Source organism: Leuciscus leuciscus (genome assembly GCF_965113295.1).
Source record: "Leuciscus leuciscus genome assembly, chromosome: 14".
Taxonomy (NCBI): domain Eukaryota; kingdom Metazoa; phylum Chordata; class Actinopteri; order Cypriniformes; family Leuciscidae; genus Leuciscus; species Leuciscus leuciscus.
In genome coordinates this window covers 22,477,333-22,549,421 of record NC_138738.1, presented here as the reverse complement: position 1 = coordinate 22,549,421, position 72,089 = coordinate 22,477,333, and the positions used below count along the sequence as shown (strand labels likewise).

General features: G+C 38.4%; 4 protein-coding genes across 14 annotated transcripts in view; 1 reads left to right on the top strand and 3 right to left on the bottom strand.

Moving 5' to 3' along the window:
- Positions 1-23,956: 23,956 nt before the first annotated feature.
- Positions 23,957-43,751, top strand: rhot1b (ras homolog family member T1). Of its 2 annotated transcripts, XM_082136845.1 has the most exons (20): positions 23,957-24,243; positions 25,506-25,564; positions 25,668-25,749; positions 26,275-26,318; positions 26,395-26,448; positions 26,998-27,050; positions 28,028-28,136; positions 29,447-29,548; positions 29,653-29,751; positions 30,653-30,761; positions 30,857-30,977; positions 31,432-31,516; positions 31,728-31,873; positions 32,031-32,131; positions 37,321-37,451; positions 37,899-37,982; positions 38,829-38,951; positions 39,171-39,373; positions 40,464-40,586; positions 43,066-43,751. In XM_082136845.1, exons 1-20 carry the CDS (start codon positions 24,207-24,209, stop codon positions 43,181-43,183), a joined length of 1,983 nt encoding a protein of 660 aa, XP_081992971.1. In that variant the 5' UTR covers positions 23,957-24,206; the 3' UTR covers positions 43,184-43,751. The 2 variants fall into 2 exon arrangements, with proteins under 2 accessions (XP_081992971.1, XP_081992972.1); XM_082136846.1 differs by lacking the exon at positions 40,464-40,586.
- Positions 43,300-49,711, bottom strand: cd7al (cd7 antigen-like). The gene is made up of 4 exons (XM_082136996.1): positions 46,620-49,711; positions 45,995-46,348; positions 44,829-44,944; positions 43,300-44,323 (listed from the first exon to the last, which is right to left on the bottom strand). The coding sequence occupies exons 1-4, from the start codon at positions 46,852-46,854 to the stop codon at positions 44,147-44,149; spliced, it is 882 nt and encodes a 293-aa protein (XP_081993122.1). The 5' UTR covers positions 46,855-49,711; the 3' UTR covers positions 43,300-44,146.
- Positions 49,712-50,811: 1,100 nt separating this feature from the next.
- Positions 50,812-60,847, bottom strand: znf207b (zinc finger protein 207, b). 4 transcript variants are annotated; one of them, XM_082136924.1, is made up of 12 exons: positions 60,651-60,847; positions 60,113-60,239; positions 59,896-60,034; positions 59,613-59,798; positions 59,452-59,527; positions 59,316-59,368; positions 58,613-58,755; positions 55,408-55,500; positions 54,745-54,957; positions 54,404-54,548; positions 51,382-51,564; positions 50,812-51,163 (listed from the first exon to the last, which is right to left on the bottom strand). In XM_082136924.1, exons 1-11 carry the CDS (start codon positions 60,689-60,691, stop codon positions 51,404-51,406), a joined length of 1,377 nt encoding a protein of 458 aa, XP_081993050.1. In that variant the 5' UTR covers positions 60,692-60,847; the 3' UTR covers positions 50,812-51,163; positions 51,382-51,403. The 4 variants fall into 4 exon arrangements, with proteins under 4 accessions (XP_081993050.1, XP_081993049.1, XP_081993052.1 ...); XM_082136923.1 differs by having other exon boundaries at positions 50,812-51,564; XM_082136926.1 differs by lacking the exon at positions 60,651-60,847 and adding an exon at positions 60,516-60,629 and having other exon boundaries at positions 50,812-51,564; positions 60,113-60,281.
- Positions 60,848-69,758: 8,911 nt separating this feature from the next.
- Positions 69,759-72,089, bottom strand: part of rhbdl3 (rhomboid, veinlet-like 3) — a 134,541-nt gene continuing 132,210 nt past the window's right edge. For all 7 annotated transcript variants that reach the window (XM_082136955.1, XM_082136957.1, XM_082136952.1 and 4 more), the window contains one exon: positions 69,759-72,089. This exon is cut by the window's right edge and continues 821 nt beyond it. The gene's annotated coding sequence lies outside the window, so the exon portion shown is untranslated.

Here is a 72,089-nt window from a genome sequence, read left to right as displayed (position 1 = left end):
ATTCTAACACAGCTACCTCACCATGCATTTGTTTTCGTGACTCAATTCTTGTTGCCCAACTAACAATACCTTCGAATGTGTTTTGTGCTGGAGAAGCACCACACATGAGTGATTGCTGTACACGCGGCCCTGCATTTGTAAGCAGGAATTCAAGGACAATTACATTGTTGTGGTTAACACCCTCAATTCCAGAATACTCCTCAAAAAGTTCAAACATATTTTCTGCATATGTCTCAAACGATTCTTCAGTACTCTGTTTCCGATTGAAAATCAATTCCCATCCAACAGGACTACAACCACGCAGCTCGCGAAGGCATTGTTTTAGTCTATTCAAGATTTCGCTCTCAGGCTCATTTTGATGCATTGACTGCACAATGGTGCCTGTCATCAAAACCTGTGGTACCTTATAGTTCAGAAAATTGAGCTGATAACAATTTGCCAAATATCTTTTGGTTCGAGCTGAAATGCATGTTTTAGACTAACAATGTGTCTCCACCATGGTTCGAATGGCCCTTTTAAAGGGAATGGTCCAATCTCTGCTTTAAACAAGCTACATTCAGTTACTGTTAAAGGACGCCGAATGGTTGACTCTGGGCCGTTTGGGTGCCGTATCACCTTAAGGGCAGAAACAGGCACTCTTTTCATAACTTTATCACATGCTTCATCTGTCTGAAAAGATACAAGATTATTAGAGCAGGCTGCCTCATCTAAGAAGTGTACATTTTTTGCCCAATCGCTGTTAAGCTTGTTGGGAGACTTGCTTTTAGCATTTAGCTTAGCCTTAAGATTTGCAATGGTGTCTTTGTGATTTTTACACTTTTTAGTCAGGGCTAACAGCTCAGCTAGTAATTTATCTAGCTGTGTTTGAAGATCTTGAATCTTTTCCTCAGACTTTTGTGCCTCTGCATTTTTAGAATGCACTTCTTCACATTTAGCATCCATAAGCGAAGATAGAAATTTTGTTAACTCATTTAGCCGTTTATAACTTATGAAGTTTAAAGCCTCAATTATTTCACCATGTTTTGATTTCTTCTGTTTACTACCCACTGTTTTCCACCAAGTGAAAATTTCATTGTCAATGGCATCCACGTTAAGACCTTTTCTACTGAGTTTGTACAGTGTAGGCTGAACCTTTTCGGCCCATAATGTAAACAGGACATGATCAGTACACATGCTTTCACAATAATGGGCTTACAGTTAATTTTCCCAGATTTTTGACTAGATAGTCTTCTTTCTAAAAAAGATCTATCTCCATCCCAGCATATCAAATACTTTAGGGGTTTACTTCTCAGAGGAACTTAAATAAGCCAAATTAAATTGAATTACTTAATTTAATTCCATCTGTGTCAAAGTTTAAGATTTTAATGGAATATAGAGTTTGTCAAGATTAGTTTAGGTTTAGTATAGGATATTAATGTTTTCAATGTGGCTTTTTGGGCCTACCAGTCAGCCAGTGAGACAAAACATGGTTTAAGTGTTTGGACGCAGCATGGCTTTAGCCTTTAGCATTAGCCTTGGGCACAGCATGGCTTAGCATTGACAATAGCACTTAGCATTAGCCTTGATATTTGAGTTTTAGCTTGTAAATCATATCATCCTGTTTTCCCCAAATTTTCTTTTCATAAACAATGCATCGATCTGCCTTTTTATTTATAAAATCACGTGTTTTCCGATCTTTTACAAACTTAGATTTTTCTTTCTCTGTTTTCTGTTAGTTTGCTCATTCTCTTCGAGTGTTGCTGGTTTCAACAATGGCCGGAAAACATGCGCCTGATTTTAAAACTTTTAGGCTTTACTTTTTTAGCTCTTCATCGATTATTCATTATTTGGAAGATGTTATACTTTAGGTTTCGTTTCTTGTTGCTTAGGCAAAACAAGGAGATCTTTAAAATGCACAAGGGTTTTCATTCTTCATCTGGCTGCCGCATCACGTTCTAAACAAAGGGCTTTAATTCCGACCCGTAAACAATGCAAACATTTCTTCAACACTTCTATAAAGGGCAGAAAAAGTTTACTTACCATCGCGGCGGAAGAAAGAGAAGATGTTCAAACCTCTTGTTGATTTTAAAATCCCAAATACTTGCTGAAAAGGACATTTCTCGTGAAACTGTTTTGATCTGTTTTGAGATCACGTCCGAGGTCACCATTTTGTAAGGCCCGCTATATTGGCCCAATCTGCCGGTTCGCCAATACACGGGGAAGGTTGTCACGTGTTCTGTCCTCACTCATGCAAAGTATTTGTTGGTTAAATTTGCAATACATTAATCATGTACTCACTCGTTAATTCATCTGACTCCATAAATGAAAGGTTTTAATAATATCTGTGCCTCACTAAAAGTGAGTGAATGTTTGACTATTCCTTTTAACCATTAAATAAACAATGTCAAACCCAGTTGGAATAATCACATTGTAGCAATTTAATATTTCAGATATCAGAGATCAATTCCACAATCAATTCAAATATCTAGAACATGGTTATACATTGGTTACACCAAAGAATCTTACCCAGCTTGTACCTGAGATAGAGAGAGAGAAAGGGAAAGAAAGAGGGAGAGAGAGAGAGAGAGAGAGAGCGAGAGAAACCACCTATCCAATTCCACGTCCAGCCAGAAAGAAGAGACAGAGAGAGCCAGAACACCTTCCTTTATCCTCTGACCAGGTGAGAAGGGGGATGGGGTGAGACCACCCTCAAATGGCTTCTATCCCACAGAAGGGGGGTTGCCTTATCTGGCATTATCTCTAAACCAGTTTCCTATGAACTTCTATAAACCTTATTTCCTTTTATTTTATCTATCTGGATATGAGATATCTGTACCACTCACTTTGAGACATTTCAAATGACACCAAAAGCATAACAGTCAATGATAAACATTCGCATTAAACCATGCTCTTGTGTGGGTTCTTAGTTTCTGAGAGGAAGAAAGGCTGTATTGGGGGAGGTCAAATGTTAATCAGCCAGCAGGGCCCTTTTGTCCCATAAATCAGGCCTCAACCAGTATTTTCAGTCTTACAGTAATGTAGTGATTACTTTCATTTCTGGCGCTATGGCATATGCGCTGTTTCGGAGATGTTAGCGTGTCTCTAATAAGATCAGTCACAAACATGATCCCTGCACGATCTAATCTATAGCGTCTTATTAACTCACTGTTATTCATTGTCTGCAACACATTTCTTCTCCCTCTTCGTCTTTCTGCCATTTTCTCCTCTGCTAAAGAAACTCTTAAGCCTCTTAAAAGTCCTCGTCCGTGCTCCTAACAATTTTGACCTTAAGACCTGTTTTAAGGGTTAAGATGCTTTCTGAATTACTTTTTTCTTTACTAGGATTTTTTCTTTAATTTTAAGAGTAAACGCCCACATTTCTAAGAATTTTCTTAGAATTGTGTCACTAGGAGCTACTCTTTGCATTAAGATTCTTTATGAATACGGGCCCTGATGCATATGGTACACTTAACTGGAAACACTTCAGGAATGTCGAAGTCGTCATCTGATTGGTTGAATTTGATCGGATTTCCGGGGGGCGCGAGTGTCGCGTTTATTTTCGGTCCGCCGGGAAACAAATGTCATGACGCCAAAACCCCTCGTGGAAGAAGAAAGCCGTTGTTTTTACAACTGAGACAATGAGCGCTTACCACGATCAACTAAATGCTGTATTTTCAAAAGTATGCTCCATTGATGCAGTAAACTTGCACAAAGTTCTTGAATGAATAATTTATTAGATGCACGCCGGTCTGTTATTGTAGGGACATCAACATTATATTGTCACGCCCCTAAATATGACGCGGTACAAAACAAACTGTGATTGGTTGTGTTACATGTCAGTCAAACGTCCTCTTGGGCGGTCCTTGGCCAAGAAATGCTGCGATAGAGTCCAGGGCCCGTATTCATAAAGATTCTAAGAATCCTCTCAGAAAACTCTTAATTTAGCTTAAAAACTTTTACGTAGGAGTCTTAGCTTAAGAGCAATTCGGGACTGATCTGAGAGCAACTCTGAGTAAGGAAAAGACAAAAACTTTCATCTTAGTAAGGAGGCGGGGTTGACCCCGTTGCTATGTATGACACAATCTTTTGACGACTGTGATTGGTTGGTTGTCCAAGAAGGGAAAAAAAAGTGATTTTAAGTAGTGATTACATGCGTAATTTTTCCTATTTGACCGTTCTCTCACACACACACACACACACACACACACACACACACACACACACTCACACACTCACACACACATTATATATGTGTATATAAATCCTTTTATTTTATTTACCATGCTGTTCATTTCCAATAAGGTATTTGCTTGGCTTAGAATGATAAAAATTGTTCCACTCTTTCCAATTACACTGATTGCTGGCATGTCTATTTAAGTGGTGGTTTGAATGTTGGTTTTAATGTATCAAACATGGAATTTTCCCAGTTGCCAAAATCTTAATGTAGTGATTACTTTCATTTCTGACGCTATGGCATTTCTGTGCTGTGTCGGAGATGTTAGCGTGTCTCTAATAAGATCAGTCACAAACATGATCCCTGCATGATCTAATCTATAGCGTCTTATTAACTCACTGTCATCCATTGTCTGCAACACATTTCTTCTCCCTCTTCGTCTTTCTGCCATTTTCTCCTCTGCTAAAGAAACTCTTAAGCCTCTTAAAAGTCCTCGTCCGTGCTCCTAACAATTTTGACCTTAAAGGTGCTCTAAGTGATGCCGGGAGTGTTGACATTCGAATTGTTGTCAAACAAAACGGAGGCTAGCTAGACCCTCCCTCCTCCTCATCCCGTCTCCTCCCCTCCCTTCCGGCATAAAGGAAAGTCAAAGTAGTCACTAAAAACAAAATTAAGTTTTACTGATACTTCATTCAATGTGTAATGTCCCCAAGTTAGATAAATGCTTTTATATATTGCAGAACAGGGGCTCGTTCTTCGTACGTCGCTAACTCAGTTAGCTGGATTTGATTGTTGACGATTTGGCATGATCTTGGATTGTTTGGTTCTTCGACGCTCATCCTGGACTTGCTGTCATAGCAACAGGTGCGCAAACTTGAACCTGCTCGGGAGCAGGCTTATTTCATGTAAACAGGATTAGTTGGCAGCTTTATGAGCGGAGCTGATCGGGAAGTCCAGCGCAGCGCGATAGTGCACTTTCTGAGATTGATATTTTTTTCTCGTGACTCGTGAGATTGTCGTTTACATTATTAATTTGTTGGAAACGCACATTATTTTCGACTTGTCGGAGTCGGGCTTTAACTACAGCACAAACTGTTTGCATTGCCCTATGATTATTTGCGAGTGGCTCTTTCCTTTACACTATTGGAGATGCAGAGAACTTGATGGAAAGTGCTGTCTGTCGTCTCATTCGGAGTTTACCTGGCGCTTTTAGGTTTAAAAAACAGTTTTAGGTTTTTAAGACCCAATGTTGTAAAGCAGTTTTTTTAAAGCAGGTTTTTTTTTTTTTTTTTTTTGCTATCATTTTTTATGAAGATCATGCAATCATGACCATGCCGATTACAGTATGTCACTCAGGCTTCACTAACGTGATTGGTACCATAGACTATAGGCTTCCATAGACTGCCATCAAGGCCTCAATGAAGGGGATTATGTGAACAGAAAGGGGGTTCACAATGTAAATGTGCAGCCCAGTTACTATTGGGATTCTTAATATTCCAGATTAATAATATTATATCAAATTTAAAAAAGGCAGTTGACTAAAATCTTCCATATCACAAATGTGAAAGCAAAATGGCCAGGATCTGTGCATGACTTAAGAATTTTCAGAAATTCACATTTATGCACATTATTTGAAAGTGGTAAGGAAAGTTCCACAATTAAATATCAAGCTCACTGTATTACATATATGCTGATCCTAACAGAACGGCATTTTTTCATAGGTGATTATGACATGTTCCTGCCTGCAGACAGGTGTTTTATGACCCCATTCCCTGACCCAAACCAGTTACAATGCAGCTCTAGCCAGGACAAGGGCACACAATGAAATGAACTTTGGCTAACTAAAGGGAAGATTTCAGTGTCTGAAAAGTTTGAGGGTTGCACACCTGACAGGGCCTGTGACATTGTTGCATGTGCCATATTACACAACATTGCCAAAAAAAAAAAAAAGACACTTTTCATTAAATGTTTAATAAAAAGACAAATATGCTTAGTTCCTTGAGTTTTATTTCAATTGTTCTTTGTAAAGAAAAGCCAGTGGTCAAGTGCCTGCAACAAGAGATATTAGACACATGCCTCATGCAACAAATAAAAAGGAAAAGTTGGCTATACACTGCCCACCTGTAGGCCTATGTCTCCTCTGTCTGTGCAGACTCTTCTGTAGGCCTTTCTGTAGATGTGGAATCCTGCAACTTATATTGCAGCCATAAAGCATACAAGTATAAATTAAGTAAAGTTATTTATGCACTTGCAGGTAGGCTAGTTCCTCCATATGACAGTTATCTGAGAGGGTTTATTCACTGTCCAGTGCAATGGAAACAAATGGACATTACAAAGTCTTATACTTTCTTTCCTTTGGAAAGTTTGAAAATGTCCACTTACTGCACATATTTCAGCCACCACTTTCTTGGGAACAGATACAAGTGTTGGTGTATTGTGTAAAAGTGCACAAAAGAGGAAAACACAATGTCATTACAATGAACTACACTCGGGAAAAATGTGATCAATAACTCATGGCAAAATATTTTTACATTAATTTATCAGTTTTCACTTTCACAAGTCAAAGCAATTCATCATTACTCATCATTAAGATTTACCAGTTGAAATGACTATACGGCCTTAATTTAATGCAGCAAAAATTATTTTACAGTGTAGGCTACTAAGATCTTTTCTTTCTTTTTTTCTCAGCCTTTTTCTTGGTTGCTTTTATAAACAGCCAACCATTTATTTAACAGTGCCTTTTATAAAAGAGACTATAATATAACTAAAAATTACCATTATGTAGAATATTTTTGTACTTCACTTTTATTTGTTCCCATGTTCTAGTGTGGTGACTCTGACATTACAATGAACAAAGTAATTATGCAATTATTAAAATACAAAAATATAGGCTAATAAGTGATAAAAACATCTAACATGGCCACTTCTAACGGATTTAAATTGTCTGCTACTTTTTGCCAGCCCTCTCTCCTGGCTTTTGCAGACTTTGAGGTGTTCCCTGGCGTTTTGATTAAACATTAAAATTCCGAATAAACTTCGACTATTAATTCTCTTGCTCTGCTGCGTAGAAAAACTGAGCGCGCTCTTTGGCCACGCTGAACAGCCAATAGCAGCGTTGCTGATCAATGTTTCTACTATCGATACATATCCCCTTTTCAACCAGCGCATGAACGCGCAATTATCTGAGATAACTCAATCCAGCGATACTAATCTCATCCGGCAAGTGTGTTCGAAGAACCGAGTTAGCCAGATCATGATTAGCACGATGAAATCATCTTGGATGTGTCATTTGATCTCGGATGTAATAAGCAACGTACGAAGAACGAGCCCCAGAATGCAGAAAAAGAGAAACATTGTCTTAAAATCGTTTCGCCACCTGAGGTTATAGCTATAACTATAGCTCCCATAACAAGGACGCAATAATAGCAAGGTAACGTTAGATTCGCGTTTCCCAGTGAGCATAAACAACGGCGGCGGCGTAAACAAATTTAGTCAAAGTTGTCAATAGCCTATAAATGAACATTCAAATCCATAACAAACAGTGGGTGAAAACAATCATTCACACAAATTGTCGCCCTACTGTGAATTTGCTTGACCATTTACAATAGAGATTGATCGCTAGCTGAAACATGTTGTATTCACCAAAGCTAACGCTGACTGCAGCTAATTACATCCTTGTGTTGGTTTGGCGAACATGAACGTCAGTTTAGAAAGAAAAATGGATTTACCTGTTCTGCAAAAACAGAGCAACTGAATGTCGGATTGGAAGCCCTTCTGCCGGCGGAGTTCTCGCCACATTTCGAGGGTTTTTCCGATGTAAATTCGGGACTTCGCGCGTTCCTTATCCTTGTCCCTCTTCTTTACAATTTGTTCATCGGAACGTCGTCTCTTTAGTCGTGTGTAGACCATTTTTTACAGTCTATGGTGTCGACCATAATTCAAACTTCCCCAGTGTTGCCAGATTAGAAATGTCGAAGTATCGTACCAAAACCTCAAAATTATCGTTTTTTGAGAAAAATTATCGTACACGAACCAAACGCATAAAATATAGCTATTTTCCAACAATTGTATTTTCCAAATAATTTTACAGCCAATTTAAACAAGCTGTGTAATGCGCTCACACTAACTGGAGGAAGTCTGGCTACTTAACTTTTTTTTTGCCAAAGTGCAAAAGATATGCCGACAGTCCACATTTTGAACTAGAAAATTGTAATTGAACATAATTAAAATTGTAGTGTAGTGTAAAAAAAATTGTAGTGCAAAACTGTAGTGTAGTGTTGACCGTGTGGTGTGTGTGTGTGTGTGTGTGTGTGTGTATACGTGCTTGCGTGCAGGCAGGCGAGCCTGCAAAATGATTCGGGGTCAGAGAGAGAGGCGGTAGGATGTGTGTTTGGACGAACGACTGAAAACTCTGAAATTATCGTACATTATGGGATTTTTTTCATTATTGATCGTACAGAGGTCAAAATTATCGTACAAATACGATAATTATCGTACATCTGGCAACACTGAACTTCCCTCTTCATGCTTCTCTCTCGTCTCTCCTCCACACCCCCTTCATGTGCACGCGCACTAACCCCCAAACCACACCCCTCAAATACTTCTTGTCGGTGATTGGCTGGAGCACTGTTTGTTGTGTTTCGTGGTGCGGGTGAGCCCAGTTTGTTTTTGTTGCCGTTTGTGGAGCCTGTGGTGTCTACAGAGACCGCGTTTTTTTACAGTGTGTTCAGGGGACAGGCAGCTAGCGGATAGTGAGGAGATGTTTGCTGTATGTGACAAAAAATGTTTTGGCCTAAAAAACGCGTGACATCACTTAGAGCACCTTTAATAATATTATATCAAATTAAAAAAAGGCAGTTGACTAAAATCTTCCATATCACAAATGTGAAAGCAAAATGGCCAGGATCTGTGCATGACTTAAGCATTTTCAGAAATTCACATTTATGCACATTATTTGAAAGTGGTAAGGAAAGTTCCACAATTAAATATCAAGCTCACTGTATTACACACACTTATGCTGATCCTAACAGAACTGCATTTTTTCATAGGTGATTATGACATGTTCCTGCCTGCAGACAGGTGTTTTATGACCCCATTCCCTGACCCAAACCAGTTATGCAGCTCTAGCCAGGACAAGGGCACACAATGAAATGATCTTTGGCTAACTAAAGGGAAGATTTCAGTGTCTGATAAGTCTGAGGGTTGCACACCTGACAGGGCCTGCGACATTGTTGCATGTGCCATATTACACAACATTGGCAAAAAAAAAAAAAAAAAATTTTTCATTAAATGTTTAAAAGACAAATATGCTTAGTTCCTTGAGTTTTATTTCAATTGTTCTTTTTAAGGAAAAGCCAGTGTTCAAATGCCTGCAACAAGAGATATTAGACACATGCCTCATGCAACAAATGAAAAGGAAAAGTTGGCTATACACTGCCCACCTGTAGGCCTATGTCTCCTCTGTCTGTGCAGACTCTTCTGTAGGCCTTTCTGTAGATGTGGAATCCTGCAACTTATATTGCAGCCATAAAGCATACAAGTATAAATTAAGTAAAGTTATTTATGCACTTGCAGGTAGGCTAGTTCCTCAATATGACAGTTATCTGAGAGGGTTTATTCACTGTCCAGTGCAATGGAAACAAATGGACATTACAAAGTCTTATACTTTCTTTCCTTTGGAAAGTTAGAAAATGTCCACTATATTTCAGCCATCACTTTCTTGGGAACAGATACAAGTGTTGGTGTATTATGTAAAAGTGCACAAAAGAGGAAAACACAATGTCATTACAATGAACTACACTCGGGAAAATTGTGATGAATAAATTATGGCAAAATATTTTTATATTAAAATAAGTTTATCAGTTTTCACTTTCACAAGTCAAAGCAATTCATCATTACTCAAGATTTAACAGTTGAAATGACTATACAGCCTTAATTTAATGCAGCAAAAATTATTGTACAGTGTAGGCTACTAAGATCTTCTTTTCTTTTTTTTTGTTGCCTTTTTCTTGGTTGCTTTTATAAACAGACAACCATTTATTTAACAGTGCCTTTTATAAAAAAAAGACTATAATATAACTAAAAATTACCATTATGTAGAATATTTTTGTACTTCACTTTTATTTGTTCCCATGTTCTAGTGTGGTGACTCTGACATTACAATGAACAAAGAAATTATGCAATTATTAAAATACAAATATATAGGCTAATAAGTGATAAAAACATCTAACATGGCCACTTCTAACGGATTTAAATTGTCTGCTACTTTTTGCCAGCCCTCTCTCCTGGCTTTTGCAGACTTTGAGGTGTTCCCTGGCGTTTTGATTAAACATTAAAATTCCGAATAAACTTCGACTATTAATTCTCTTGCTCTGCTGAGGAGAAAAACTGAGCGCGCTCTTTGGCCACGCTGAACAGCCAATAGCAGCGTTGCTGATCAATGTTTCTACTATCGATACATATCCCCTTTTAACCCAGCGCATGAACGCGCAATTATCTCAGATAACTCAATCCAGCTATACTAATCATATCCGGCAAGTGTGTTCGAAGAACCGAGTTAGCCAGATCATGATTAGCACGATGATATCATCTTGGATGTGTCATTTGATCTCGGATGTAATAAGCAACGTACGAAGAACGAGCCCCAGCCAGGTAAATTGTTTCATAAAAATATTTGATTATTGTACTTGTGGGAGGTATTGTCAAAATATCACCTTTAGTAAGTCAGTCTGGTTGCTAGGAAAGCCCTACGCCCTTTGGAACACGAAAAAATACTTACAGTGAATTACAGTAATTTTGTCAAACTTATTTGATAATTGTATGTACAGTAAGGGAGTTATTGTCAAAATGTCACCTGTAGTAAGTCAGTCTGGTCACTAGGAAAGCACTCTGCCCTTTGGAACACGAAAAAATACTTAGTGAATTACAGTAATTTTGTCATAAACTTATTTGATAATTGTACAGTATGGGAGTTAGTGTCAAAATTTCACCTGTAGTAAGTCAGTCTGGTCGCTAGGAAAGCACTACGCCCTTTGGAACACGAAAAAATACATATGGTGAATTGCAGTAATTTTTTCATAAACATATTTGATAATTGTACGTACAGTAAGAGTTATTGTCAAATTTTCACCTGGAGTAATTCAGTCAGGTCGCTAGGAAAGCACTACGGCCTTTGAAACACGACAAAATACATATGGTGAATTACAGTAATTATTTCATAAACACATTTGATAATTGTACGTACACTACAGTAAGGGAGTTATTGTCAAAATGTCACCTGTAGTAAGTCAGTCTGGTCGCTAGGAAAACACTCTGCCCTTTGGAACATGAAAAAATACTTACAGTGAATTACAGTAATTTTTTTCATAAACTTATTTGATAATTGTACGTACATTAAAGGAGTTATTGTCAAACTTTCACCTGTAGTAAATCAGTGTGGTCAATAGGAACATGCTACAACCTTTGGATAATAAAAAAAATCCCTTTGGTGAATTAATGTAATTTGATTCTAAAATATTTGTGTACTGTATGTACGGTGAGGCAGGTATTGGCAAAATCTCACATGTGGTAAGTCAATGTCTCTGTTTTTATGAGGTTGCAATTTGAGGTAGTGTATTTCTTTGTAGGGTGTGCTTTGTAACTTAAAAATGATTCAGTAACCATAACAGACACATTGAAGGTATAATGTGAAACGTACTCGGTTACTAACGTAACCTCGGTTCTCTCGAGAAGAGGGAACGAGTACTGCGTAAGATATCTTACGCTAGGGGAAAATCCTTTTTCCGCGAGATATTGAAGCCAAAAATTATCCTTAATTTTGTAATAATGCAAAACGTGTTGCGGCTAGGGGTGTAAATCGGAGCCTACATGACGATTCGATACGATACCGATTTCTTAAGCCAACGATTCGAGTATTTTCGATACTTCAGAATTCCCCGCGATACGATTCGATTCGATATGATTCAATACTAGATTTTTACATGATATCTATTAAGTTTCAAATAAATCAACAAAAATAATATATAATTTGCCTTTTATTGAGAATACAGAATACAATTGCATGTCACAAAGAAATTGTTTTTCCACCTCCACGAATGAATGTTGTTCATTATGTCGCCTTGTTGAGGTAAATTATAGTTTTCCTTGCTTTACCCCGGTCTTAAAGTAAAAAAAATGACTGTGAAAAATAGTAGAATTAAATTAAATACATTTATGGTGAGATTACTACAATTTATTTAATTAGGCCTAAACGCATTTATGGTGAAATTACTACATTTTCATGTCAATCTGTGTTCATTTTGACCACGAAACATGCGCTGTCACTTTAATTCAGCGCGTGCAGCACAGCAGAAATAGACTCGGTGCGGAAACGATCTCTGCACTGCTGTATACGCACAACAACTGGAACGGATAAACGGACGCAACCACGTGCAGTGTGAAAGCTCTGACCTGTTAACATGGGTACTGAAAAAAATACGCACCGCATACGCACTTCAAACGGAGTATGTGTGAAACGGGCGCAATCAGACAAACGGCAACATCTCTTACCACTGCTCCATCTGTTTTCCTGAAGCCAAAATACATCCACACCCATGACTTGACGCTGACTGGAGTGTGTAACATTTCACTGTCATTGCCAGCTCGCTCTGAGGGATCCATCGCTCTTGAAAGTCAGACTCAACAATGTTTGTGAACATAGATAGACTGTGAAACGTAAGTAACGCGTGTGAAGTAGAAGACAATAATGAGGTTAGCGCCACCCGCAGCTTAGTAGGTTGTACGCATATGTCGGAACAGATGCTGAAAATAGACAGGCGGCACATGAATCGATACTCTTGCGGACGCATCGATGCATCGAATCGTCAGCTGTATAATCGATGCTTCGATACGAATCGATTAATATTTACACCCCTAGTTGCGGCAGCATGCAGACATAGGCGAGGCAGCTCGCGCTCCTATTGGCTGCTCTGCGGCAACTGCAGCAGCCTATCGAGCGAGGCCTGGCGTGACGCCATACCCAATGAGGGTGCTTCGCGCCCGCTGCGTCACGTCCCGCCGAAACGGGCGTGGTCTAGGCCTATAAATACCGCTCACAGGCAGCTATTATCTGTTTTTTCATCATCGAAGCAACCAGAGCGTGTGCATGCATGGCAAGATACGCAGTACTCGTTCCCTCTTCTAGAGAGAACCGAGGTTACGTTAGTAACCGAGTACGTTCTCTTACGAGAGGTCTCTCGTACTGCGTAAGATATCTTACGCAAGGGGACCCAATGCAAAACGCTGTGCATGCTGAGATCTGACACCAAAGACCCAAGGGCGAAAGCCCGGGGTTCATATAGTGCACAATCACCCAGGGAACTCACAGGGAGTCCGGGAAGAGGGAGGGGCGAAGCCGCACTCTTCCACATATGGCAGCGTCGCTTAGACGCGAATTTCATCATACAGACAGGGCGGGGTACGGCCTGAACTGATGGGGAAATGTGGGTCTTACACAGTTTGCCCAGGCACATCTTGTGCTACTGCTTTTCACTGTCGATCATCAAGCTGTGCTCAGTAGACGCAGCATTCTGAGCTGATAGCATCAGGTCAGATAATACTGGTTAACTTAGACCGACAGCAGCCTGGCCTGCAGGGCGGGAACCTCTAGGTTGTAGAACCTTATAAATGTAGACGGGGAGGCCCAGCCCGCCGCCGTACAAATATCTTGCAAGGCAATCCCACTCGAACAGGCCCACGAAGAGGCCATGCCTCTCGTGGAATGCGCTCTGACACCCAACGGGCACTGCATGCCTTTGGAGGCGTATGCCAGCGCTATAGCATCAACTATCCATCTGGATAGGCTCTGTTTCGACGCGGCTAGTCCCTTAGAACGCCCGCTAAACGAAACAAAGAGCTGCTCCGTCTGTCTGAAAACAGACGAGCGAGACACATAAGCTCGTAATGCCCTGACTGGGCAAAGGAGGCCCGCGTCTCTTTCCTCATCAGGGACCGGTAGGGCTGACAGGGAGATAACCTGCGCCCTAAACGGTGTGTTGAGGGATTTCGGAACATAACCGTGCTTAGGTTTGAGTATAACTTTTGAGTCATTAGGCCCAAATTCCATGCACGTCGTGAATTCCACGGCCCAAATTCCATGTAAGTCCCCTATGCGCTTCACTGAAGCGAGAGCCAGCAGAAACACAGTCTTGAAAGACAGATGTTTCAGATCAATTGACTGTAAAGGCTCGAATGGTCCACCTTTCATGGCTTCCAGAACCGTAGAAAGGTCCCATACGGGGACTGAGGGAGGTCTGGGAGGATTCAGTCTCTTAGCCCCTCTAAGGAAGCGGATGACTAAATCGTCCCTTCCTATTGACTGACCAAGCGTTGTTCTTGAGAATGCTGCTATAGCCGCCACATAAACTTTGAGCGTGGAAGGGGTCCTGCCCTTATCCAACAGCTCTTGTAGGAAGGAAAGCACCTCCGTCACTCCACAGTCTGTGGGTGACATGCCACGGGCTGTGCACCAGCCCGAAAACATTGACCATTTCGAGGAGTAGAGCCGTCTCGTAGACGGAGCTCTAGCCTGCGTGATCGTGTTTAATACTCCCTTAGGGAGTTCAACATGTACCCGTTGATGGCCCAGACATGAAGGGACCACAATTCCGGGTGAGGATGCCAGATCGAGCCGTGGGCCTGAGAGAGGAGGTCTCACTGGCACTGGCCACAGGGCAGTGCTCTCTAACTGCATCACAACTGGGAACCAAGGTTGGTTTAGGTTGGCATCCTTCTTCCCTGATCCGCTCTATCACCTGAGGCAGGAGAGAGACGGGGGGAAAAGCATAGAGCGGGCGGCGGGGCCATACATTAGCCAGCGCGTCCCTGCTCTTGGAGAAAAATTCTGGACAGTGAGCGTTTTCTTGAGACGCGAACAGGTCTACTTCCGCTCTGCCGAATTTCTTCCACAGCAGTTGGACTGTCTGTGGGTGTAGAGACCATTCGCCTGCCGGAACATTGTTCCTAGACAGTCTGTCTGGTCCTATATTTAGGAGCCCTGGCACGTGCGCTGCTCTGAGCGAGCGCAGGTTGCGCTGGGCCCATACCAGGAGGCGTTCTGCTAGCCTGTACAGGTTCCTGGACCTGAGGCCGCCCTGGCGATTTATGTAGGACACCACAGACATGTTGTCCGAGCGGCCCAGGACGTGGCGTCCTTTTATTTGGGGACAAAAACGCGTCAGCGCGTTGTCTACTGCCAGCATTTCGAGGCAGTTTATGTGCAGGAGCTTCTCCCGTTCTGACCACTGGCCGAAGAACGGTCTGCCCTCGAGCAGCGCTCCCCATCCCGAGGTGGATGCGTCCGTGGACACCACTCTCACCCTCGAGGAAGTCCCCAGGCTTACACCTGATTGGTACCAGTCGTCCGCTCTCCAAGGTTTCAGAGCTGTGACGCACTTCTGATTGACCTTGAGGCGAAGCAGACCGGATGCCCACGCTTGGCGTGGGACTCGCGCTTTCAGCCAAAACTGCAGCGGGCGCATGCGGAGCAGGACCAGCTGGAGCACTGATGATGCTGAGGCCATGAGACCCAGCATCTTCTGAAATTTCTTGAGCGGGACAGACGCGCCGCAGCGGAACGAGTTCGCTGTGCGCTGAATGTCTACCGCGCGCTGTGGTGATAGTCGCGCTATCATGGACATCGAGTCCAACTCTGTGCCCAGGAAAGATATCGTCTGACTGGGGGACAGAGAGCTCTTCGCCCAATTGACACTGAGACCCAAATTCTCGAGGTGATCGAGTAAAATGGTCGTGTGTTCTATTAGCACTGAGCGAGATTGCGCTAGAATCAGCCAACCGTCCAAATAGTTCAGTACTCGCACGCCCCTCATTCTGAGGGGTGCGAGTGCCGCATCCATGCACTTCGTAAATGTACGGGGTGCCAGGGATAAACCGAACGGCAGGACTGTGTACTGATATGCCTGGCCCTCGAAGGCGAATCTCAAATATCGCCTGTGACGCGACGCTATCTGTATTTGAAAATACGCGTCTTTCAGATCTATTGACACAAACCAATCTCCTTGGCGAATCTGCGCGAGGATTTGTCTGGTCGTGAGCATCCTGAACTGTCGCTTCACAAGCACTCTGTTCAGTTGCCTTAGATCTAGTATGGGTCTGAGACCCCCGTCTTTTTTCGGTACCAGGAAGTATCTGCTGTATAGCCCTCCTTCGCTCTGAACTTGAGAGAGAGGCTCTATGGCCCCTTTGTTCAATAGTTTCGCCACTTCGGCTCGAAGTAAATGTGCTACTTCTGCTTTTACCGTGGTCTCGACGCGCGCCGCTAATGTCCAGCACCCACTTCGAAACCCCGGGCAGCTTTTCCCATGCGACTGCATGAATAGCTAGGGGTTGAATACGAAGCGCGCTCCGCTCGCTCAGCGATGGAGAAGCTTCGGTGTGCTGTAACACAAGCGTCGCGCTCGTGACATTTGAGGCATGGGGCGCGCTGATAACAGCGGGGCAGATTGCCCGCGCTCGACTCCTCTGCGGCGGTCAACCGCGAGGGGGAGGGCTGGGCGAGTCCCGTAGGAACTGTCATGTCTATGTGTGGATGTGGGCGCGGGACAGAGGGCACATTTATCACACCGAAAGCATTGTTCGCTTGAGTGAAGCGAATGCACGCTGGTTTCGTTTTTACAGAAACCGTGAGACATGCATAGCGTGGTGTTTGTGGGCACTGGGTAGTGGGCACATTTACCACGTTTGAAGCGCAACCGGTCTGAGTCGATTTTATGTGCGCGGGCCCTGTGTGACAGGCTGTGCTTGTGTGTAGAGATGGGCACTTGGCAGTGGGCATTCTTACTACACATGAGACACCATCGGCCGTGGCCGGGACACCAGAAAATACACTCTTTTGGGGATTTATCTGGGTAGCCGTGAAAACGGCATTTGTGTGCAGGCAAGCGGGTGACAGAACCGGCTTGTTGGCTGCAGAAAACACTGGAACAGTCACATTTGCTGGAACTGGACGAGCGAATAACTTTGGTGTGAGTCCGGCCGCAGCGGGACTTGAACACCGTCGTTTTCCTAGGCGTGCTAGGACGACTTCGGGGCCTCGGGCTTTACCGCAATCCTAGGTCGCGGGCCACGCATGGCGGGGCGGCGGCTGGATGAGCGGGAGCACGGTCTCGCGTTTCGGGCCTGGCGGCGCTGCGAAGTGGCGGCAGTGGACGGTGGCTGGGGCTGTGAGCTCTGTGCAGACGGTTTCGCACGGCCTGCTGCAGAGCTGGAGCGCTTCGGGAGGAAGTGCTTCATAGCCTGTGACGCTTTCTGTACCTCTGCGAATCTCTCCGCAAAATCCTTGACGGAGGATTCAAAGAGGCCCGCGGGAGAAAGCGGGGCGTCGAGGAACACGGTGCGCTCGGACTCGGCCATTTCTGAGAGCGTCAGCCACAGGTGTCTCTCGGTCACAGTGAGAGAGGCCATACTCCGTCCAATGGCCTGCGCTGCGGACTTAGTAGCACGGAGAGCGAGGTCCGTGGCGGTTCTTAAGTCCGGCACGCAGATCGCGTCAGGTCCATTCTCATCCAGCTTTCGAAGGAGATCGGCCTGGAAGATCTGTAACATGGCCATGGTGTGCAGCGCTGACGCAGCTTGCCCGGCGGCGGAGAAAGCGCGGCGGAGCAGGCTTGACGTCGTGCGGCAAGCTTTAGAGGGTAGGGCCAGCTTAGCGCGCCGTCCAGCGGAGGGCGGACATAAGTGGGCCGCTATCGCCTCTTCGACCAGCGGCAGCGAAAGGTATCCCCTGTTCTTGGCATCGTCAACTGTAGAGAATGCCAAAGAAACAGCAGGACGCACTCTAGCTGAATAGGGGGCGTTCCAAGACTTAGCGACTTCTACGTGTAGCTCAGGAAGAAAGGGCGCTGGTTTGGACGCAGGCGAAGCGCGCTCCCCAGGCAGGAAAAAGCCATCCAGCCGGTTGTGAGCGGGCTGCTCGGGCGAAGACCACTCGAGGCCGAGGCTCGCCGCGGCCTGTGCGAGTATCCGCATGAGCTCCGTCTCGATGGACGCTCTCTTGCCTGACGATGTGCGGGCAGGGGGCGCGGGATCCTCAGAGCCCGTCCAATCCTCACTGCCTGATGCCAGGATAGAGCAGGAATCATCCTCTCCCAGCAGGGCTTCCTCGTCAGCGACGTCGACGGAAGCGGCGGCAGACAGCGGCCGCTATCCGTCAGGAAGAGAAGCTGACGAAGCCGGTGAAGCAGGCGGGCGAACCGGCGAGCTTTGGCGGCTGGGGGAAGGTTCCGGGACCCGCTGGGCACGGCGCTTTTTACGGCGGGACACCGCGGCGGGCGGGGGAGCAGTCTCGGTGAAGAAAGCCAGGCGAGTCCTCAGAGTCGCCATGGTCATCAGCTCGCAGTGAGGGCAGCCGCCGTCAGCGAGCGCGAGAACTGAATGTTCCTCACCCAGGCAGGAAACGCAAACAACGTGGCGGTCCCCGTCGCTGAGTGTGGCTCTGCACGACCCGCAGGAAGGCATCTTGAAAAAGACGCTAGCTCTTTTAGAATGTGTGTCGCGGCGGCGACACACACACACACACAGTACAGAGTAATGAAAAGGATATAAGCGCCGGAAAGCGCAGCAGGAAGGCAAGGAAGGCGGCGCGGCCAGCGACTTCAGTGACTCGTCCTGCTGAAGGTGCTCTCTCTCAGACGGCGCGGCTTCTTCTCCAGCTCCAGCGATGCGTGTGCTTCGCTTGAAGGATGAAAAATCAGATAATAGCTGCCTGCGAGCGGTATTTATAGGCCTAGACCACGCCCGTTTCGGCGGGACGTGACGCAGCGGGCGCGAAGCACCCTCATTGGGTCTGGCGTCACGCCAGGCCTCGCTCGATAGGCTGCTGCAGTTGCCGCAGAGCAGCCAATAGGCGCCTCGCCTATGTCTGCATGCTGCCGCAACGCGTTTTGCATTATTACAAAATTAAGGATAATTTTTGGCTTCAATATCTCGCGGAAAAAGGATTTTCCCCTAGCGTAAGATATCTTACGCAGTACGAGAGACCTCTCGTAAGAGAACTGTACTTTGTTTATAATGGTTTCAAAGTTCTTTTAAAGCAAATCATTCCTCTATAAATACATCCATAAAGAAGTTACTGTTTTCAGCTGTTACAGTAACAAATAAATTTAGATAATGTAATATTTTTTGATGGAAGGTGTGCCATTGAAGAACCCCATAGACGTTTTGCTAGTTTTTGAAGTGTTCACCTGTTAGGGGCGCACAGACAAAGACCCCGAACCAGATATGATGAATGAAGACCCGGAGTCTGAATTCTAATAAATTAAAGAAAAGATTTACTGAAGATAGTTTGCAGTTTCATCAGCAGAAGTCAGCTTCAAGACTCACACAGGAGTTCGTAGGCCGCCCCGCTTACATAAAAGATCACAGCAGTTATACCATTTCCAAGGGCATTGATTACATCATTGCTTACAGGTTAGCTACTTCTGATTAGCTAAGAACACATAAAATCTAAAAAAAAATGTCCACACATATACAGATAGACGGAAGCATATCTCCATTGATTATGCAGCTGACACTTGGACCCTGAAGTTAGGCACGACGTGACCTTCCAACCACAGATTTGGGTTGCTGGGCGCCAACCTGTCCCAAACAACAGCTCAGTCAATCTCCAATAATGCCAGTGGTTCCTTAACCTGCAACCAAAAAGACTAACACACACTCTGACACACAGCTTTTCCAAGGTTGGATTTGGCCACGCTCTAACTATAAACAGTAGAGTATTCTCAAAACATCAAGATAACATGTTCTTTCTCTCAAGCTACACTTTATTAGTCTAACTGGAAAGTAAGGCTTTAACTGAGAAATGGTCCCTTAACTATTGGCTTCAGTGACCCCTGTGACTTATAGTCGTCAGGGTACCCTAGAAAAACAGATGTATGTATTGACACATGTTGAAGACCTTTCTTAAGCTTTCTATATCATTTCTGGATGCCGGGCTAAATGAGCAAGCACTGTTACTGCATTCAGATATAAAATACAGAAATTAGAGAATACATGAAAAGAACATTTCAGTAATCACACTGGTAACTTCTATAACAAAGTAAAACAAGCCTAGAGAAGTCATTCAACTCATGTGACATCTAGAAAGCAAAATATTGATGAATACCTTGATTATAATCACTTATTACATATACATTGAAGCAGCAGTTTATTCCAAAACCCACACCCTTCACACCCAAAATAAGCATCATGTTTGCTGTCATGCTTTCTGAGTACTTGTCAATAATCTGATGGATTCAGTACACGGACAATTATATTTCTGCAGGACTGTAAACATCAATCAATGCACATGAATTGTGTTATTGTGGGAGTTTAATGTTAAACGAAGATGCCATACAACAGGAAAACATAAAAGATATAGTTTAGCCATTCTTTTTATTCAACACCTGGAGAACACTGTTACACTGTAAAGCCTTAAAAACAGAAAAACAGAAAAACAGAGGTGAATAAAACAGCAAGACATGGGCTGTAGTACAGTATGTTCTGTAGGGTCCAGACAAGATGATCCAACTTGCTATGGTGCAGTCAGCCCATGCTTTCAAAACCTTTTGAAATAAATAATATGCCATTATTAAAACCAACACACCAACACAGTTCTTGTTCATTTTGATTTCAAATAAATAAATAAATAAATATAAACAGTTGTAAAATAAAGCGATTGACTATGTTCAGGAGATTACAAATGATTTTCTACTTCCTACAGTCAGGATTTTTACCAAATTACAGTTCATGTACATGTTCATTCTTTATTATTTCCTAAACACCTTTTTAAACACCATCATTGTAATGCCGTTTTTATTGTTGCTAAAGGACATTCTATAGCATTAGAACACATAATGTGAGAGATATTTGCTGGTACATCTGTAGTTGGCTAAAATGTAGTTGTCTATTTACACACAATGAAACAATTAAACGATGACTTTTTAGACGGTCCCTATCTTGTTTACCACACTACATTGGACATTCTGTGGACATTCGCAAGTATGCCAATACTTGCCCATTTTGATGAATTGTGAAAAATGTATAGGGGAGCGCGGGGCACAACGTAACATGGGGCTAGTTGTAACACACTTGTTTTAAATACTTCCACACATTCTAGCATGATGAAACTTGGTGTATTTACTAGTTGCCATATCAACACTATATAGAGAAAAAAATTGTGCCAAAATTATAATTTTTTGGAAGATATCCATAGACATTTATTAAACCATAGCAAAAGTAAATTTCTTACTTAAGTTAATTTTTCATCTCAATTTTTTGTGTTTATTTAAAGTTAGACAAATCTGATATTTTTTTAATCTCCTATATGTTATTTAACAGTTGAGATAGTTCTTTAATGCTTCGCTAACTAGCAGAAGACACCAGCCGCGTTTAAATCCCAGTTGTGCAGGAGGGGCATGTTGTCACACTTCGTTACAATGTGCCCCTATTAGAAATATGCTATTATATTCTATACTTTTATTAATTCTATTGAGAAAACATGAGAAAAGGGTGAATAAAGACTGAGAGTCAATGTTCAGAAATTACTGATTATTTATTTGTTTTGAACTATGTTGTATAGCTGTTTCCTGTTCGTAGTCAAAACTCAAAAATTATTTTATATTTAATTATTAAAAAATGCCATTATTTTATATGAAAAAGTTAATAATTATATTTTATTTAGAAAATATTTTAGTTTGTCTTGTATATATTTTTTATTAGATCAGATAACATTTTAAGCTGTCATATGGTCATGTTTTTTATTAATTTTATTTAGTTAAATTGCAAACATTTCAAGTAGCCTACAATGCAACAAAAAACAAAATGAATACACGGCATTATAAATACAATTCAAAATATATAAACCAAAGAATAACAACAACAACTAAAGTATAAATGTACATAATAATAATAATAATAAAATAAAAATTAAATAATAAATACATAAATAAAAGTTTATAATATCAGGGCAGTATTATGTATTTGAAAAGCTTTAAAATTTGTATTGTTTTTATAAGCTTTTTGTTTTGTGATCTCATGTTTGAAAGAGTTTCTAAGTATATTGTGAGATCAGTGTTATAAAAGGTAATATAGGAGGGTTTCTTTTGAGTTCTTTTTGTCTTGTGAATATAAAACTTCGCCAAAATAATTAAAAGATTAATGATATAATTTTGTTTTTCAGAAAAATATGGGTTTTGGAAACAAAGTAAAATGTCATGAGGTTCTAAATTAAGACATCTGTTTAATTTTTTTTGTCATGTCTATTTTAAAGTCAGTCCAAAAAGAAATAGAAAAAGGGCAATACAAAAATAAATGTTCAATATCTTCAAGATATTATTCACTTTTTGTAACACATCAGTGTTACAAAAAGTGCATTTATCACAAACAGTATGAATATATCTATGGTTGTATTTAGCCTACAGGATAACATCTATGAATAATTTTGTACATTACTTCTTTTACTAGAAATAACATACTTATAGGGTAATGTCCAAATGCCGTGCCAAGATATACAATAAGGTTTAAGCCATTTTGATTTACATGGAGGACTGGGACCGACATTAAATGATTTTTTTTTTAAATACAATTGTTATTAAAACCTTTATCAAATAAAGAGAGACCATTTACAAAAAGTTGAGGATTTTGTAATGTTGTGTTATTAATATCTACGTCTGAGAATTTGGTTAATATTATTATGCCATTAGGGATAGCTTTAATTACATTGTTAAATTCTTTTTCATTTACAAATAAACCATATTTTGAAATAAAATTAGGGTAGGCCTACGTGTAAAATTGGCCATTCTGGTCAATAAGCTGGTTTACAATTAAAATGTTGTGTCGAACCCAATTCTCCATGTACAATGATCTCTTATTATGAATTATATTACCATTTTTCCATATAAAACACCTGCTTGGAGAAAAATTGTGTTTGTATAAAAGAGACCAGTACAGCAATGCTTGTTTGTGATAATTGGCCAAAGCAATTGGAAGTTTACCAGTTATATAAGGACACTGCAACAAAAAATGTAATCCCCCAAGTCTTCATATGGTCATGTTACAATGTTCCCCTCACATGTTACAATGTACCCCACCTATGGGGCATGTTGTCACATTTCACTTCCATTCTTTCGGGGTATATCAAGAAAAAAGTATACTGTATTAATAAAACAAAACCACATATTTGTACTAGACGTGTGAAATTAATGTGGGAAAAAATAAATACTCTGAACCATAACTAGATTTACACAAACTGAGAAAGTCAAAAAGCGTTACTTTGTGCCCCGCTTTCCCCTAGTAGTTGAGAATCTTTGTTGTCAATATCATGTAGCTGCTTCGAATATTGCAAAAAAATTGCTTTATTTCACATGTAATTGAGAAAGTTCTTAAACGCGGAAGTCCGAATATAAAACCAACTTTACCTAAGTAACAAAATCAGGTGGAAGTGGTCACGCACAGTTTAAAACTTAGGCTAATACTGTTGGCTCATTTAAGATATTGTTTTTGTCTTTTTGTGTGTGTTTGGACGCTTTGGATAAAGGTTAATGAATAAATATAGGCTACATGTAATGTAAATGTACTGTTAATTGTTTAATATACTGTAATCTCAATGACACAAAAGGTTCTCGATGGAATGTATCTTGAAAACATGTGTAAATGGTTGTTTTCAACTAACAACTACGATTTTAAAACTGAAGAATCTTGCGTCTTCTTTTGACTTTTGCATTATTTGTCCCTTTGTGAGACCCGTAGGCATGTTGGAGGTCAGAAGGGGGCGTGTGTGCGCGTTACATCTACACCAGTCAACAGCCGCGCTGAGTGAATCCACTCCATAAATACCAATACTGATGTTTATATCATTCAGAAACGTCGTATCGCCTCATAATTTAAAAAAATAAACTTGTTTTGATTTTTACATAATGCCACGCTTATTTATTGTGAAGTTTGACGTGGATTGCTGTTAACGCCTGTAAAATCCTGACGATTATAAACGGGTAAATGCGACTTGACTTCAGAAGTGGGAAATATGCGAAAAGACGTGAGGATTCTGCTGGTTGGAGAACGTAAGTCTCTTATTAATGGGATGGTGTCCTTGTTTGTTACGAAACGACCGTAACCTTAAAATAAGTGAACCTTAAAATGAAATCAACATTTACACTCTTCCACTGAATTATTGAGCTTATAGGTGATATAAATGTTTGAAATTGTTGCATTGTAACATGAAATCGCAGTTTTGTCTGATGACAAGGTTACTGTACTGTCACTGCAGACTGTTATAACCTGCTCTTGTAATGACCAGCGCATGGCTTCATAACAGTAACATTGAACATTGACTCATTTGGTTAGATTTATGTATGACAATATGAAACAAGATGAGAGAGGGTTTGTGAACTTCATACAGTATCTAGTCAACGTTTTTGAGCATCTTTACGTGCCTGTTTCAGTCTGTTATCCATTACCATACTGTCTAGGACTAGGTAGACTGCTCACTACGTAGATTTTGCAGACAGCCCACTATCTTTTACTGTCTTGGTAGCCAGCTCACTGGGTTTACAGAAGGTTTTCTTGGTAGGCACTAGGCAGCTCACTAGGTTTACAGAATGACATCTAGGTAGGCAGCATTACAAAATACAATGTGTAAAAATAATAACTTAAAGGGATAGTTAAACTTAAAGGGATAATTCTGTCATCATTTACTCACCCTTATGTTGTTCCAGACATGTAAGAGTTTCTTTCTTCTGTTATTTTGAAGAATAATGGTAACCAGACAATTGATGGTAGCCATTGACTTCCATTAGTATTTCAAATGGAAGTCAATGGCTACCTTCAACAGAAACATAACACAATCATACAGGTTTGGAACAACATAAGGGTGAGTAAATTATGACAGAATTTTCATTTTTGGGTAAACTATCCCTTTAAGGGTTCTGAGTCCTATAACATTAAGATCTGTTGTGGTCCATGAAGACCTGTTTACAATAAAAGGAAGGATAGGTTTAGCTGTGACAGGTTTTTTTTATAGAATGCAAAAGGTTGGTAAATATCGTAGTTTGCCAAACTCAAATGTATTTGCCTATCTGATGATGATCTCTGTTAACTTATTTATGAGTTTTATGACCATAAGAGGGTTTCATCTGGCTTTAATGTAGACCTGGTAGCCTGTAACATTATGAAAGGACGTCCCCAGTCCCCATTAAATATAAATTAAAATTGCATGAGGCATTCTCGTGTCTAGGTTACATTAAGGATTTCAGAGTTGATCAGGTTGATCTGTGGAGATGAGGAAACCGGTAATGCTCTTTTATTTGTCTGTGTGTATAAACAGCCAAAGTGGGGAAGACATCCCTGATCATGTCATTGGTCAGTGAGGAGTTCCCGGCTGTGGTATGTATTATTATTACCATTACAGTCTCTGTAAAAATGATTGTTCTGACTTTATTATTTGCAACAGTGTTTGGTGTCAGTATGGATGTTTTTGTCATAATAGGTTCCTTATAGAGCTGAGGAAATCACTATACCAGCAGATGTCACACCAGAGAGAGTCCCCACTCATATAGTGGACTACTCAGGTATTAAACCAGCCGTTGAATTATGTACTATAGTTCAATGGCCGATACTGATGTATTGATTGATTTTATGATAGCAAAAGCACAACATTACTGACTTTCTTTTGGAGTGTCTATTTACACTGTGCAGCTAGCACAGCAAATACTGCCAGTAGCCCATCTTGTGTCAAAGGCTACATTAGGGGTTTGTGTAAGGGGATGACTTCAGGGAAATAAGTTTTCAAAAAGGCAGCATCCATTTATTACTTTTATAAATATAATATATAAACAGAAGATGTTGCTATTAATGCATAATGTTTTATAACATACTATGTTACACTGTTTCTGTTACTATTTGCTCTATGCACTATTAGTATTTACACAAAAATAACTCTTTTTTTTTTCTTCTTTTGCTATCTAAACTTACTGTAAATAGCCTTGCTCTTTTATCTAAAATTAAATAACTTTTTTATTTTTTGTAAATATTTTAATTATTATTATTAAATGGAGAGGAGATAACAATGTTGTTGTTTTTTTAAATATGTACAGAAGCTGAACAGACAGATGAACAACTGTATCAAGAGATATCAAAGGTAAGATGTGGATTCACAACGCTGGATTTTTTGTCGTTGATATTTTCAGAGAAATGATATTTGTGTCCCTTTTTAGGCCAATGTTATATGTATAGTCTACTCCGTGAACAACAAGAAGTCTATTGAGAAGGTGAGAGAACTTGATCATACATTCTAGTCTTCATTCTATAAGTCAGAATAACTTAATCGTTCATTAGAATAATCAGTAATTTTATCCATGATTTCCAAATCTGTCTGATTACTACAATTTACGTATTTTACATTCAATTAACAATTTATATATTTTATTTGCTCTTATATGGTACAAGTAAAGACCTGTTCACATCAAGAACAATAACTATGAAGATATATAACTATATTAGCGGCCATCCACACCAACTTATTTATTATAACTAGTTTTGCTGCAGGTATGTTGTATGCTACTTTAAATGATCAAGCACTTTAAAGTGGATTCTGGTTGGCTGTCAATGTTTTATCGTTCACCAGCTGGTAAAAATCATCCTGAAAGTGACTATAACAATATTGTTCCTCTCTGCTGTTATTGTTATAGTTGTGGTGTGGATTCTGACATAATTAAAATGATTATTAAATCTTTATAGTTATCGTTATAATTATCATCCTTGGTGTGAACAGGTCTTTCTATAGCTTTCAGATTTTGAAAATAATGTCATTGTCACAGGTGACAAGTCACTGGATTCCCCTGATAAATGAGAGAACAGACAAAGATAGCAGGTAGGTACCCGCTGGTATTATCTTCTGATGGGATGATCTTCTGAACTCCTTTCTCACATTTGGCTCCAGTATATTGCATAAATACAAAAGAGACCAAGATAAATGCCATTACAGTAAACACTACTGGTGCTCAGATTAATAGTAAACTATAATAAAAAGCAAAGTGGACTACGTGGCAGTTTTTAATCTTTTTTGTATATCATTGAAAATAATTTTTCACACTGAACTAATTGGTTAACTAATAATTGTATTATATATTTTTATGGTAAATGGTGTTATCAGAATGCACTGTCATCAGTTTGCCTAAAAGAACAACATTCTGATGCTTTACACACAATTTATGTGTGGTCAGTTTATTTAGTGCCAGCTTACATTTTGAAAATACAAACAATGAATGAAACTGAAAATTTACGTCAGAACAGTTTTACTAATAAAAAAAAAGTAAAAAAAATAAAAAGCCCGTATTTTATGATTGAGGCCCAAAGTTTGCCAAACTTTGAGTGACTGTTGGTTATTGCACATTCAAATGGGCAGTAGCTAAAATGCGTGGGAGAAAGAAAAGAAAAGAAAAACTGCAGTGGAAAATGCGTTCCTCTGAATATTTTTTCTTCTAGACCGTTGACTGCATCGTCGGAACAAGCCCAGCATAGAAAACCAAAAAGTTTGAGAACCACTGGTTTAAATAGTCCTGTATATGTCACCAGAGACAAGTCGTTACAGGAAGATCCTGTTATGACATTTCAAAATGTTTTATTTTTTATAATTGAAACACATACATGGATGAATTTTTCACAATAAAATCTATAACATACATTTAGAAAACAGATAGTAAGTCAGAATTCTCATTTGATGCTGACTTGAAATTCTTGGCAGTGTGTACAATAACACCCCTGGTCTATGGTATACAAAAAATAGCCAGAAACTGTTTGTGTTTACCTTTTTGTGTGTGTGTGTTTGTTTGTATGTGTGTGTTTAAGGGTTCCTCTGATCCTTGTGGGGAATAAATCTGATCTGGTTGAACACAGCAGTATGGAGACTGTCCTTCCTATCATGAACAAATACACAGAGGTAGAGACTTGTGTGGAGGTATGTAGAGCCATGCATACTCATATTTATTTGTATGCTGAGCAGCTGAATGTCTCCTAAAGCGGGGACACACTTAACGACTGTAAGGCCGATTATGAATGTAATTTGATACTTACGACTGATCATTCCCAAACACGCCAAGTCAGAGACAGAACTTTGCGTTCAGTCTGTGTTTAAAATCTGCTCCAGTTGTTGGAAACAGTATTTAAGTGTTTTCAGTTCAGTCTTAGAATGTTTCAGCTAGTCGTTAAGTGTGTCCCTGGCATTACCCTGATGTCTTCTTTAACTATCAAACAGGTCATTTGCATTCAGATTATAGTCTGAATGTTGTGTGGATTCCAGTAAAATCAATTAATTCATGACAATCAAAAAAAAAGTGTTAATTGCAAGGCAAAGTCAGGGATGTATAAGAAAGTAATTGATGATAAAAAAAAATAAAATAAAAAAAAAGGGGTGTGCATAAATGGTCTATGGTCTGTCAAGTGAGATCTAAAGATTTGAACTGTATTCATTTATGTTTTTTTGAACTATTTAACTTTGTGGGTTTAACATGGCACAGGCAATTTCACCTCTTTTTGAAAATTCTCTGTTGCTATTTGTCTGGTTCCTAGGTGAATTCCTTATGCTTCACTGTAGGGATTTATACTGCAATTTTGTTAATCAAGCTAAAGTCTCTAGTTGTCAGATTTGCAAATCGCTTAATATTATCTGGAAGTTTAAATCGCTCAGATAAAACAAAAAATCCTGTATTCCTGTCTTTTCTTTGACTGTGTATAACATTTATGCCTGGTTTCACAGACAAGGCTTAAGCCTAGTCCCAGACTAAAATGGATGTTTGAGCTGTCGTAACTGAAAGCATCTTGCATTGGCATATCTTAAAATATGTCAGTGCCATTGTCATGATGCACACCAATAAAGTATTTTTCTAAGGCATGTTTATAAAAGCTACTTAAAGAGATAGTTTACCCAAAAATGAAAATTGTCATCATTTACTCACCCTCATGTGGTTTCAAACCTGTATGAGTTTCTTCTGTTGAACAGAAAAGAAGATATTTTAAAGAAAGTTGGTAACCAGACAGTTGATGTTAGCCATTGACTTCCATAGTACTATTGAAAAAATACTATTGAAATCAATGGCTACCGTCAACTGTCTGGTTTTAATTGACAACATTTTCATTTTTGGGTGAACTATACCTTTAAATGTCCTAAATCTAACTAAATTTAAAGCTTACTCATGGCTTAATCTATGCCATATCTGTACAACCAGGGTTTTAATGTTTAATTTGCATCTTTTCTATCTCTTTTTTTAGTGTTCAGCCAAGAATCTGAAGAATATTTCAGAGTTGTTTTACTATGCACAGAAGGCTGTCCTTCACCCTACGGGGCCACTCTATTGTCCAGAGAAGAAAGAGGTCTGCACATCTTTGTGTATAAATACATTTTAATATGTAGTTGCATGAACCACACAGTACTTCATGTATGTGAAGTTTAAGTTTTTGTTTTTTTTGGTTCACAGATGAGATCTGCCTGTGTTCGAGCATTGACACGAATCTTTAAGGTGTCAGATTTGGACAACAATGGTGTCCTCAATGATTATGAACTCACCTTTTTTCAGGTGAGATTCCTGCTGTGTATGGCCTTTTAGGGTGCACGACACAATATGTGGTCACCCCCTTCTAATTAACAGGGTTATATCATGATGTTTTAGAGAATTGTTTGCTTCCTGTTTGTTACAACAATTTAGGGAGAACCCTTTTCTGCTCCTGCATAACATTGGTGTACAAAGTGAGGTCTATAATGAAATAGTTTATTCAGGTGTGGAAGAGCTTAACTGGCCTCCATAAAGCCAAGACCTGAACCACTTTCACAACATTAAGAAGAATTGAAACACCGGTCCCATCGCCAACATCAATGCCTGATTTAATTGATGTCCTTGATGTCCCTATGAACATGTTTTCATATTTATACACTTAAACAACCATTTGTTGGTCCTAACCTTAAAGAAGACAATCTAACTCTGTATTTTGCTTTAAGTCAAACCATAACCATATAATCAAACTAAAGGGTCAGTTCACCCTAAATTGAAAAATCTGTCATAAATTACTCACTCTCTTGTTATTTCAAACACACTTTCGTTCATCTTCGAAACACAAAATGAAAATATGAAGGAGGTGAAAACTATGAAAGATGGATATTTGATATGCTCCATGTATGCATGCTGATCAATGTTTATAATACAAGCCAAAATTAAATCTGTTTATCATATGGATTTCATTTACAACCTTTAACTTTTTGTAGCATCAAAGTTTTGGTGAAATGGACTTTCAGTGGAGAGACAGAGAGCTCTCAGGCTTTATTAAAAATGTCTTCATTTTTGTTTCGAAGGTTAACTGAATTCTTATGGGTTTGTAATGACTTGAGGGTGAGTAAATGATGACAGAATTTTAATTTTTTGGGGTGAACTACCCCTTTATGTTGTTGTGTATTCAATGTCATTGTCTGATTCTTATTTTTAGAGGACCTGTTTCAACACCCCACTTGCCCCACAAGCCCTAGAGGATGTAAAAAATGTTGTAAGTAAAAACCTGACGGATGGAGTGGATGACAATGGGCTCACTCTCAAAGGTAAGGCTGCATTTGTGAAGCTTAACATTTGCAAACTGCCCTGTGTTTGCTTAAATCTCCCCAGAAAGGAATATCCAGATTGTTTTTTTCCACAGGTTTCCTTTTCCTACATACTCTCTTCATCCAAAGAGGAAGGCATGAGACCACGTGGACGGTACTGCGGAGGTTTGGATATGATGACGATCTTGAGCTGCATCAGGACTACCTGTTTCCCCCGTAAGAAATACCACTTCCCATCAGTCACTCTTTCAGCAAGTCACATTCTCTTGTCATGGGTGGAAGCAGCAGCGTCTTATTACACCTCATTTCTGATTTCTATTCAGTTGGCTTGTTTGAAGAGACCTTTTACTGGGTCTTAGCTGTTCTGTTGGTTACATATTGTAATTGTGTCCACTGTTCAGTACAAAAAACTTTATAAATGAATTATTAAATTATTACATGTGATTATGTGAGTGCACAGAATATCTTTTTTGAGAAACAGATAAATGGTACAAAAATAATGTAACTGCTCTCTTACAGTAATTAAAATCAAGCTTGAACTCTCTTAATCTGGAACTTTCTTAATCTGCTTTGAACATTAGAGACTTTTCGGCAATCCCAATTTAATCCAACTATGCTAATCTGCTAATCTTACAGTTATCAACATCCGACTCTGTTTATGTTCCTACAGGTTAAAAATACCACCGGACTGCACCACAGAGCTCAATCACAATGCTTACCTGTTTCTACAGAGCGTCTTTGACAAACATGATAAGGTACAAGTGGTTGACTTCCTCAGACATTGACTGAAAAAAAAAGTTTATCATAATATTATATTAACATATTTATTAAGATGATCCTATTTGATCCTTTTGAAATGTCTAGATAAAAATGTCTGTCACAAATGTAGTGCTAGACTTAATTTGCCGTTTTCTGGATCATCATTTGTATCTTGTTTTTACTGAAGCTTGTTTGTTTCTGTTTTAGGACAGAGACTGTGCTTTGTCCCCTGAAGAGCTTATGGATCTGTTCAGTGTTTTCCCCTACATCCCCTGGGGACTGGATGTGAACAGTACGGTCTGCACTAATGACCAGGGCTGGATCACATATCAAGGCTATCTCTCTCAGTGGACGTGTGTATCAACCATGCCATGTGTCTTTGTGTCCTTAATGTTGTGAATGTGTTTTTGAACAGTAGAATTAATCTATTGATCATTGAAATGCTACCCTTTTGTTCATTTCTGTTTGGATGGTTCATCAGTTTATCAATTATCAATGTCATTTTTGCAGGTTAACAACTTACCTGGATGTCCAGCGATGTCTAGAATATCTTGGCTACCTTGGTTACTCTATTATTGCTGAGCAGGAGTCTCAGGCATCTGCCATAACAGGTAAGTTAAAAGACATATTTGCTATATATTGTATAACATATAATTATATACATATACAGTGGTGTCCAAAATTATTAGAACGGTACGATTTCTTAATGCTTTAAAAGTAGTCTCTTCCGCTCACCAAGGCTTCATTTAATAAAATACAGCAAAAACAGTAATATTGTGAAATATTTGTACAATTTAAAATAACTGTTTTCTATTTGAATATATTTTAAAATGCAATTTATTCCTGTGATCAAAGCAACATTTTTAGCGTCATTACTCCAGTATTAATAATAATAAATGTTTCTTGAGTATCAAATCATCATATTAGAATGATTTCTGAAAGATCATGTGACACTGAAGACTGGACTAATGATGCTGAAAATTCAGCTTTACCAACACAGAAATAAATTGCATTTTAAAATATATTTAAATAGAAAACAGTTATTTTAAATTGTAAAAATATTTCACAATATTACTGTTTTTGCTATATTTTGGATCAAATAAATTAAGCCTTGGTGAGCAGAAGAGACTTCTTTTAAAACATTAAAAAATCTTACCGTTCTAATAATTTTGGCCACCACTGTATAATTACTACTTCTTGGTATTTTTTAGCAAAAAGTCTGTATTTTCGAATATGCATTAATTGAGCGGGTTTTTAAAAGTGATGAGAAAATGACAGCATTTTCATCTTTGGGTGACCTGTTCATGAGTAACTGATCCCTCCTGTTGTTATTATGGTAATTGCAGATGCAGAAATCGAGTCCACTCGGTCCATGTACTTTTTGACCATTTCATTTCCTGTTTGGAGAAAACGAGAAATGAAAACCAACTAGTTTATTCGTTTTTTAGTTTAGTTTAAAAAACGAAAAATTTGATTTTGGCTCTTTTTTATTTTTCGTTTGTGGTTTACAAATTGGTTTATGGGTCCAATATTTCATTTGCACACGTGGGCAGCACTGAAACACCGCTTTCATCTGATTGGTCAAAACGCTCCGCCTTCAGTAAGCTACGAGCTTTCATTTCTGTCAGGCAGAATAAGAGTCAGTACGAGTGCGGCACTGACAAATACACTTTAATAAAATAATGTCTGAAACCACCACTCACTGTTAACTACGCACAATATTTGAAGCAGAAATATGTTGCTGGTCACGTAATTCGTGCTGCTGCTACTTGCAAGCGACCCCATTAATGTGAGCCACAGTATACAGTATGACAGATTATTTTAACATGATGTATTTCACATTGATAAATACAGTGCAAATAGTTCCGTCTCTTTGGATAAAAGGGAAGTGAAAAAAAAAAAACAGTAATAGGCTGAACTGTACCATGATAATATGTCTGTAACATTTACCACTCTCGTCTTTTATTTACATCAAAAGGCAGGTAGGCGTGTGTGACATATGTAGGCTTTAAATAATTTCGAAAATTGAATAGAAATAAAGTTTATATTTATGAATGTAAGCATGTGTAGCCTACTCAGTTCACATGAAAAGAAAGAGACAGAAAAGAGAGAAGCTAGAATCAGTGAACGTACGTTAATAGTGACAAAATTACCAGGTTTGGGATTAATTAAAATCATGTCGGTTGAAGAGCACGGCATACCTTTAAAATGTTATTAGTTTTATTATAAAACTAATACAATTTTATTACATACTGAATTGGTCGATGTTTCTCTGAGTTTTCTTTATTATGTTGGCTTGAGAAAGCCAGCATATATTTAAACATTATTATTATTATTTATTATTATTATGAGAAATTGACTCCGCCTAGAACTTTAATGTTTCACCAAATTCAGCTCAGACCTTCAGACTGGTCTGACTCGCTTATATCTTTTTTTAACTGGTCAGACTTGCTTTCCCAAAAAATTCATTGACTTGCGTTCTCTGAGCAATGAAGGCCAGACTACTTAATGCTGTCCACTAGAGGGGGTGACAGGATGATAAGTGTTTTCTATTCTCTCCCTGTTTGCATTAGTTTAAATGACAAATAAATGCATGAATTTCATTCATAAATAGGCCATATCTGTGTATCCACTCTCTAGTTTATTTTAAGATATTGTTATTCAAACTGGTATTTGCATTTAATGTTTGTCCATCTGGAACTTTTATTTGTCATGAGCTCTATATTTTAAGATGTAGTCTACTAGAAAAAAATATGATTCAACAACACAAACTCTGTTTTTACTCTGCAAATTTGTTTTCCTTTCAAGTAGGCTGTTGCCTACAAGTTATCCTGCTTTTTGCCATGGCTTGCCATACTGCCCAGAATAAACAATATTTTCTCCACACAGGATGTTTAAAAACCCTGCATGTAGTTTTTGTGAAGACGAGCGCATATCTTACAAAGGTTCCAGTTCTGTTTAGGCTATTGTAGTTTGTAATGCTTGTTATGTTCCTAAATTGATATAGGCCTAACACATTTAAACTCTATCTATCTATCTATCTATCTATCTATCTATCTATCTATCTATCTATCTATCTATCTATCTATCTATCTATCTATCTATCTATCTATCTATCTATCTATCTATCTATCTATCTATCTATCTATCTGTCTGTCTGTCTGTCTGTCTGTCTGTCTGTCTCTCTGTCTGACTGACTGACTGAGCGAGCTGCCTTTGTGAAAAATAGCAGACCACCTTTTTTAAACTATTATTTAAAACGGTGGTCTGCTATATTTCACAAAGAAAGCCCATTTGTGCGGACATTCTGAATATGAGCCTACTGTAAAATTAGCTGGCTTAAAAATGAGGATTGATCATTGCAGAATTATTCCAGACGCCTCCCGATGCTATTCGTATTGGAATTGTGTAGTCACAGATTATGAACAGATGTTTTGCACAACAAGGATATATATTCCCATTGGGTTGTTGGGTTTTCATGTTTTATGGGAACTTTAGACATAATGATTTTTATACTGTACAAACTGTGTGATCCCCTAACTCTAATGTAACAGTTATGGGCAGGTAATCTACGGACATCTAATGTTATGGACATATTATCATGGTACAGTTCAGCCTATTATTGATTTTTATTTCCACTTTCCTTTTATCCAAAGAGACGGAACTATTTGCACTGTATTTATCAATGTGAAATACATCATGTTAAAATAATCTGTCATATACTGTGGCTCACATTAATGGGGTCGCTTGCAAGTCGCAGCAGCACGAATTACGTGACCAGCAACATATTTCTGCTTCAAATATTGTGCGTAGTTAACAGTGAGTGGTGGTTTCAGACATTATTTTATTTAAGTGTATTTGTCAGTGCCGCACTCGTACTGACTCTTATTCTGCCTGACAGAAAGAAAAGCTCGTAGCTTACTGAAGGCGGAGCGTTTTGACCAATCAGATGAAAGGGGCGTTTCAGCGCCACCCACGTGTGCAAATGAAATATCGAACCCATAAACCGATTTGTAAACAACAAATGAAAAATAAAAAAGAGCCAAAATCAAAATTTTAAACTAAACTGAAAAACGAATAAACTAGCTGGTTTTACAAACAGGAAATGAAATGATCAAAAAGTACACGGACCCCACTCAAGTCAAATCACCTTTATTTATATAACGCTTTATACAATACAGCTGTTTCAAAGCAGCGTCACAATAATATAGAGAAAAATAACAGAATCAGTGTTGCAAACTTCATAAATTATGAGACAAATCCTTGATCTGTGATGTAGCCTGGAATTAAACCACACCCTGTTGATATCACTGTTTTCTGCAAAACTGCTTTATAGATGACATTAACTAATTTACAGTTTTTTTCAATCACTTTGGCACAAATCTCAAATGAGACTTTTTTTTTTTCTCAAAAAAATAGGTTCAGATCTCTGAACAATTAGTTTCTTGTTCACATCAGATTTGAATTTCTTATTGATTTAAGCAAATTGCATGTGCTTTGGCACATGTGTGCAAAAGAGTAAGTACAATTGTCTACAGTTTGCACAATGACTTAATGCGCATGGCTTGTTGATCAAAACTGATGAGTTGATTCTACACAACTCCTAACGTTCTTTCAACGCGTGAGCCATCACATGCAAAATGATCCATTCATTGATCAAAATCTGTCAGACATGTTATATTCCATAAATATTTAAGACATGGAATATTTAACCAACCAATCAAGTTTGTATTTTTACAGTACTTTTTTTTTTCTTCTAGAAATGTTACATGTAAACTAAAAATGATTGTCATGGAAGAGCAATAGGAAGATATGTAATTAAGAAGATACTGTATGTTAGAGAAAGAGATAATAGAGTGTGTAAAAATGAACAAGCAACTGAGAATTTTCAGTTGACGTAACACATTGCGGCAAAAATAAATGTACTGTAAAAACAGAAATGTTCATTTTCTTTTTGTGTACTACAGTGTTGACTTTTCCCAGTCAATTTTTACCTACTCTCTGAATCTGTATTTACACAGAAAAACTGACATTCTTGTACAGTATAGAAAGCAGTTAGTCAACAAAAAAACATGAAAAAAACATGAAATTTGTATATTAAAAAATTACTTCCATGGTGAAAAAGCATCTATACATTTTGACCAGTGTGGCTCACACGATGACAAAAACACTTTTTATTTGGGTGCCCTTGGCCAATTTACTAACACAATAACTTGGTTTTGAAACATGAATTAAATGTTTTAGGTGAGTTACTATGTTTTGCAGACATGCAATTGAGTTCTAATGTTCCAGCAAACACTTGTGACAATTGAGCTTACAGTTTAGAGAATGTTAAGACTGTTTCGAAAAATGTGCCAAAGCTATTGAGAAAAACTGTCATAATTAATGATCTTTACAAGGGAACTGAATCAACATTGAACTGACTTCAGCTGAACATCAGCCGAAATGCATCATTTTCCCTTTATCACTGTAAAGCTGCTTTAAAACAATCTGTATTGTATAAAGCGCTAAATAAATAAAGGTGACCTGACTTTATTTACATAGTGCTTTGTACAATACATATTGTTTTAAAGCAGCTTTACAGTGATAAACAGTAAAAAAAAAAGGTAATTGATGCAAACAGATTTCAATTCTGCTATAAAACAGTTCTAAAAAATACAGCTAAAGTCAGTTCAGTCTTGATTCAGTTCAGTTCAATGACTGTGTAAAATTCATCATGACATTATGTATTTTATTTTAAAATTCATACAAAATGAGTATGACAGCTGTGGTGTTGACTGAATGTTTTTGCTCATGCTAGTGACCCGTGATAAGAATCTCGACCTTCAGAAGAAACAGACGCAACGGAATGTATTTCGCTGTCATGTGTTTGGACTAACTGGAAGTGGCAAAACTGGTTTCCTGCAGGGCTTCCTCGGCAGAAACCTTGTGGTCAGTTACAAGAAAAACATTTTTAATTGAATATCTATATAGACAGCTTACCTTCAAATAAGTATCCTGTCTGGATTATTATTTTTTTTATTTTTTTTTGTGCTAAATATATTATTGTGGAATTAAATAAGCAGTTTGGGTAACACTTTACAACAAAGTTAAGTTTGTTAAAATGTGCTAAATCCAATGCATTAGGGATTATGTTGTTTGTTCATAGTACGAACATGAAGTAATTTGTTCATAGCTCAGCTGTTGCACAGTTAGATTTCATCAGAACTACTCTGTCTAGAAATGAGAGGAACAACAGCAACATGATTTTGAAATATTTTGCATGCTTATCTGTGGTAGGGTATTATTTGCAATTTATTCATTAAAAAATGTGACATTGTGTAGTTTCAGATGTGACATTGTCATGATTGCTGTTTATTTACTGTCTGTTCCTCACAGCATCAGAGGACAATAAGAGAAGAGCATAAATCATATTATGCAATCAGCACTGCACACGTGTACGGACAGGAGAAGTACTTGTTGGTAAATAGTTTTTCCTTACAGAATCTTACACATTAGAGGTTTTTTTTCAGTTTGTGGAACTAGTTTCTGAACACTCTTTTCAAAAAGTAAAGAGAGTGGTGCAGGGATGAGTTCAAAACCCGGAAGACTAATTTGCTACTGGTTCCATCGAGATTTTCCAATGGGGTTTAAAATGTTTTTTTTCAATTTGTGAGTAACATAAGGTCTGTGATAAACATAACTTGATGATTCTTGAATCTTGATTCTTGAATTACATGCTCTACCATGTAAACTGCACACACTCACACCCCAAACGCTCTTATCTAGGTACTTCAAAATTCACATTTTCGCTATGGGTGTGTGTCTAATGCTGTAGAACAAAATGTCCAAGTATCATCAAGTTATATTTACCACAGACCTTCTTTTTCTCATAAATTGAAAAAACCCAGTATAAAACCCCAGATGAAAATCTTGAGGAAACCACAGGCGAATAAGGCTTTCTGGGTTTTGCCGAAATGCATCATTTTCCCTTTATCACTGTAAAGCTGCTTTAATAAAGCTGCTGTATTGTATAAAGTGCTAAATAAATAAAGGTGACCTGACTTTATTTACATAGTGCTTTGTACAATACAGATGAAAATCTTGAGGAAACCACAGGCGAATAAGGCTTTCTGGGTTTTGACGGAAGACTAATTCGGTCTATTACAGTTCCTTAAACCATTTGAACTTGCATCATGCATTTAATCCATTTAAAGAGTTTAGAGAATTGACCACCATTTATCATTATTTGTACTATTTATCATTTTTTTTCGAAAAGTAAACTGAATCTTTGAAACTTTGTTCTAAGTTCCTATGTTTTTCCTTCAGCTCCACGAAGTCTTTCCAGATTTTGATTTCCTGTCTGAGACAGAACTTTCATGTGATGTTGTGTGTCTGATCTATGATGTCAGCAACCCCTGCTCTTTTGAGTTCTGCTCACGAATCTTCAAGGTTTGCTATACTGACACAGTGTTGTTCACAGTATTGTTGTTTTATACTTTGTCAATTCTTTTGCTATCTAAAGAAAAAGCATAGCCAATACTATGCTGTCTGTTTAATAGAGAGAGCAAAAAAAAATGTTCCTTTATGACTAATTTAAACATCCTATATTCTGCATGTATTCGGATATACAGTATGTGTTCTAAATGCACGTTTTACCTCATTTCCCAGCAACACTTCATGGACAGTAAGACTCCATGTATGCTGATTGCCGCAAAGTCAGACCTGCCAGAAACAAAGCAGCAATACTGCATGACTCCACTGGAATTCTGCCGCAAGCACAAGATGCCTCCGCCTCAGTCCTATACCTGTAACACAGCTACGGCTCCCAGCAAAGACATCTTCATCAAACTCACCACCATGGCCGTGTACCCGTAAGTGTGTTTACATTGTCCACAATTATAATATTTTTTGGGTATTTTAACACATTTGAAGCACAGTAGAGTTTGCCTCTGCTTGTTAATTCCTTTTAGGGTGTTTTAAGACAAGTGACTTATTACTATAAATTAAAATTTTTGAATTCTCTCCGTTATCTCTGTTAACTCTTTCCCCGCCATTGATGGAATTTTCCGGCTTTCCGTGTTTTACTGTTATATGGTGAGGGCCGCTATTAGACATCTTCTGAAAGAGTACTGAATCTCCCGATCAAAATACATGTGAAAAAGAAGCAGAAACAAGCAATATCATATGTAAGCGGATGCATATGTAAAATAATGCGATCATCAACATTAAACAGCATATAAATCAAATGTTACCAAATGAAATGTCGACCCAGGAAGAGCTATAGGACTGTGCAAGCATTTGGGGGTGTTGATGGACCTGATCTATGTTTTGATCATCGTTCTGAATCCAATCTAGATGTAGCCTTTGACAAAAACCCGATTTTCTCAGCTTTTTGCTCAAAATGTTGCTGTTAACTGTAACTTACCCACATTTAAGTGTTGATAAAAAAAGAATGCATTAAAAGCTGTAAATAATTTAAAAAAATATTTTTTTTTAAAGCAGATAGTCTGTTCTTTCTTTTGAGATATTGCATGATCAGATATTCATACAACAAGATATTTTGGGGGCCATTAAACTTTTGTGAAAATGATCAAAAATGCTGGCGCTGGCTGGCAACTTTTTTCAAAAATGCTGGCGGGGAAAGAGTTAATTTACTGCTCTTGTTTATCTCTCAGGGTATTTTTTCCAAATGCAGATAACAATAAAAAGAGTACATGGTCAGGTGGTTTACTCAGAAGTGAGTCAGTTTGTGAAGTCCCAAGCATGTGAAGACAACAAAAGAGAAAACAACAGAAAATGTTACACTTGTTAGTAGTTTAAAAAAAACTTGAGGAACACTCAAATGTGCTTTTAATTGTTTCCCTTTTTCCCTTTATCTGTTAACTCAGAAGTACACTATATCTTGTTTCTTAGAAATGCCTCATTTCTGTCATGTGCTTGTATCTTTCTGTGTGTTGGCAGCCATGCGCGTCTGCGCTGCATGTGTACCTGTAACAGGTGCACTTTCTGTCTGTGTCAGAACTTCCTCAACTCTGAGCTTGTGCAGACGGTTCGGACCAAACTCTACACTGTCGTCTTTAGCAGGTTCTCAGGATGCTTTTATCTTGCTTCATTGCTTTTCCTCTTTGTTTTTTACGTATCTCTTCTGCATTTATCTTTATTCATTCACTTTTTTTCTTCATTACTGTCATGCCGATTCCCATTAATTTTCTTTCATTCAGCTTTTTGTTTTGGCCTGGCATAATGTGCTAATACATTTTTGAATATACTATATAGTCATAATACAATATAGATTATATGAACATGCATTGTGGAGAGGCCCTCTAGGCAACAGAGCTGCTGAAGTTATGATCTTCTGTGGACTGTCACCTCTTTTCAGAGTTGGGCTGTAGATTTTTGGATGGGTTACAAAGCATTTTTGGATACTTTTTTCAATTCAGTCCTGCTTATTTGTGTAGCAGTTTTCAGAAAGTATTGTTCCAAAGGAGATTTACAAAGTATAGTGTCTCACAAATTCCCCCAATGAACAAGCAAAATGACAAGGAAAAAACTCCCTAAGATATTTAAGTAGATGAGAAAAAATCCTTTGTTGGAACCAAGAATCTGGGGACTCTCACGCTGGGGAAGCCCACCTCCTTATGCTTTATACAAACATTAATGCCTGCATACAAACACATGTTATTTTGAGGATTAGCTGTATTACAGTTTTTTTCGATTGCTAAACGACAGTGGGCACAACTGGAGTCACATGTGCAAAACTCTAACTACAGTCTGCACAGCAGCAGTTCATGTGGACCAAACTCTAGTTCGTTTTTCATTGCTTGAACACAGTTTTCAAAACTCTACACACTTATCCCATACTTTAACCACAACCTGCACAACACTGTGGATTTACAGCACTTTGTTCAAATGCTAACACACTGCTGTCAAAACTGTGAACCACACATTCAAAACAGAATAGATTTCAGCCTTGTGCCTTTCAAACACTGCTGATTGCAATTTCAGCTGAAAGGCTAAGCAGGGGTCTTGTTTTAGACTTGTTAGTGAACACACGCGCATATAGGTGTGTGTATGTATATATATATATATATATATATATATATAGGTAGAGCTCAGAAAGACTAATTTTGGAAATGGAACAAGGAAGACGGGTTCGTGGAGGGAGAAGGGTGGCAGGGAGAGGGCGGATGCGTGCCGGATGTGAGGACACGAGTCCAGAGGACTGCCAGGGATGGATAAGGCACTCCAGAAGGTTCTTCCACAGGTGCATGGCAAGAGAGAACATTAGATGTGATGTTGATGAAAACCTGTGGCCTGATGCTAGAGAGAGACAGGATTAGCCCCTCAATTATTTGTTCGAATTACAGTATGTACTTTTAGTTTCTACCTTTTTTTCTCTCATTACTGTAATTCCGTAAATTACTACAGACTATTGAAGCAAACTGCTCATTTTCATTTACCTTAAAGAGTTATGTTCTAAAAATGTAAATAAATCACGTGAAAGAATGTCACTATTTTCTTTGAAGAAAATATTACTTTGTATGAAGTCACTGAAATTGTTCAAACTGTAAAGATGAAAAGTTAGTATTTTCTGAATTGGTGTTTGATGCTAGTGTTTTTCCTCTCAGTGTGTTCTGAGTGACAGTGTGTGTTATCTCAGTGAGGGTTGTGCATAGTGTTGGCTGCACTGAGCCTGTTTTGAGCCATGTGTTAAGAGTTGTGTTGCTTGGAAAGAGTTTTGCAGGTGATTTGAACTGTTTAGCTCAGGTGACTGTTGGTAGTGCAGACTGTAGTTAGAGTTTTGCACATGTAGCTCCAGTTGTGCTCACTGTCGTTTAGCAATCGAAAAAAACTGTAATGTTAATATTACGTTTTTTTTTGTTTTTTTGTGTGTGTGTGTGTGTGTGTGTGTGTGTGTGTAATTAGACCTAATGATTATAATGACTTGTATTAAAAAACAAACCATGCAATATGCAAGTAGTAGGGATATACCCTTATATAACATAAGGGTATAAATATAACTTGTGGATTTTGGGTTGCTTGAGTGAATTGAGCACTTTCCTGCACATTCTACATGCTTCTTAAATTCAATATCTTTGTCATCCTCATCTGACTTGCAACTTGTGACAGCAATTTAGTTTCTCATTTTCACACAAGTTTTAAGTTGCAACACAGTGATTCTGCTATCACCCTTTTCCTCTCTATTTCCTCTTCTTAAAGTTTCTTTGTGTTCTCCATCTGTCATTGCCATTTCTTGACTATGAAATTGTCATCGTCATCTTTGACTGAGTTTTGTAACATTTTAGTGTCAAGCTTTTCCTCCTTTTCTTTCAATAACACTGTTTGTATATTATATCTATTTATTTGAATTCTTTGGTTTGTCACTTTTTGGGCATCGTTCATTAAACTTGTGTCTGTTTTCCCCACAGAATGTTCCTAAATGTTTTATTTGCAATTATCTTAAGTTGCAGCCACGTAACTGTATAATTAGTACAGTTCTAAATGCAAGCTACTAAACATTAATTGAACCTTTTTCTCTTCATTTCTGTTTGCTCTTTTTTAGGCATATTACCCATTCTGACCTGAAGAGCTCTACATTTTGGCTCCGAGCGAGTGTTGGAGCCACTGTTTGTGCTGTTCTAGGCTTTGCCATGTACAGAGCCCTCCTCAGATCTCGATGAGCAGACCCTAAAACGTACATCCCTCACTTCCTGTCTGCCCTAGCTATCTCCCATTTGCAGAAGAATCAATAGAAACAGGAATATTTCGTTTTTAAGAAAGAATGCATGACGCAACATAGCTGTTATATTTCTATTTATTGTCAAATGTACATTCCCATGACTTGAGACTCTATTTGAGACAGAAAACTATAAAGTTTTTCATGATACAAGCAAATTGTAAATATGTACATGAGAGATAATATTTATTTGTTGCCATGTGAATAAAACATATAGCATTCATATTTAAAGCAAACAAATGCCACACTTTGCTCTCACTTTTATCTCAAACTGTCAGATAGACTGTTAGCGATCTGTGGTCCACTGTTTTTGAACCAAAACCAACCAAGTGGCAGACAAGACCGGAAGCCTGTCTGTGAAACTGTGGAAACACTTCATCTAAACTTTATTTGCATGCTTTAATGTGTTACATGCCTGAAAAATGATGTGAAAGTCTTTATCAACGGCATTTTTTTCCCTTGTCAGTTTCCATCATTTTCCAACCTTTCAATAAACAGGTCCTGCAACATTATTTTGTGATATTGCAACATGTTTACATGGAGACAGTGGGGAAACTACCATTCTGTTCTTATTCAGTTCCACACAAGGGACAAAAACGGCAAATAAAGATATTGCAAGTGTGTACTTAAGATATACAAAATACTTTTATCTGTCTTTTATCATATAATATATACATTTTATACTTTACTTTATACTTAAAAAACATTTTTGTATAAAAAGGATACAAGCTGAGATTTTGTTTTTGTAGCAAAAAAATGACATGTCTTAAAAGTACCTTTAACAAAGAGGTAGAGATGAAAAGACCAATTTTATGCTATCAAACACCTTTTAATGCTGATGATTCAGCATCATCATGAACGTCAACACTGAAGTAGAGTGACTTCTTATTCACTACATTTTGTTGAATCAGTTTACATAGAGGTTTTCCTTGCTGAACAAAGTGGCCACAGAGCTGTTTTCTTCTTCCAGTTTTGCAATATCAGCCTGACAGCTTGTGGCTTTTCTTTTGGCCGGCCGCACCCCAGTCATCTCCTCGTAAACAGGAACTACAGGCTGAGGCTTTCTACGGTTGGGCCTTTTACACTATGTGAGAGGAAATCGGTATAAGGGAGGGTTTAACTGAAACAATATATGGTGGGGGGTAAACCATATATGGTTAGAAAGACACCACCTTTAAACCACAAATTTGCTGCAAATCGCTGTCAACAGTGTCAGGATTTTTTTTTTTTTTTTACCAATATAACAATTAAACATTATATTGTAAAATAGTTGCAATGAAACTTTCAAATGTGCTCTTTCTCATATTATAATTTTATTATTACTTTATTATAATCATTGGTATATTCCCCAATGATGGGGTCCCTAATATAGGGCCCACTTTTTTGAGGAGGATGAAAAAAAGGTCTATGGACCTATTATTAAATGCACTTTCTTCTATTTTCAGTGAATAGCAGACATCTTGACCATAATTAGGAGTATTTCTATTTCATGTCTTTTTTCCTAAAGAACAACCTAAACAGGGTGGCGCAGCTTACCCCACTCTCCCCATCCATTGAATTTAAAAACAAACTTGAAACTAAATACTTACACAGTAAGCTGCAGCGAGAGTGAAAACCAGAACCCCCAGCAGACATGCAGCTCCAGAGATCACATACAGCAATGACAGGTAGCTTAAACAATCACACGATGGCAATGGCTCATGAGCTGCAACACAGTCACAACAAACACAATCACAATAAAGGAATATGCTGCAATACTACTGTATATAATGCATTGTATTTCCACAGCTCTCATGTTTTTTTTTTTTCATTTTATTTTAAGATATGCTGCTGATTTTGTGAGCCATCAATGAATATACATAATATATATATATATATATATATATATTTTTTTTTTTTTTTTTTCACAGGCAGATATCTGCCCTTATCTGCCCTATAAATCAGTCAATAAGAAATAGGTTGAACACATGTAAAGTGGGTTATTTTATAGTATTTATTATGGCTATTACTAAACTTTAGTTCATACTTAACTATTATGGATTTATTGTAGCCATTTGTATCGCACACATATAAGTAGGAGCCAAACGAATTGTGCACAAAATGTATCTCTTTTTCAGTAAATGCACTAGGTAGGTTTCGGCCCAAGTTTATTTTATTAAAATTTTCAGTCTTAGGTTCTGTAACAATCATCTGCAAATAAAAAAAGAACAGTACACAAAAAAGAACAAATGCTTTTGTGGTTTCTGCTTCCTTATGAGTAATTTGAGACTTTCACTGCTTGACTGCATCAGATTGTCAAGTTTCAATCACAGTAGCCTACGTTGATGCATAAACAGGGGTAGTAAATTGCAAGTAATCTAATGTAGATCTAATTGTAGATTTGATGGATTTGAAAATCTTTCATTCCAGTTTAACATGACTAGCATGTTGACTGAAAGATTCGAATACTACAAGCTAATGCACTGTAAAATAACAGTAATCAATCTGTTCCTGTTGAGGTTTATTAATTGATTATCCTACATTTGTATCCAAAAACAACACACCACACTGCATGAAAATAATGCACTGAGTTAACTATTTACTGTTGAAAATGAAGCGCATCTGTATGATTTCTGTTTGTTAAGATGATGGCATTAAATGCAAGATTAACCTATTTTGGCTATCCACTGTTTGAGCGGGACATCACCATAGAGCTGGATCTAGACTGTTTTATGTAAACACATATTTGAAAGTAATATAAATAAAGGTCACCTACAGAAGTCTCCAACATAGATGAAGAAATCCATCTTGCCAGGGATATTCTTATCATGTGGAAGACTGCCATAGTAGAATTCACAGTGGTACACGTCTGTGTCCTGACCCTGCAGGTTTGAGATTGTCAGATGAACTGTGTGGTTTTTCAACTCATCACGTACTGTGATGCGATCCTTGTCCTCAGATTTATTGATGGTTGATAATAATCCTTCAGAAAGATACAGTACTCGTCTGGACTGCAGCAACCTGCGTTCCAGTGAAAAGGCGAATGGTTTTCCTTCCTTATTGGATGATTCGCAGGAAATGTCAATGGATGAATTTCTTACTCTGTGGATATAAACAATACCTCCATGTGCTGAGGTGAAATGGCTACAAGTTAGAAACATTTGTATAGATGAATCACATGTATTGAAAAATTAATGAAAGTTACACACACTAATAGAACTGCTTTAGACTGCTAAAATAAAATCTAACAAGTCTTACGAGTATACTTTTGTTAAACTTTAAATAAACATTAGCTTCACTCCTGACCATTTTATGTAACAGTGTATTAGTCAGTCTTCAAATTATCTTCACAAAAAAACACTATAACAAAAAGGTTAGAACCAGTATGGAATTTAACTTACCATTTACAGAGGGGGTGATAAGAAACAAGAGAACAACATGAGCATACTTCAAACCTAACATTATGAAAGAGGAAATTAATTGAGAGACCAGTGACCGTGGTAAGAAAGTCAAAACTGTCTGAGTGTAACAAAGAAATAATCTCAGATGAACATGAGGAGAGTGTTTTGACTCCACCTTGAATGGGGTGTGGGGTTTGGGGGCCTTTAAAGAACAAGAGGAAAAGGAAACCAGCATAAGTTGGTTTGTCAACTTCAGTTAATCTACGGTTTCACAACGATTTTTGCATACAGTCATCTTCACTCTGTTAAATAACTCAAAAGAGTAATATGTTTGATAATATTTACACATGGAACCATAAATATGAAAGTACAAATCAATCTCAGACGATTATGAGTGGTAAATCAAAATTACACAAATTAAATTGACTGTTTCATTGCAATCTAAAAAGATAGAAGAGATATGCAGACTCAGCTCTTTTCCCTGGATACAACAACCAAATGAATCTGAAGTTGTTTGAATAAAACTGATCTTTTACTTTTTCAATGCCAATAACTTTTTTCAGAGCTTATTCACATCACAGAACCATCAGTTATACTGCCTCTAAAAAGGGAGTACAGAGAACAGAGAACACAGACACGGGACTAAACAGAAACAGATTTGGTCGTGAAAACAGGAACAGGAACTCTGGATTCAAGTTATCAATCTGCATCTGGACACATGTACACATTACACATCTGAGAGGGCAGGAAAGAAAGTAGTCTAAAAAAGATTGTCATCTTATGTAGAAACATTCTGCTGGAGCCACAGAATGAATATTTAGACCTATCCTTTTCAAAGTCAGCAAAATGCTGTATATCATTTAGACAAAATGTATTGTTATTCGGGCCAAGAAAAGAAGGAAAACAAAACAATAGACAACTAGGAACAGAGACAGTTGGACTTTGCTCCAATCAAATGCTACATAGGTCAAAGAACCCAAACTCCATCAGGTGACAAAAAAAAACAAAAAAAAAACAAACAAACATGACTGATTCCCAAGCATCTCTGTTTGGAGAATATGCTTACTAGTGAAATATTTATAACAAAATGTTTTCAACTTCACCTTTGTAAGGGTTAGGCTTTTGAGGCTTTTTGTAAGTGTAAGAGGTAAACGAAACTTCTGTGAGAATGTTTTCAAATGTGGTTTCTTGTTTTTATAGAATATGTGTGTTCTCAGAAATGTTTTGTGTTATGTTCATTAAAATGCTTTAACCGTTACGTCTCAGGGCTGAACATGGTGGATTTCTGCAGACAAAATTTCTCATGGTCTGGCAATCATCTGTGATATAAGTTTGAATATTTACAGTTTTCACTCAGAAAAGAAGAAAAAAAGGTGTTTGACTGTTGTTCAGTTTAATTAAAATGAGCTAAAGCAACACACTTTTGAACATTTTGTCACAAATTAATTAACGTGTTCAATCCACCTATTTAAAACTAAAGTTTATCTAATCCATTTTAGTTGACTTACTGTAACTGGGCATTATCTATTTTCTCACAAACCATCTAATGCTGGTTTCCTTATCCTCTTGATCTTTAACCCAAAACCCCTTCAAGGTGGAGTCAAAACACTGCACTCATGTTCATCAGAGATTATTTATATCTTAAAATGTCAGTGCAATTGTTTTATCTCAAGATGAACACCAGTAATGTATTTTTTTAAGGCATGCCTATAAAAGCAACTTAAATATATTAAGGCCTAATCCTGGCTAAATTTAAGCTCCGTCTGTAAAACCTAGGCCTAAGTTTTTTAAATTTATCAGTAAGGGAAATACCCATTAGTGTTTAATGTTCCGTTACGACAGAAATTTAGAAGAGTTTTAGAGTTAATGTTTTTGAATTTCGTGGTTAACTTAGTGATATGATACTTATGGTGTGAGTTTAGTTGATTCACTCACAACTATGTCAGTACCGACACCAGCATTGCCTTATTTTTTCATTCTACATTTCATAATCCATGATTCTCCACCCCATAAAATCGTTTGTTCAATGAATTTAATTCAGTCTTGAAACGCGATCCTGCAGATTTGCCATGTACATCAGGCCCTTCCTATCGAAGCAAGCTACACAACTCCTTGTCCAAGCTCTTGTTCTATCCAGACTTGACTATCGTAACGCTCTCTTGGCAAGCCTTCCGGCATGTAGTCAAACCTCTGCAACTGATGCAGAATGCTGAAGCAAGAGTGGTCTTTAACAAGCCGAATAGAGCACGCGTCACAACTCTATTCATCAATTAGCACTGGTTGCCAATTGCCGCTTGCATCAAATTCAAGGAACAAATGAACAACCACTGGCTCGGCACCCCATACCTAAACTCACAGCAAAGTGCCCTCTAGCCTGCGTTCTGCAAGTGAACACCGCTTTGTGATGCACAAAATCACTTTCACAGACCTTTACCTTGACTGTTCCATGCTAGTGGAATGAACTGCCAAACTCAACCCGAGCTTTATTGATTTTCAATAAACGGCTTAAGACGCATCGTCAACACTTGACCCATTAATACTAACCCTTGCATTCTATTCTGTATATCTCATTTTATATATATATATATATAAACTTGCCATGTACTGTGCTAGACCAACTGTGATTAGTCACAGCACTTACACATTGTTGCCCTATTGTTGGTGTAATTGCTTCTATTGTTCTGCTTATTTGTAAGTCGCTTTGGATAAAAAAACATCTGCTAAATGAAATGTAAACGAAACGTTTCCACACAAATTAGCACAATCAGTTTAGGTCAATACTGTATGAAAGAAAGAAGTTCATTTAAACAAATCTTTTGTTGAGTCAACTTAAATTCTTAAAGTGTCATGATACTAACCAGCAATTGTGCATGTTAGTTTCTGATTAGTATGACACAGGAACTTACATTTATTATATTGTAACCAACCGTAACTAATTGGTGGAAAAGTTACTTAATTTCATTGAACAAACCTTTAAAAAAACTAAACATTTTTATAGGAAGCATATTACATGTGTACAGTAAGATAAATTTTGCCAAAAGATGGTTTTAATACTGTGGCCAAAACATCTCCACTATATAACGAAGCTTACTCAAAACTGTTGGAAAAACACCTCAGTTAGCACCAAATAGCATGACAAGAGTGGGCAAAGTTGTTTTCATGTGTGGAAAATAACCTTAAAACCATTTTGACTGGTACTGTATTGTATATTAAAATCAAAGCAATGAAACACACTCAAACTTTACAAACTTTAGAATACAGTTGTTTATTTCACAACATCAGTCCATAAAAAACCCTACCTTTCTACTTTAAATCAGGAGCAACAATCATAACAATACTTCTTGGCATTCCAAGTTATACCAAATTAGGAAGTAAAGACAAAAACCAATGATGTAAAAATCAAGTAAATTTAAAGCAGGGGTAGCCACCCCCGCTCCTGGAGAGCTACATTCCTGCAGTTCAGTTCCAGCATTGCTCCATCACACCTGGAATTTTCAAGTAAGCCAAAACACCATGGTTAAAAACATGTGGGTCAAGTGTGTTTGTTTGACTCTGCAAGACGGTAGATCTCCAGGAGTATGGTTGGCTACCCTAAAAGAGATAAATTTAAATTGTGACTGTCTGACAAACACTTAACTGGTAAATATCTTCAGCCAAATTTTCCTGCTTTCCCTAAATGATAAAACAGACGTCACATTCTTCTTGTGAGGAATCCATTACATGAGACTAAAACCCATGGGTGAAATACAAAAACATGCAGTAAAATTGGATTCTTTGCAATATAATTCACACAGCGGGTCTTACCTGCAGACCAGGAAATGCTTCCAAGCCATTGTACCAATTTAAAACTGGTAAGTGAGAAATATCACATCAAGCATGTCATGTCAGTCAAATGTGTGGTGCAATTCAAATCCAACTTCTGGAAAGCTCATTCATGCAACTAGGTTATTAAGCGAAAAATGTGTCAATTGACAGTTAAAAATATTAAGGAGTGATCACAGCTTTATTCTTTACTATAAATGACTCTTTTAATGGTGTGTTAAGACTAAATGCCTATATGAACATTCCAGAACAAATTAGTTATTGACAGAGTGAGTGTATCTGTAACGTCATTATGGCTTTATCAAGAAAACCAACCTGCCTGAAGACTCCATTGTTCAGGAAACACTCACACAAAAACAAAATCAAGAAGAAAAAAAATCAAAATTAAGCATGTTTTATTACAATGAACATAGCAAAAAAAAAATTTATAATGATAAAAAAAAATTACAGAGAAACGCATTTACCCTTGTTCTATTTAAACCCTGAACAAATGGATGCAAACAGTTAAAAGAAAAAACACCATGACAACAGTGATCTGAAGCCCTCACCAATCTGATGTTGGGGACGTAAAGTCCAACAGCACAGTATGGTGCTGTGAGGGCTTCACTACTAAGATAAAAGCAGAAATCTTACTGGGAACTTGCCTTGTGCATGGAGATACTGTTAGGCCAGCGGCTTCAATATATTATGAACCTTTGTCTAATATACTGTACTTGTACAACCTGAATGAAACACAATAGGAAGAAAAGCAATACATGTATCAACTGTAACATTGATACTGCCGTTATCTTCTTAGTCTTTTTTATTTAAAGGCTGAATCCAATACTTTTGTGTGATATAACATATCTTAAATGTCCGGTTTTTCTTCAGCAGTGGGTTTAGAGCTCATTGGTTTGGCTACAATAAAAGCACAAGATGAGAAAAGGTTTAACCTCCAAACCTAGTGGGACGACAGCGCTGTTTCAGTATCGGCTGCCTGGAGACATTACGGGTGGCCTTATGCCCATGGGAGGCCCAGGTGGGCCACCTTGGTATGGGGGCACCATTGGGGAACTCTGTCCATAAGGAGGCATGCCACCAGTCAGATAACTAGGCATGCCCTGTGGAGGACCACCATACTGACCTAAAAAAAACAACAAAAAAAACACATATTGTGATTAAACTAGAGTGCAAGTTTATTATTTGTGTGTGTTTTTAAGTCCTGTCAGTTTAAACATCAAGCGCAAGAAGACTGGAACTCGTGACTGGAGACTGGAAGACCGTCTCGGCGAGTATCCTCATAAACAGTCAGTTTGTAAACAACTGACAAAGAAAACTGATGTAGGGCCCTATGAAATCCGTTTGATTTTTTCTCAAATTCCGTTTTATTTTTTTCCGAATTCGTTTTTTTTGGATTTATTTTCAGTCCTTTCGGATTTTTTGGATTTGCTTGTTTTCTTTTCACTTCTAAGCAGTATTGACCTTTAAAAATTCAGTTACACAAACTCACAATTCAGCTTTTTTATTTAAACTGTTAATATATTCAGCAAAGCACATTCAAAATTCTCCAAAATTCAGCCAAACCTTCAACAAATCTCTGGCCAAAAATAACAGTAACATGAAGGTTACAGTTACAAAGTAGGATTGATGAATATTAAATTAAAGATTAAATGCAGCCATGCTGCAGGGAGACAGAAACACTGAAACAACGATATGTGCCTGACAGAAAGCCAACACAATGACATATTACAGCCTAAAAGTACAGTGTTAACCCATCATCATCAGTGACCCCTCCATGTAAGCAAAAAAAAAGATAAATTACTGACATTTACAAAAACAATGCACATTAGCTTATCTTTTATTATTAATAGTAAAATTCGGTCGGATTTTCCCATGGCGTCTGTCGTTGCTATGCAACCGTGCACTCTCCACAACGACAAAGAAGTTTAGTAGCTAATAGATTTCCACCACCGAGAAACGCTTGCTGTCGCTCTGCTACAAGGGTTATTTACGGAGAAGAGAAAAACACCCGTAGTGTTTGTGGTGAACCCACATCCTTTATGTTGACTGAGCTTTCAATGTTGTTACGGAAAGGGTGAAGTTGATATGTGGTTCTTGTCACATGAACTGCGGTGCGCTTGCGGCATTCTGAAAAGTTGAGGTGTTTTCATCTCGCTGCGCCTGGAAAAAACGAGCGCGTCGCTTCAATTATGAGCGCATTTGCCGCGCGCCTACATTTGAAATGACGAACTTGAGCGCGCAAAAGACACGACATGTGAACGGCCCCTTGACGAGCTCGCTTCGACATTTTTTTCCTTACGCGGGAACGTAAGGACATATGGTTACTAGGCAACATGTTTAACAATGCCATTTGGCCACGGTTTAGGTAGAGACCTCGATCTCTACGTTTGTTGTTTTAAACTGAAAAAAATGAGAAGTAAAAAAAAAAAATCGTTTATTTAATGTCAACAAAATATATGCAAATTCCGTGCGTATAAGAGAATTCCGTTTTCATGTTAAATTCCGTCCGCGTTTTCCGCATCACGGAAATCATAGGGCCCTACTGATGCGTATCATATTGGATCCGTGAATTTATCTTGAAAGGACAGCAGCCTAATAAACCTGCAGCTGTTTGGGTCACCACGAGTAAAATTTTACAAGCTTTAACAGAGTTAAACAGTCAGTTTTTTCCAATATTGTGTAGCCCTGGACTAAATTTAACATTTACATAATTTAAACAAGACTGACTGGCTGCTAATATTAAGCATACATCTCATTTTGAAGGAGTTTGGCCTGCCAAACTTAATGAATTGAGCTAATCATCAAATCATCACTTATTTTAATGCCTACGGTTTTTCATAAAAGTACTTTATCTCACTTTCTAAATCATGAGTCTTTCTCTCGGGTGTCCCAGTGGAAGAGAGAGCACAATGAATTGTTCTTCACGTGCACAGTAACTGAAATGTACAACTGTTTAAAGAAAAGGTTCAATAAACTGTTGCATAGATATGATATACTAAACATCAATATCTAATCTCTTCCCCTTGTTTTGTGAACTTTTCAATGTGACGCGCAGCACGCAATGACTTACTTCAAGTGCATCATTCTGCGCACGGGATGCACATAAGCCGCTCTAGTGCTCTATATTGAACCCTTTCATAATAGGCCTATAATACTTTTGAATGAAAGATTATTATTGATGAATGAAATTAAGATTATTAATGGTCTTTCTTGTTCTGTCCTATCAAATGTTGTTGCCTTTTGTAAAAGCTGTGCTATACATTTAAAATGTCTTTTCATTTTATAGTAGGCCTATAAGTAAATACTTTTTTTTTTCATCATTGTATTTTATAACAATACAAAGAGCAATATGGAACATTTTTAACTAAATGTTTTTTTTCACTATAACAACATTTGCTGCCAAATGATCCACTAATCTTTTTATAATAGCATTTTAATGAAACGAGAGAGTGCATCCGCGGTGATAGAAGAGATATGCGCTGTGTTATAATGCCTTGCTATTGACGGTCATATAATTTAATGGGTATGGTTAAAAAAAAGTGCATAGACCTGCTAATTTTATTTGTTGTTTGTTGATTTCCAAATATAAAACTTGTTAAAATGTTTTCAGTGTGTGTATCAGTTCTTTCAGTAACATTTTCATCTAATTTTAACAAAACTGTGATATTGATAATTGTGAAAATTTTGGTCACTATAATCGTGATATGAAATTTTCATACCGTTACATCCCTAAAGGAGGCCACTCTTTCCATCACAGAGCGCAAACAAACACTCATGGGAGCGTTTTAAAACAGACGGCTATCAGCGAGTACCACTGCTACAGAACGACACATCAAATGATCAAATAAATCTTTGGCAGGACTAAGATTCATTTTTGGCGGCAGCTAAAATGGTTTTAATACAGGAAAAACCCTGTGACGGTGACAAATCATTTCAACACAGAAACACAGACACAATCTTACCATGTATGGGATGCCTCATTCCAGGCTGCTGAGGTATCATTCCTCCCACTGCTCCACTAGGGGGAGCCGAGGCAGCAGCCGCTGCAGTCTGCCCAGACCGAGGGATTAGCCTCTGGTACCTAGGCAGCTGAGCCCGTCTCTCTTCCTGAATTGGGGCCAAGACAATAACAATGTAATCAAACACTTGCAGTAACAACAAAAAACTTTGGACTGCATGTATTCTTACAACATCACTTAATTGGTATATTTGTGCTTTTGTAATATTCCCTTTAACACCAGATAATGCATTCACAATTACTTACTGTCAAAAAAAGTAGTTAGAGCAAAACTCGAGCACTCACCAGCGAAATATCCTCATCAGGGTGCATCAACTTACTGGTAGCACTCAAGGTGGTGAGGGTGGCTGGCTTACTTGTGACTGTGGCAGGGGGTTTGGCCACAGTGCTGGGGGAGACAGCAACAGAAGGAGTGGAAGAAGGCTGGGTGTAGGCTGGGAATGTCACTTTAGGAGAATCAGAGGCATTTGATGATGGTCCTGATACAGTCTGCTGCGCCTAAAAGGAAAAACTGACATTTTCAAAACATGCTTGGAAGAAAAGCAAATGTCTTGCCCAATCACACGCACTGCTAAATTATAATTTTTTCTTGTAAAAATGTAAAGTAGAGCTGTTTTGGATAATTCTAGAAAAAATGTATTTCAATTTATTTATTTTTTTTATAAAATTCATACAAAGAAAATACAAATCTCTTATGGTACAAAGAAAAAAGTATGGTTAAAAACAAAAGCTAGTACAAGTACATATAACATGTATATAGAACATGCTGAACGCAAACAGCATATGCATGCATCAAGAATCGAATCAAATCACTAAGCAGCTAAATATTGGCCTAAATACCAACACCACAGCTTCATATGCAGGTGTGCATATACTAATGACAGAAACAAGCGTGTCTGATCTGCATGCTGTGCTGCAGTAAAGAGAAGCACACAAACTAGTGCGTACTTGGGCAGAGCTAGGGAACAGAGGCTTAGAGGAGGCAGACTGTGTCTCTGCATTTGCAGGGGCGGCGCTGGGGCTCGCAACACCAGTCCCCATCTGAAGCACAGAGAGAAAGGATAACAGTATATATGTATATTAAAAAAACACCTTTCCTTAGACTCAACTCAGGATTTAACGTCACAAAGTAAACAGCCAATTACTGTAGAAAGCCATGTGTGTTTGTGCAAAAATTTCAAAAGATTGTTTATAACGAGTTATAGTCTCTTTAGCGACAAGAACTTAGCTGTTGTCCTTTACTGGCAATATATTTGTCAAAAAACTAAAAGAAAAGTACTTCACCATTACGCTGGGTTCAGACTACATGAAATCAGCCTGGTTTTGGTACGATCCATTTGTTGTAGGGTGTCGTGATTAGGGTTGGGTATTGGTTTTGTTTTTTTCGATACCGGTGCCAAATCGAAACTTTTAAAACGGTACCGGTGCCTAGACGGTGCCTGAACTGATACTGATACCCCTGACATGGGGAGATGTCCAGAAAACAGCCCAGAATCGACCAGAGTGGAGGACCTTCGTTGCTGCCCTACATGCCAGAGGCATAATGGGCAGCAAGTCTGTATTCGGTATGCTACAAACCAGCTTTAAATTTCAGCAATTCTTTTCACATTTTTTGCCTTCTCTGGCCAAATACGACACCTCTCCTGACTTATTGCATGTCCTGCACAAGTTGAGCGTTATTTTAGAACGCATTACCTTAAATGCCGTGACGCGAAACCCTTGTAAATGACGGAAGAATGCCGTCATTTACAACTGTGACAATGAGCGCCCATCAGGATCAACTGAAGGATGGATTTTCAAAAGTATGTGAGGTTCGCGGCTCTATTGCAGTAAACTTGCACAACTTGAATTAATAATTTATTAGATGTACGCCGGTCTGTTATTGTAGGGACATTGACTTTACATTTTCACACTAAACATGACGCAGAACAAAACAAACAGTGATTGGTTGCGTTACATGTCAGTCAGTCCTTGGATGATATTTTTATTCTGAAATACATGTAAGTGAATGCGTTTTGTCATTTAAGAAACCTTTATAATTATCATGATTCATGTTAGTTGATCTTTAACGCACAATGGGCGCCATGTTAGTACGCACCGCAGTTCAGAGAATTGTATCAATCAGATTTAGGCCTACAACGTCAATTCATCCACTTCTCTCGAAATACATTAAAGTAAGTGGTTGGTGAAGTGTGAGAAGAACAGAGTAAATTTTATAGTTACCTACACAATCTGTATCTAAACACGTCATCAATTTATAATTGAAAGGATTGTTATTGCCGCTTCCATAGACAGTGTATTTTGCAACTATAAATGTTGTTTTGCTTGTACTTGTACAAATGTCTGAAACCTAAAATTAACATTATGTGGTTGAAAACACTGAATAGTCGTGATATATGACTGAGGCTGAGAGCGTCTGTCTCTGGCTCGGCGCCAGCCAACACGCGAATGCAAATTGGAATTTAGCAGTTGATGATCACGCGATCTGAACTTGCTAATCACACCAGTGCGGACGTTCGTATGCGTCAAAGGGTTACCTAGCTATCACATGCGGTGATGATGTTTCTTATGGCGCTTTTCCATTACCAGTACCAGCTCAACTCGACTCGGCTCGCTTTTCGCTCCGTTTTCCATTGCAGATAGTACCTCCACAATAGTACCTGGTCGTCCTAGCGACGCCGCAGGAAACTGCCGTGACTTAATCTTTTACGCGAGACGCGCGAGACACACCCGCTACCCAAACACACAGGACAATGGAGGAAATCGAGTGTATGCTGTTTTTGGATGTTTTTGTTTTTGCTGTTTTTTATTCAGGATACTCCGTCTGGCGCGTGCAATGATGACGCAGTGAATAGTGACGATTCTCTCTGACCAATCAGCAGTCTGCTGTGTTTTCACGTCACATTTTAGTATCGCCTCAGCTCGCTCAGAACCTCGCCGGAGGTGGTACGAAAAAAAGTACCTGGAAGCAGGTACAGGTACAACTTTTACACAGTGGAAAACCAAACAGAGCCGAGTCGAGGCGAGCTGGTACTGTGTAGTGGAAAAGCGCCATTACTTCCGTTTCAGAGAACCAGAGAGCAAATATTTCAACAGAGCTGAGGCATTTAAGTGGCACCAAAATGAGGCACCTAAATCTGCGTTTTGATTCGGTCCGGTTACATACCAGTTACTTAAGTTCAGGTTCCACATTAGTGCCCGGTTTCGGTACCCAACCCTAGTCGTGACGATTCATAAATGACAATGGGCGTCGGGATGCAAGAGATCAATTTATCTCGCATGGTGTCTCATAGTGGAGGGCAACCGTCGCTGCACCTGCAATGCCTCACGACATCCCAACAGAAAGACTAGCAACAGCAGAGTCATCAAACAACTCTCAATAAGCTGCCAAGAAATACGGTGTCAGAGTTTAATGTTAGAAGATGGCGGGCCCAAAAAAACAGTCTTAAAAAGCTTACCGCGGTCCTAAAAGCAGCCGCTTCGAAGAAACTGACAGGCAAGTGTCAGTACGTAGCCGAAAAAAATAAATAAGGGGCTGCCCATAACCAGAGCGTCATCAAGCTGAAGGCACCAGAAATCACCAAAGAGCTGAACTTAGCCACCAGCGAGGCCCATCATTTCTTATTTCGGCTACGTACTGACGCACTCGCCTGTCAATATCCTCGAAGCGGTGTAATGGATTAGCGCTTGCCCTCCGACTTCAGGGAGAAACTGCTGTCTTTTCAGCACTATGAGATCGGCCTATGGAAAAAATATTCATATCCCCTGGATCAGATAATGCGGATCAAACACCTGTGTTTTTTGACATGCCAGCATCTGTCACTGTACATAAAAAAAGGTGAGAAATCAGTCACAGTAAAATCTACTAAATGAGAACTTCAGGTTATTTTTATGGTAGCTATGCCATAAAGTGTTCATTTCTTAATGTGATTGTTATAGGTACATTTTACCAGTATTTACCATACTTTAAATACAAAAATATGCAATTTGAAAATATTTTTTAAATAAAAGTTTTTTCTTTAAAAGACAAGATTTGGTCTTCAAAAAGCCTTTTTCCTAAAAGGTACATCTTGAAAACGAGAGGGGGGTCTTATATTCAGAACAATACGTTACTAAACCAGCCAACAAGTCAGTCTGGTCCTACGTTCAATACCTGCACAGCGCTGGGGAAGAGAGGTTTAGAAGCAACAGACTGTGTGGCAGGTACAGCTGGTCTGCTGGCCATTCCAGGAGCTGTGACAGGGGCTGTAGGTGCCATAGGAGGCATGCCAGGCCTTGCAACATGGGGTGGCATTCCTATAAACAAGAAAATTATTTACTACTACAACCTTTTGACAGTTTTTCCCATTTTTGTCTAAGCTTGAATATGATTACAGATGCACAAAGTTTTGTTGACGGAATATATTCAGTCAAAACAGCAAAAAGAAAGTATTTTCTTTTAAACCCATTGATTTACAACTTAACGTTTAATAGACGCTCCACGGATGGAAGCGTTTTGGAGTGTTTCATGTGCACAATATGGATAAGCTATAACAGGTAAAAATGTCAGCAGGGTGGAAGCACTTTACAGTGACCAAAAATTCTGCAAGGAGTAGCAATATGTAAAATTTGTTCAGCTAAAATAGAGGCAGCTTGTTGCCAAAAAACTTTACTATAACTCGTTTAATTTACCCAAGAACAAAACCCAGAACAGTATACAGAGTTTAATTAGCAACCATTTATTTATTTGTACGTTTTTTTTTGTTTTTTTTTAAAGCCGAAATTAAAATGTTCCTATTAGTGCATCACTAAAAAAAATGACTTATCTATATTAACTAGTTTATTTAAATAGTTTAATGACTGTCTACAACACTGACCTGGTGGCATGCCAGGCATCATCGGATGCATCATCCCTCCCATTGGCATCATGCTATTCATAACAGAACCACAGATTAATCACACTGGACCATAATAATAAGGTTATAATTTACATAAATTAACATTGAGACCTACCCCGGTGGCATGCCTGGCATTACTGGTGGCATTCCAGGAATCATTGGTGGGACACCAGTCAACATATGTGGCATGCCTTTAGGAAAAGATATGAAGTCTTAATGGGCGTGTGGCCATACTTTTTGTTTGAGCTGTACTCTGTAAACTTTCGTTATACACACCTGCATAACCATGTGGCATGCCTTGGGCATGAGCTCCATGATGGATGCCTGCCTGGGTCATAGGAGGCATGTAGGCAGCCTGAGGCTGAGCAGCAGGCTGCTGAAATGATGAAGGTCCGGCTTCATCATCGTCATCATCATCCTCCTCATCAGAATCATCCTGATTCTGTTTCTTCTTCTGACTCTCTGCTCAGACAATAAAAAAAGGTTATATATCTGTGACAAACCATTCTATTGACATTTTACAAACCACTTAGATTGCCTAAGCACTATTACACTGTACCATGCGACTTTTGTTCAAGTACTCTTCTCCGATCTTGCATGTCTTTTTCTGGAATACCCTCCATGCCGTAGATTTCCAGTTCTATGTCTGTTCTTCCTGGTATTGCATTAGGAACTCCGTCTATTGTCTCTTTGTGCACCTTTAAAAAAAAGACAAATATTTAATTCAACACCCCTTAGCAAATATCAACGTATTATAGGTTATAAAAGGTCCATACCTGCATGCAATGTATCGCTAATCCAGGCCCCGTGTACAGCTTCTTGTGACAAATATGACATTTGAAATGTTTGGCTTTCTGGTGCTGAATGAGAATCTTCTCATCATCAAAATCTCTGTTACAGTACCTTCAATTCTGGTTAAGGATCACATTCGGGGAGGAGAACATACTTTAAATAAAAAGAAAGATGTGAAATGCTTCATATGAAACTTTACTGTTTTAAAAATGCATCTGGCTATGCATCTGTTCTAGATCACCATTACAGCGCAAAATGTTCAGAAAGCGCCTTGCTACGTTGAGACAGCTAACTTAGCGTGTCTAAAATACTCTCTTAACCCTAACAAACATGAAATTCGAACTAAAATGGCATCAAGACAACAAAATGCACCAATACTAAACATACAGGTTTCTGGTTTTCTTTTACAATGTAGCAATAAATGTAACTGCAGCGTGAGACTGACAGCATGAGCTTGAATTCATGATCACGCTGCTGCAACACAGCACTGAACAGGCCGCATCGGGTCATGGAAAAGGATACCAACACCAAGGCTTCATTTGCTTCTTCTTCTTTCTTCCCATTTTAATTACTTCTTTTTTAACTACTTATCTTCTTCTCAGCCACAAGGGAAATAATTCAAAACCGTCAATACGCACAGATTCTCGAGTTCAGGTCTGAACACACAAAAAATGGCGCGGCTCCGCTAATATCTCTTCACCCACAATGCAGCGGTATATGACGCAACCACGCAGCTGCGTCGCGCGCTCCTGACGAAGACCCCTGATTCCCCTCCCACATAGGAACATGCACAACATCTCTCAGCTTCGTCAACTGTTATTCCAATAAAATGACATTTCTGATGCAAGCTAAAATTCACCTTAGTTTTTCACCCTTATACCATTCCAGACCAGCAAAACTGCATTTCCCCCACACTACAAAGACAGAACTATCCATCAAAAAAAAACAAAAACAAATATTGTAGTCAGAAAAATGCCTTATCCAAATAAAGGAAAATAACTTTTTATTTCGTTAGTAGGCCTATATCACATCACAAAACATCTGTTCAGAGAGCTATCAGAATGAACCCACAAAATAAGGCAAGCTCATTATGTTATAGATTTGCAAAGGAACTTTGTGTTCTTAATTCTCTTTTTAAAAGGATAATGATCCATCCATGAAATATTAAGCACATTAAGGATCAAAACATCAAATGAGATTTCAACAGGGGTGGATTAAATCCTTCCCTCGCACTTTCTCGTTGGTCAAAATGACCCGAAGCCCTAAAATTATAGGCCTACTTAATTATGATTATTTTTCGTCCAGAAATGACAATTTATTTAATTTTGATAATATTTTGTTCAATGCAAATTTTTTGTAGCCTAGATTTTTTTTTTTTTTTTTTTATTTACCTTTAAATTACTAGATTTTATCCATAAATAATAAATAAATAGTAATTTAAGCACATTCCTCACATTCTTTCAACTTAAATTCAAAATAACTTTTAATTCAGTTTAAAATATCTTACATTGGGTGTCTTTGCCGACCTCTTGTAGCCTGGAAATCCAGACCTAAATTTCAACTTGTGCTCTCGCGAGAACTCTGGTTTACAGCCTTGTTTATACTCGACGCAGCCGCAAGATCGCGAGGCGCGCGCAGCAAAAATGACGTCATTGCGGAGTGGGCGGTCTCGCGCGTTGGGTTCGCAAGACCCAATTTCGCCTGGCGGTGTGCACGGCACTTTTTGTAACATCGCGCGCGGCGCCGCATCCGAAGATGAACGATTTCGAGGCGACTTTGTCCGAGCTGGTACGTCTGTACCAGCATGTTTATGATCCTTCCATGCGGGACCATAGAGACAGTCAGATGGCACAGAATTCCTGGAGGGAAATTGCGAAGACGTTGGGGAAGGAAGACGTATTTTGTCGAAAAGTTTGGAAAAATCTTCGAGACAAATTTGTCAAAGCCAAGTTTTAGCTGACATGCTTGCAAAAGTGGACCCAAGGAAGAAGCTTGATGTAAAGTTCAAGCTGAATCAGGTCCTTTTTGATGCACTGAGGGACAACGATGCATAGACTTTGTTTGCCATTACACACATTACAAAGTACTTAGAATTTTAAATAATACACAATAGATACATTTTTTTAAATTCATTTACAAAAGAGATTTGTATTTATAGTTTGCTGTGAAATAAAAACAAAAACTAAAGATTTTATTTTGTGTTTGCATTTATAAATGTCTTCATAAATAAAAGTGAGGCAGTACACTGATGGTAACAGACAGTGATTAACCTCATTCTTTTGTCTCTATACACATAGAAACATTTACATTGATGGCGACCAATAAAAGCCTCTCATTTTGTGAATAGAAACACATTTCTATTAAGCACCCAGTTTGCACTTGTCTAAAGTAACTGCTTACATTTACAGTAGCAGAAGTTTGCCCTGCTGATAAAATTAGTTTAAACACTCTTCAATAAGGCTTCAGCTTGTAGTTTTGTATTACAAACTCAGTTACTGTAAATGCTATATTAACAAAAAATAAAAACTTATATTTTTATTAACATTGCCAAAGAGTAAAAAGGTAACGCATGTTTTTATGTTAGTTAATGCCACATGACTACATTAGTCAACATTTTAAGTGGATCTTAAAAGTTTATCAAAGTTGTCTTAAGACAGCAACAGGTATCATTCAAAAATAATTGTAGAATTTTGATGAAAGGTTTTGATCCACGCAAACTACTTCTTCACTGCTGTTTCCCGGTGGTTTAGAGGTAAATTACTCCGAGTCGCCCCCTGTCGTTTCAAAGAATAACACAACGGCGCGCGCGTCAAGTATAAATGCCTCGTCCGTCTGGAGAGGTGCGCGCGCGGTCTGCGGTGACTCGCGCTCTTGCGGCTGCGTCGAGTATAAACAAGGCTTACCAGGGTAGACCTCTTGTGAAAAAAAAAAAAAAAAAAAATGTCACGACTCTAGCCACTAGGTGGCCTTATAACACTATTTGGAGAAAATGAGCTGTTCCGCTGGGAGCCATTTTTAATTCAGAATGCATTCAGATCCACATGTAGACATCATACAAAATTTGTATTTATTTTTTGTTAGAGATTTAGCATTTTTAGTTTGAATTTTGAGCATTTTTACGTTTTTCTATGTGTAGCCTACTGAAAGCATTCCTCGCATTCCATTCATTCCTAAGGGGGTCAAATAGACCCTAAGGGGGTAAAAATAGATTTTTAAATTTCAACCACAAAACAAATTTCTTTTTTCGTGTATTCGTATTTCAAGTGCGACAAAAATCCTAGGGTCTTGGACCCTAGGTGAACACTCAATTTTTATACTTTTTAAAAAGATACATTTCAAAATGACCCGAGGGAAGGATGAGGGTTAGACCCCCTAAACTAATCTGATAACACAAGGTTACATAAGCAAAAGTCATTTTTAAGAGTTATGGTTCAACTTGAAAACAAAACCTTACAAAATCAAGTTACCACTTTTTACAGTGTACTCTGATGAATTATTTATAACTTGTGAACCCAACTGTTAACTGCTCTAAGATGCGATATAAATCACAAGTATGCAGCAAAATTAAACATTTCAGAACTAGTGAACCCAACTCTTACATCTATAATAGAATATACTGTTTCACTTGCGAGATAAGATATACATTTAAACAAAGCATGCTGCAATATTTGTAAATAATCTTATTTAGATGAAGTGCATGTGTCTTATGAGTTTTGAGGACAATAAACACCATAACATTGGTCCTTGAATAATGTGCCAGGGAGTTAGTTGGAGGACATTTTTGAAAGGAACCTAAACAGTTCAAGAAAAGTTTTTTAGCAGAACAGCAGAAGTCAAACAAAATCCCCTTCAACGGGGTGTCATATGCAGACGGCCTCACCACCAAAAACCCGAGGTCGCTTATTTTGGGCTATTTTTTTTCCTCTTGGCAACACTGTTGTAATGTCATCTTCATTGATATAGCGCTTTTAACAATGTAGATTGTTAAAAGCTTGCAGATAATGTTGATTGTTAAAAGATTGTAGATAATGTTGAGTTAGCTCTCAGTTTTGCAAGGATGGTTTAAAATGTATTTTCACTATCAGAATCATTTGTGGACATTTTGTGCGAATGTAGATGTTTAACTGTGAAGATGGAGCATGGTTCACTTCGATAAGGTAGGCCAAACTCTCCTTGCTTTTGAAATGTCATTGAAATGTCAATTCAGTGTTCTGGTGGTTTTATCATCTCCAGAGAGGTAAGAATATCCTTCTTCTTGTAGATAAAATGTAGATAATAATCATATTATTATTCATTTTAAATGGATAAGCTAATGGCTTGCAGTCTCAGGCTGCGTTCCAGTCCAAAATGGTCATGCCCTTCACTCGCTAACTTCCCTCCGTCTCGTTCACTCGGATGCACGTCATTGCTTACGATGCACGAGTGCCCACTACTGGCGGAAACTGCAATGGACTGAATTGGAACGTCCTAAGCCCTTGATCACTTGGAATCAGCTGTGGAGTTGATTTATTATTTAAAAAAATTTCCCTTTAAGAATTTGTTTAATGCAGCATCCAAATGTATATAGGTGTGTGTGGGTTGTTTTAAATGAAAAATATATATATTTAATATATCATAGAGTTGTTTGTTGTGGTGGTGATTAGACGAGATTTGTGGTGGCGTCACAATCGTACTGCATTGTGGGACATATAGGTGCCTGAAGTGTACATATGAAGTAGACTCGCTCCCTCGGTCAAAATCGAGGGAACAAGGGTCTGTCCATATAAACTTCCCTAGTCCACTTCACGAAGTGGAACGCACTTCAAAATGGCGGCGGGGATTCCCCCGAGGGGAAGTGCTTAGGGAAGTTCGCAAGTGCGTGTCTTAAAGTGGACTGGAACGCATCGATCGTTGAATTCACCCTTTATTTAAATCAGTGATTTCACTGAAAGCTGCTTTGAAGCAAATCTATTTAAAGCTGCAGTCTGTAACTTTTTTGGGTTAAAAATTATCCCAAATAATTTTTTGAGCAAGTAGCCTACATAACCAGCCAGTGTTCAAAACTATATGCTTGCCTTAGCTCGATTCAAAACGGTAAGCTTGTAATAATGTTTTTAATTCCAGTGGGACTGGTGGATTTCCACGGGAAATTCAAGCATGTCTTTGTGTCATTACATCACATCTGTAAAGAGGATGTCCCGGCTAGTAGGCTATATTGCGTGTGAGGATGTTGGAGGTGGAGATTTATAGCCTTTTCTCGCAGCACTTTGATATAATTAAACTTATCAATTCGATGGCGGATCCAGAAAAGTTGAAACGACGATCACCAGTGATAACTGGAGATTCACCCGTTGTACAAGGATAAATATTAGAAGGGCTTTTGAAAGGTAGCGTGAACTCCATGTTTTGAAGGGATTCAAAACGGACGCAGATACGGCTTTTTTTCCGTGCATCGGAATATTGAATATTGAATAATGTAATAAATATGCATCTGATTACAGATAGGCCTACGTGTGTTTGTATTTCAAAGAGAACCAGTTCTAAGGAACATTAATTTGTTGGTATGACAATACAAATTAGACTGCACAGAAATGGAAACTGATCTATAGGTAGCCCAATACACATTAAATGTAGTCATGCAATGCGGATGTTGTTAACATTAACAATTTGAGAACAAAGTATAATTTGCACGGTTTGATGTGATATGATAAGCGATCGTTAAGATTTAATCAGCGTGATTTACTGCAATGCTTTTTTCCCCTTAGTTGGTCAGAACAAAAGTAGATGTTACTTGTTCAGATTACATTTTCCGGTGAAAATTCTTATGTTGGTCATACTTCCAAAAAGTAGAATCTGTGATTCCGAATGATAGTATCCACACCAGCGAGGTGACTGACAGCCTCACAGTTTCCTCAAAACATTGGATTCATCCGCGATGTGCCGTGCCGAGGCACAACCCACGTAAAGTTGATAATTCCGTGATTAACTGCAATTGCAGATTTCAAACAGAAATGGCGACAAAGTAGCCTAGAAATCTAGACGCACCCTAGCGGCAGCAACATTTATTTTGCAGCCAGTGTGGTCTAGCAACTCTCCGTTGACTTTCGAGCTGGAAAAACCAAACTCAGGTCAGGCCAATCACATAGTGTATAGACTAGGCGGGGCGGGCTTAACATAATGACGACAGAGTTGCGACGGTTCCCTGCTACTTGAAAACAAAGAATGGCTGTTGCTCCTGGAGAACAGTCTGTCGAATCGGCTTTGGCCGCGACTCTGGAGGACTTGGAGTTAAGCTTTTCTTTGAGAAAAGAGCAAAGAACGGCACTTAAGTAATTAAAAAAAAAGGAAGATGTGTTCGGAGTTTTGCCGACTGGATACTAATACTAATACTGGATACTGGATACTAATATTATTACCTTTAATATACCTAATATAACTAGCCTTCTTCGTTGCTCTGATTGGTTGTAGCGCTATCCTATTGCGTGCAGAGGGAGTTTGAGAGACAACCGTTTATCCCGCCCCTCGGATTGAGCCGTGCCAATGGTGAGTTGTCAGACCTAACATCTTGATGTAGGTCTGGCTTACCAGGCTAGCGACAAAGAGGAAAAACTACGGACTGCAGCTACATTAATGAAAAAATATTTTATTAAAATTATATTAACTTGAATAATACAGAAACAATTCAATTTAATTAATCATTTAAACTTGTAATATTGAATAGAAAGTCCTGGGATAATCCTGTGATAAGCTGTAGGCTTCCCATGTGTTGTATGGCAACTTCTCTTGTACTTTTGCAGTACTTTGGAACATCTGAAAGGGTTATTATCAGTAACAGGTTATTACTTAACTCTGCAGGAAAGTGACCCTCCAGGAGCAGGATTGGACACCCTTGTAAAGAAATATCCCTATTTGACCAGGTTGTGCTCAGAACCCTTCATTCCTGCTGGTCACTGGGATAAAGACCTGGGTTTATTGACTGATGATTGACTAAAGATAACAAGGGGGGACTAGGAGTCAGGAGAACAGTATCCAGGACAGGAGACCAGAAAACCATTATACATGCAATGTAACCAACAAACACAACTGAACACTGAGGGGTATAGGCCTAAACACACACACACACACACACACACACACACACACACACACACACACACACACACACACACACACACACACACACACACACACACACACACACACACACACACACACACACACACACACACACACACACACACACACACACACACACACACACGGCCAACAAGGAACTAATCACACAGGTGTTTAGTACAAAACAAAACAAGTACATAACCAGTCACTAAGACAACGGGTGCTTCTCAATATCCCTCCTCGTCTCCTCGCTCCTCCGTCCTCCATCCTATGACCCGGAAACCGATCAAGCTCAGCCATCTTGAAGGACATCTTAATTCTCTAACTGCACCGCGAGGAGGCGAGGATTGAGGAGTGAGGAGGCTTCCTGAGGAGTTATGAGGGAGGATACACAGGTGTATCCTTTGCGGAAGAGCTTTATTGACCAAACGTGACGCACGTATAAATTCTCCTCCCCCTTCACATCGGTCACAATAATTTTAATTTATACTTTACCTTTGCAGTTTATATAAACCAAACATCTCACATATTTCAACAGGGTATCTTTCTTTATTATTATTTATTATGAATTTCTTAAATAACCAAACTAATACAACATAAGGGCAGATCCTTTGAGCGCAGCTGATGACGCTATGAAGTGACTTTCGAGTGATCAAGTATACCAATGTATAAAAAAGATTTCATTCGATTCCTTCGTCCTTATTTTCTTTCCATGCAGCCTTCCCTCGCATCCTACAGGGGTGGAGCTGAGACATGAGGAAAGGAAGCGAGGAAAGGAAACGAAACGAGGATGCACAAATAAGAATTGAGAAGCACCCAACAAATGCCAGGTACACACTACACGATTTTAGCCCCAATTTTCACTCGCCAACAGTTTTGCGGAAATCACAGACAAATGCCCGGAATCAAAGGCAATCTGTGCTCGTTCACGTAAGTGAAAATCGTGTATATTATCAAAGACGTGATCTGAGAGAAGCGCAGATGCTTCGTGATAGCCTGTGATATATTTAGCATGCTAAATATCTGGACCTGTATGCGACTCAGAGTAGCCTACTGCAGTGTGAAATGTGTTTTGACTGGAAATTACATTGCGTTGAACAGAACCGAACATCAGCAAGCATGGTTACCATTCTCTTCTTCATATTTTTTCCCATACTTTTCCTTATCCTTTTTCACTGCAAATCAGCGCACAGCCAACTTGGATCGCAAGCTTCTTGCGGGCTACAATTTTTAACAGAAAGAAATCCAGTCTCGCAGTCTCCTGTATCACGCGTGATCTAATACATTATTTCCTGAATCACTTCTCTAGTCAAGTGTGTTTGGTTGTGAAACATAGGTGTAGACCAGACAGAGTTGTCGGTGAATTGTGTGAACCCATTATAAAGAGTGTGTTAAGGCCCTATACTCACGGCAAAGTTCTTTTTCGTTCTTCGCTTAGGGGTAAAGAGAAGTTCAAAATACGTGAGCAGTGATATACTGTAAGTGAACATCCTGTGTTCGGGATGTAAAGTGTTAAGGCTTATCACCTTGCCCCATTTGAATATATTTCTCCAAGGTATTTACACACAAGTTCTCTGGTGATCAGTTTATCTGAATAATTTGTTTGGTATACTTTCACATACATGTTTACTACTTTCCCAGGTTTGAATAGTGGGATGGCCTATCAACTGTGGGATGGTCTCGTTCAGTTCATTAGACCCACAGGTTTTTAGCAGATGCCTGAAAGCAGATTTTTCCCCACTGAGAAACAATGGCATAAGGACATTCTACTACATGGATTATACTAGGCTTCATAGATAATAATAATTATAATAATGTACTCCTCTTCAAGAGAACAAGTGAATAAAGATTTCAACATGATGTTAAATCATCTCTGGAATTTACATGATGCAGTGATGGTTCTAACTGACTCTGAAAAGAATTGATTAAAAGAAACAGAGGACACAAACAACCACTGCATTTTTCTCATTCTCATTAATCTCAGAATGATGCATGTTTATCTACTGTCATTAACACTCCATGATTTCTCATCTATGTTGGAAATGCAGTAACATGGAAGTGTCACTTGCAAGAGCAATGGAGTCATTCGATTTCATAGTCAGTGTGACAGTGCGTCATGGTTTACTGCAGATTTGAATCATTCTAAGAAATGGAACAGTCACAGTCACTTTCTGTCAAAAGCCAGTAAAATTACATTAACACTTCTGAATACTTTTTATAGGTGCAGTATACTGACAGATACACATTTGCAACAGAGTTTGTTTAAAATAAAGAATACTTAAATTAAAAAAACTAGTTTTTAGATTGCATGATTTGAACTGAAGTTTAGACACTGCCTCCCTTCAAATCATTGTACCACAATTTTACAATGTTTTACTACTATAGACTCAAGTGGCTTAGAAATTAAAACACCATCATTTGTTTGACTTTTGGTTATTTTTAAAGCAATTCATTGAAGTTTATCCAACGTTTCAAGGTTCACACATACTATTATAACCAATGTCCTGATTCAAAATGAAAGTACAGAAAATGGCATTTTCAATTACAGATTTTTTTTAATGCACTTCATATTTACAAATCAAATCTACAAAATAGACGCATGTTAAAATATGCTTAAACTTATATTTCCAGTGCCATAGCCCTTTACACACAATCCCAGGTTACTTACATCCCAACATTACATTTTTGATACAGTAAGGCCAGAAATGCAAAACAAAATACTGGCACTTCAAAAGTAGCTTAAACATATTGTTAAAACATTTCCTGTTGTTTAGGACTCAAAGTAGTGAAATTGAAGTACTGGATTCATTAACTTTCAGCAGGTTTTATTTAGAGTTTCCTATTTTCTTGTTAGCTTGAGAATCAGTGGTAACACACACTACGGGCAGAAGATACTCAGAAAACACACAAAGCTGTACCAGGATCAGTGTTGCTGTAAAGAATGTCTGTGCACAAAACTGAGTGGAGCTAACCAGTCACTAGAGGCACAGACACCTAGCAACCTGTTCAAATACTACAGCACCAATATAAATAAACTTCATAACATAGACCACTTACAGTATTTGAGGTACAGTATATGTCACACAATCACAATTCATTGAAAACTACTGCAATACGGCTTATATATTAAACAGAATATAACAGATCAATTGAGTTAATTGTAGCATGTATAGCTGACAAATTACACGTTCTTTTGTTTTCATTCTGTTGATTATTGACTCCCAAGGTCATGCTGGTTTTCCAGTAACATATGATTCAAATATATAATCAAATATGTTTCATGAAATCAAATCAAGTGTGCGATTTCAGGACAAATATTCTGATTCAGATACAGTGCTGGTACTGTAAAATCTCTTCCTTGATGCAACAACAAAAATGAGCAGTGGCGGTCCATCAGAGGAGGGAAGGTGGACTGAGTCTCCTTGAAAAATTATTCATAATAAACATAGCAGCTAAAGTGATAAAATTAACTTTGGCAACACTTTATTTCACAGTGTCCTTGTTACATATGTTACATGTATTTAACATAGCAATAACAGTAAATTATGCATAATTACATGCAACTAATCCTCAACCAAATCCTAATCCTACCCTACATGTAAGTACATGTAGTTGCTTAATGTTACTCAGTACTACAATATATAATTACACTGTAACAATGACACCTTAAAATAAAGTGTAACCTTATCTTGTTTTAATAATTTTACTTACGTGCATAACTTTTCCTTCATATGAGACAGCTCAAGCGAATTTCAATCACTAAATCACAGTCAGAAAGTATATTTAAATAACATTAATTCAAATGATGCAATGTGGCACAAATAAATCAAAAGGGAGTAAAATTTGTACTTCTATTCACATAAATATGAGAGGCCACCCCTGCAGTGCGTCATGAAGCTGGTGGTTATAAAGGGCTTTGTTTACACAACACCATTTTTGGCCATTCATTTACATGACAACAGCGTTTTGGGATCCTGAAAACACAAACTTTTGAAAACGGGATTCAAAGTGGAAGTTTTTTAAAGCAATACTGTTATTGCCTCCGTGTAAACTACAAAAACGCGAATTTGTGAAAACGGTCATGTCATGTGCATGGATATTACTTGTTCAATCTATAGGCGCATAGTGTTTCTTTACAAAGAAAGGAGTGTTTTAGTTATTTTCGCGGATCCGTGTGAACGGGGATCGTTTTGACAGGGTAGTCGGCTGTATATGTGAAAAACACAAAGGAAAAACTTTGCGTCGTGTAAACGTACCCTAAACCAGGGTTCTCAACTCTGGTCCTCAAAGTTCACTTTCCTGCAGAGTTAAGCTCCGACCCTAATCAAACACACCTGAACAAGCTAACAGCAAGCTAAAGGTAGGTGAGTTTAATCAAGGGTGGAGGTCAACTCTGAAAGAAAGTGGATCTCGAGGGCCAGAATAGAAAACCCCTGGTTAAAAATGTGCTATAATGGAATGGAAAAGTGAAAGTTCCTCTACACAAGTGAGTAGATGTTAGATGAAATTTGACTCTCAATTAATTTACAAGTGTTTAAATATTTTTCATAGTCTGTAGATGGCACTGCATGATTTGTTATGTTTTTTACTACAGTACTAGTCTGGTCAAGTGTTGACTCGGTGATCAGAAAGATAACGTCATTAATTATCAAATTATTATTCATGTTGTTAGATATTAGGGAGAGATTGATTTGTTTAAAAAAAGGTATTCAATATTATCTCAATATTAGAGATTAATAATGATTTACATATTTTAAAGTCTGGGAAATTCCCTTGCAGACCGCCACTGAGAACAGAAAGGGAGACTTTGCAGTTCCCTTACGTCAACCTTGTAACACTGCCTTATTTTCTGCAAAATGCTTAATT

What these genes read in the sequence shown, in the direction of transcription:
- cd7al (XM_082136996.1), bottom strand. Translation starts at nt 46,854, where the DNA reads ATGCTGGTTTCCTTTTCCTCTTGTTCTTTAAAGGCCCCCAAACCCCAC. An exon ending in TATCACCCCCTCTGTAAATG is followed by an intron (nt 46,349 to 46,619) that starts GTAAGTTAAATT and finishes ATTTCACCTCAG; the next exon opens with CACATGGAGGTATTGTTTAT. An exon ending in CTCTCGCTGCAGCTTACTGT is followed by an intron (nt 44,324 to 44,828) that starts GTAAGTATTTAG and finishes CCTCTCACATAG; the next exon opens with TGTAAAAGGCCCAACCGTAG.
- znf207b (XM_082136923.1), bottom strand. Translation starts at nt 60,691, where the DNA reads ATGGGAAGAAAGAAGAAGAAGCAAATGAAGCCTTGGTGTTG. An exon ending in ACTTGAACAAAAGTCGCATG is followed by an intron (nt 59,799 to 59,895) that starts GTACAGTGTAAT and finishes TTGTCTGAGCAG; the next exon opens with AGAGTCAGAAGAAGAAACAG. An exon ending in TCTTCCCCAGCGCTGTGCAG is followed by an intron (nt 55,501 to 58,612) that starts GTATTGAACGTA and finishes TCTGTGCTTCAG; the next exon opens with ATGGGGACTGGTGTTGCGAG.
- rhot1b (XM_082136845.1), top strand. Translation starts at nt 24,207, where the DNA reads ATGCGAAAAGACGTGAGGATTCTGCTGGTTGGAGAAC. An exon ending in TCATATAGTGGACTACTCAG is followed by an intron (nt 25,750 to 26,274) that starts GTATTAAACCAG and finishes AAATATGTACAG; the next exon opens with AAGCTGAACAGACAGATGAA. An exon ending in AGGTAGAGACTTGTGTGGAG is followed by an intron (nt 28,137 to 29,446) that starts GTATGTAGAGCC and finishes CTCTTTTTTTAG; the next exon opens with TGTTCAGCCAAGAATCTGAA.